General features: G+C 34.9%; 4 protein-coding genes across 8 annotated transcripts in view; 1 reads left to right on the plus strand and 3 right to left on the minus strand.

The window, feature by feature from the left end:
- LOC127845028 (T-box transcription factor TBX20-like) overlaps positions 1-4,994 on the minus strand; it is a 16,817-nt gene extending 11,823 nt beyond the window's left edge. Inside the window, exons 1-2 of the mRNA XM_052375647.1 lie at positions 4,561-4,994; positions 1,671-1,938 (exon numbers count right to left, since the gene is read on the minus strand). Of these exons, the coding sequence (XP_052231607.1) occupies positions 1,671-1,938; positions 4,561-4,861 (569 nt within the window). The 5' untranslated portion in view covers positions 4,862-4,994. The remainder of the gene's footprint in view (positions 1-1,670; positions 1,939-4,560) is intronic.
- A 5,450-nt stretch (positions 4,995-10,444) lies between these two features.
- Positions 10,445-17,795, minus strand: LOC127844855 (uncharacterized). 2 transcript variants are annotated; one of them, XM_052375382.1, is made up of 6 exons: positions 17,671-17,795; positions 15,106-15,403; positions 14,892-14,972; positions 13,456-14,148; positions 12,807-12,918; positions 10,445-12,498 (listed from the first exon to the last, which is right to left on the minus strand). In XM_052375382.1, exons 1-6 carry the CDS (start codon positions 17,743-17,745, stop codon positions 12,441-12,443), a joined length of 1,317 nt encoding a protein of 438 aa, XP_052231342.1. In that variant the 5' UTR covers positions 17,746-17,795; the 3' UTR covers positions 10,445-12,440. The 2 variants fall into 2 exon arrangements, with proteins under 2 accessions (XP_052231342.1, XP_052231341.1); XM_052375381.1 differs by having other exon boundaries at positions 12,787-12,918.
- A 5,760-nt stretch (positions 17,796-23,555) lies between these two features.
- Positions 23,556-52,317, minus strand: LOC127844967 (heat shock 70 kDa protein 12A-like). 4 transcript variants are annotated; one of them, XM_052375563.1, is made up of 13 exons: positions 52,078-52,317; positions 42,738-42,876; positions 39,799-39,949; positions 38,297-38,445; positions 35,188-35,267; positions 34,654-34,801; positions 34,311-34,443; positions 34,031-34,165; positions 31,917-32,125; positions 30,981-31,277; positions 30,096-30,153; positions 26,276-26,504; positions 23,556-26,159 (listed from the first exon to the last, which is right to left on the minus strand). In XM_052375563.1, the coding sequence occupies exons 2-13, from the start codon at positions 42,738-42,740 to the stop codon at positions 25,730-25,732; spliced, it is 2,022 nt and encodes a 673-aa protein (XP_052231523.1). In that variant the 5' UTR covers positions 42,741-42,876; positions 52,078-52,317; the 3' UTR covers positions 23,556-25,729. The 4 variants fall into 4 exon arrangements, with proteins under 4 accessions (XP_052231523.1, XP_052231522.1, XP_052231521.1 ...); XM_052375562.1 differs by lacking the exon at positions 42,738-42,876; XM_052375561.1 differs by lacking the exons at positions 42,738-42,876; positions 52,078-52,317 and adding an exon at positions 42,311-42,684 and having other exon boundaries at positions 30,096-30,150.
- Positions 52,318-57,697: 5,380 nt separating this feature from the next.
- Positions 57,698-64,734, plus strand: LOC127846771 (uncharacterized). Its single transcript, XM_052378279.1, has 2 exons — positions 57,698-57,776; positions 63,791-64,734. The coding sequence occupies exons 1-2, from the start codon at positions 57,762-57,764 to the stop codon at positions 64,364-64,366; spliced, it is 591 nt and encodes a 196-aa protein (XP_052234239.1). The 5' UTR covers positions 57,698-57,761; the 3' UTR covers positions 64,367-64,734.
- The last annotated feature ends 7,355 nt before the right edge of the window (positions 64,735-72,089 follow it).

Genomic DNA, 72,089 nt, shown 5'->3' on the forward strand with positions numbered 1-72,089 from the left:
TGATGCGGCGTCTCATTAGGGTCTGCGCTGTTTGCTTAAAGGAATTTCTGTGAGAAATATTCTAAATTTAGACATAAATATACTTGACATCCCTAATTTTGGAAATAAATTGATCTTATTTAGAAGGATTGGAGAGTCCACTAGTCATAAATGGGTTAAGTTCATTGGGCAGGAAAATGTGGTTGCAATAAGCACGACGCTTTCATTGTTTTCTTTTACTTTGCATAATAAATTAATAATAAATTATTCAAATATAATAAATTACAAAACAAACACGTTAATTTCACTTGTTCTTGAAAACAAATCCACCGTTAAAATAAATAAAGCATACATTACACTTCCAATCCCTGCAATCAGACATCACACCAATAGTTATAAAGGTCTACACTATTTGAGTACCTCTTCGCATACAAAAATGTAATCGTCGCGCGCAAAGAGCATTTAATACAGTCGCGCTATGTTACCTCTCAATTAATTTAAACGAAATTACTCTCAAGCATATTCCATTTACATCTCAAGCGACCGTCGCGCTACAAAAGGTCCCACAATCGCCCAATGGCGAGCGATTTCTGCTCAAAATACCCCAAATCAAAGGTATCGAGTTTTATAGTTTTACGGGCATTTACGAGGAAACAATATGCATGCGCATGAATAAAAGATCGCATGATTTTAAGTAAATATTAGTCCGTTCGCCAAAAAGCCGTTAAAAATTACCGTTTGACGGATGGTCCTTTTCGACCAAGATATATGACCGTAAGTGGACAGTCCGTTCGCACTCTGGCATTTAATCGTGTGTGAAGCTGCAGTAAATATGCCTTGTTTATTTTGGCCTGAAAGTCAAATGGTCGGAAAATAACTTAATTGTGATGCCGTCTAAACGCGAGCCTACGAGAGCAACACTTAGTGCGACTGAAAGGTGACATAGTGACCTCCGAATAACTTTGTTCCAGCTGACAAAAATAAATATTAATGGTAAAATTATAATTATCAGTGGTATGTTTATATCAAGTTGAATTTATATAGTTTAAGATAAACATATTTTATTTTTTGTTGAAGTCTAAAAAGTTCACCTAGACGCATTGTAACGAATAGCGTACAATACTGTATATACCGGTACACTGAAACAGTATGAATTGGTATATACCTTCAAACAATAGTGTTAAGTATTTTTTGCTGGTATTCAAAGTGTCATTTCAAAGTGTAAAAAGTCTGTGTTTCTAGGATCCTTACATTTCAAACACATGAAAAACGCAGAACGCTTTGTACTTTATAAGAATCTCAATTGGAAATTTGACTGCATGTTAATGAAACTATAATGTGATTAACGTTCATATCCAAACTAAGATGCGCTCTAAACAACATAGAACATATGGAAAATAAGCCTTAAGGTGTGGAGAATGAACTCTCAATTTTTACAGATGTGAATGACGAATTTTATTTTTTTACAAATTTGAAGATAGAATTTGTGAAAAATATAGTCGAAATGAAAGGGAAACAGTTAAATATATTGTATTATAACTAAAAGTGTATTTTGGGCCAATAAAAGAGTACAGATGTGTGACTTAGATATTCCTTGAATTAAGCAAATTATTACAAAATGTCACCACAAATGTCTTATTTTCCAGTCTGGTACTTTCCTAAGAGTAACATAGAGTAGTGATGGCCCATACCTTCCGGTTTTTGTGATGATCATTTCCGTCCCCAGCTCGTGGAACTTATCCCAGAGATCCTTGGTCTCCAGTCGGCACTCAACTTCCGCCAGCTCCTTGCAGAACGGCGGCGTCGGTGGTGAACTCACGACGTCTGTATCGTCGGTGACGTCAAGCGCCTCCGACTTGGCAGCGAATGTCGGCGTGTCGCCCTTCCGGGGACTGGAGAGATCGTCACTGGACGGAGAGCGCTGCGTGGAAAGGGAAGTGGCGGACTCCACCAGTCGTTCTGAAATAAAAAATAATTAAAAATGGTTCACATGGTAACATAATCAATGGAAAAAATGTGTTTTTATGGTGAGAGTATTGAAATAAAAAACAATTTCATCGATGAAGACCAACAGCCATCTTGATCGATTACCTATTTTCCATAATCCTAATGCGATACCCTTCCTTGTTTGTAGTTTTAAAATTTGGTTGATCACGAAACGTGCAAATGTAACAGAAATGCAAGCGAGCGGCCCTCCCCAGTGTCGGACAGACAAGGTAGGCATGTGTGCTAAGTTAACAGTAAAGTAAGCATGCAATGCTCGTCGGTTAGGGTCCATTAACCGTGCAACGTACTGGATTACGTCGTCGACACGCATGACTTGTGAAGGACCACCATGCGCGGGAAGGGGCCAGAATCCTTCAACAAAAATGGTCCTTCTTGGTTCTTTTAAGAGCGTTTTTGCATTTAAAATATTAGAGCTATTATTATTATTATTATTATAATTATCATTATTATTATCGTTATTATTATTATTATTATTATTATTATTATTATTATTATTATTATTATTATTATTATTATTATTATTATTATTATTATCATCATCATCATCATTTATATCATTATTCTTCTTCTTATTATTATCGTTTTCGTCATTATTATTATCTTCGTATTTGTATTAGTATTATTGATCTTCGTGTTTCCACAAGATACAAGTCAATTCAGGAGATTTCGATTTTCCAGCCCTGAATATAATATAATGAGGCGAACAGAATTTTTTTCTTTATGATTATTATATCCGTAAACATGTAAGGGATATTAAGCATTGTTTGCCTTTATTCTTTTTTTGTTTGCGCAATTTTTAAATTATATTTATGAACTGTTTTTGTTTTCATATTTTTTCGGTGTTATTTTTCTACCAGGTGTTGAATAACTCGCATCTGTTATTTCAAGCCTATAATTGTTCTCAAGCTTTATAATAAACCTCTGAAAAACTGAATAATAAGATAACCAGTGATTTAAATCAATGTAATCGACATTGTGAAAATGTGGCGATTTTTATACGAATGTAATGGTTTGAAAAGATTTTGAGCTCGATAATTTCATTGTCAAAAACACCGTTTACACGCTTAAGAACCTCGGAGATTCGCGTGATATCATCCGGGATTTCTTCTAGATAGACACAATGGCAAAAAGTTAAAGATTTTTAATCATTAATTGCTGTATTTAATAGTCTGTTTATGAAATATTTATAGAAGAAGCACTGCTTGAAATGTCGCTGAATATCGGACAATGAACAGCGATTAAAAGTAATGATGCGCAGGAATAAATCACGAGGACGTTAGTTCAATGGGTGTAAATCCACGCATCAAAATGACAAGGCGTTGTCTATTTGACGACTAACAACGATATTTATTTCGACTTCAGCTTGATTTGACAAAAATATTTACATCTTAACTGAGAACTATATTTTACTTCCATGAAAACACTATCTTGCCGAATGTTTCCGGTTTGTGTAGTTTATTGGGTTATTTAACAATGATATGTGAACGGTAGAATGGTGTAGAAAGAATATTGAGTATAATATTGATGAAACATATAGTCGGTTCGGGACGTATTTCTTTAGTTTAAGTTATTGTTATTTCGCTGAATTATTGTTTGGGTTTGTAATAATGTATATGACTGGTTTACTACATTTATTTCCCATAAACAGATATTTCCGAATAGTTCACTTATTATAATCGTTAAGACGTGTTCAGAATGTATGAAAAGTATTTCACATAAAATGGCACGATATTATAAGTATGTGAATTGATTAGAAATGATTTTTTTAATAAAAAAGGATAACTTGCGAATGTTAAATTAGTAACACCGTCGTGCTTTAAAACGAGTGAAAAATACATTTTATAAATAATATACGAATTTTTTAATACAAGACTGATTATTCTCAGAACTATAAAAAAAATGTAAATAACAGAACTTTTGAAAATTTCAAAACAGAAGAATGCGTATAAATAATAAAAGGTGTATATAAAAAATATACATGAAAAGGGAAGTTCAGCTATTTTGAATTTTTACATTTATATTCTGAGAATCATGAATATGACACCTTTGAATATGACTAACAAAACGTTAAGGAAAATTGAATACCGCACGTGTTATCTTTATTTTTTAACTTTATTCAATTTTAAGCTTTGGATAACAAAAAAAAACAAAAGACCTAAATATCACACATTCTATATCACATCTTTGAAGTATGAGCGTTTTAAATACTTGGGAAAAAATAAACAGAAGAATTTAAGTATTATTTTAAAACAATATTTTGGCGATATTAAAACTTACTATGTTTATTATATTTGCTGTGTTCTTATTATTATATAAAATATTATAAATATGACAAGCAGTGAATTAAAATCCGTCAGTCATAGATTATTTTTTATTAGATCTACTTTTTTCATTAAATATTGATGTTTTTTTGCGTACAAGAAATACGAATAGTTAAGTATAGTTTAATGACTAATAAACAAAATAAGAAAATATGTTTGTATGACATTAATAGTAAAATGTTTATGATACATGTACACCAAATACGCCCCATTTACGTCCCAGCAATATATAATTTAAATTTTATTTACGTACCTAAAGGAGCTACATGCAGGCCGTCGGTAATTTTTGCGCGTTTACTCGGCGGCGAATCACAGCACGATCTTCTTCTAGAATCACAGTCGTTGTCATTTTCGTCGGCACAGTGTATAGAAATACCCGACGGAAAGTCATTTTTGTGAAATTGCGCTAAAGTCCTCTTCCCGATCAGAGCGTCGATAGAAAATGCCGAAGCTTTAGTGGACATATGGCCCTGATTTTTGGAGAAATTTATGGGACTGTCCCGCTCGGAATAACTCCCGACAGAAGAACTGGAGTCTTCGCTCATATTTTCCATATTTGATTTAAAATTATTTCAAATCGTAAATAGAGATGTCACAGGCAAATCATTGTATTTTTTGTACAAGTTAAATAAGTTTCCGTTCAGCAGATTAATTTTGTTGCAATAAGAACAGAAAGAAGTTTTCAAAGGACATCCGATTTTCATCCGATACGTTTCAACTCCTCTCAGTGTTTACATATTGTGTTTGTTACATTTGGATACATTATTAGCACGATCTCGAGGAATCACATGACATAAATTTGTATATCTTTCGCATTATTCTCCGATTTCATTCTAACTCCACACCTTTTTGTCAGGCGCTCACTGATTGGCTTACTAGCTGTTGATGCGGACCAACCACTGCGCGCGGCACTTCGCTGATTGCCTCTCTCGATTGGCCGGCCAGCAATCAAGACGATAACGAGGCGATTCTCCGGGGAAGACTTTATTGACACAGGCGAACATCACCGCCTTGTTTGTTAGGCACACGAAATGAAATATCTCGCCATTCGAGTCGGAAACGAATCGTAAACGCTTGGTATTACATCTCACAAATCCACGAGCGATGCCCCTATTTAAAACATCAATATTAAATCAGAAGATAAACAAATATAATAATTATATATTTATAAGTCTAATATTAAAATGGTATGTCACGTCTTTTTTTTACTAAAGAAGGTGCAGCCACTGACTCATTTACTGCGCAAATCTCCAAGCTAGAATCCCATGCGAAGTCAAGATCTCCTAAATATATGTTTTAACGGCCATATATATAATTACTAAATTATTTAAGGATATAAAAAATGAAGTCATTTGAAGAATGTATCGAGAAAATGAAAGCAATTGTTTAGTTTTATTGAAGCCAGTTTCAGTATCAAACCGAGGACAAAAATTAAGGAACATACCAGCGATTGTGCTATTTTTTGTAAACCTGTCCTACTTTTCTGCTTTTACTAAAATCATTCAAAAACAATTATTTTACCGAAATCCGCAAAAACGCTTAACATATCAAATGCGTTTTTATATTAACAGTCCATAAAACTACATTTGTGTGCATGTTTAAACTGGAATGGCAGAAACTAACGTTAGTCCTTAATGTTACTTCACAAAATAATTATGGTGCTACAGTATTTATATCACGCAATGGTTAAATCTATCTGTTCAGGCATTTAAAAAAATGCAAAACTTAAAGAACACGATGTTTTACTATCTAAATATTTCATTGCAATAACAGTCTGCTAAAGCTAACATCGGACAAAATAAATCAAACATATTTGACATACGTTTTAAACATTTATTTTGCTGTAATTTTAGCGCGCATTAAGACGTACACTTTTGATATGTTTTGGGAGAAAAAATTCTAATTTAGAGATTTTATTTTCGTCAAAACGTCAAATTTCCCCTGGCAAAAACGCTTCGTACATCTTTTCTAGACTTAATTGACCAAGGAAATTGACATGAAACACCAAGAGTAAACACGGACATGAGAAGAGTTGCCAGTTAGTCTATTAAATCAGTTTAAAATCCGCCATTTTCCTCGCTGACTTATGAATATTCATAGCATTTCACGCAGATTTCCATACCATATATATCATCAGGAGCGTTTAGTCATAATTCTATCAGCTTTAGTTATTCTTCTGAGTTTTGATTAGCTTGCTATACATTTATAACCCTTTTATAAACCTCCTAATTTAGTTGGCTAAGACCCATATTTGTGGTAAATTACCAGCAGGACGAATTTCGGTCTTCGCGAAATGAGGTTTTCTTGGTAATAGATGTGTATAACACAAAATTATTCAAAAGACGCCAGTTTTACTGGAATTAGCTCAACTAAATCGGCGCCGTTTTTAGTGAAAGTGACTTAACCACGAGACCTGCTCGATATAAGTGGCAAAGGGCACATTCGGAGTCTTCCCCCGAATGTCTGTAGAGATTACAGCGCGGAGACGAGTACCTCACGGGGCCAGCGCGTTAAGATTCGCGCGATGACTGTGTGTCCCTGGGGATAAAGAAATTATTCAAATCAATTTCTTGAGAATTATGTTTCCCTGTAACGCTTTCAGTCGAGATCAACAATGTTTTGCTTGGTCTGATAATGATTTTGTTTCTTGCACGATCGATGATAACCAAGCATGAACTGTTGTGAAGAAGCGAAATGTATTGCGATGTAAGGGAGGTAACCGAGATGATATGAGGCCAACAAAATTAATAAACGTCCTGAGTCGTTTTGGTTATTTCCCTTCGACCCTAAGCTAGTAATTTCATTCCAATACAAAAGGATACTTTAATATATATTGGCTCTGTGAAAAGGGTGTTTAATGCATGTGCGTAAAGTGTCGTCCCGTGCAGTCCGCACAGCCTAATCAGGGACGACATTTTCCGCCTAAACTGGATTTTTGCTATGAAGAGACTATCTTTAAGCAGAAAATATCATAAAAGCGGAGAGTGTCGTTCCTGATAAGCCTGTGCGGACTACACAGGCTAAGCTGGGACGACACTTTACACACATGCATTAAACCCAGTTTTCATAGAGCGCGGCTCATATATAAATATCATATTGTTCACTTTGTAAAAAGCGGTCCACCAAAGATTTGCTTTGTCCAGTAAACTATATACCGGTCAGTTTAACGGACTGACGGACAGTCCATTAAACTTTTCACTTTTTTGTAAATTCACAAAATAACATTTATTATTTCAGATTCGCAAATTTTCGTAGTAGTTAAGATATTTGCGAGGAAACATTAACACTGAACATTTAAGATGCTCTAAAATATCCATTATAGGCATCTTTTGACGATTTAAAAACCTGACAATTATAAAGCGTTGCAACGCGAAACGATTGAATAATTTAGAGAGTTCTGTTGTTGTCGTTATATTTTGTGATACTACGAGGATTGCTTATATAAAGTATAAAAATCGTCACTCATTGTATGAGAACGGATGGCCGAGTGGTCAAAGTTATAGACATTTACTCCAGGGCTCCAGGGGGCAGATAAAAATATGCTTGTTTTGCCCGTTTGAACTTGGACGCTGCGACCTGATTCTGAACGCATTGCACGAATATTACAAATATATGACGAGGATTGTTTTGATTTTCGTACTGAAATCGAGTACATCAAACTAGGTAAAAGAAAATTTATTGACAAATTCAGCAATGCAGAGGAATCATGTTGATAACATAATGTATGAAAATCTGAGTTGTTTGTCTCATTAAGCTTCCAAAGTATAAAATATAATATAAAAATGTACAATTTGATGTAAAAACAAGAAATGTGTTTGTCAGAAACACTATGTCTCCTTCTGCGCCGCTTTGATTTAGTCTTTTTGACCTTTGACCTTGAAGGATGACCTTGACCTTTTACCACTCAAAATGTGCAGCTCCATGAGATACACATGCATGCCGAATATGAAGTTGCTATCTTCAATATAGCAAAAGTTATTTCAAAATGTTCAAGTTGGCTCAAACAGACCAACAGACAGGGCAAAAACAACATGTCCCCCACTATAGTGGTGAGGGACATAAAAAAAGTTAACATCACTTCGAGTCTTCTTGCCTCATAGTGACCTCCGAGCCGCATATTAAGAATAATTGTATATGCTGCATGCACTGTTTTCAATTCATGATCAGATACCATGTTTAAGATACCATTGGTAATAAATGTCTGAACATTATGGTGTCACGAAACATTAAAACTTTTACATACAAATATATACCTGAGTAAAAAATGTATTTTTTTTTCAAGGAGTTCATAAAAAACTTAACCAGTAACAGGTATTAGGTATAAGATCCATTTTTCCTATTTTACCATTTAATATCTATTTTTGTATATTTTTCTCATTGTCAACAGTTCAGACGTTTCAATTTAAAAGATATCTTGAATGAAAAGACTACGAAATGCGAAGAATATTCGGGGAAATAAGAATAAAAATCATTTCATGACTAAAATAATGATTCTAAAATAGTGTCCCTTATACACCCCCGATACACCGACTCCGTTCAAAGTACGTCCTGAAAAATGCGACTAAACGGGCTCGAACTGTGTGAGCACGGAGTGATCGTAGTAGCAACGTGTTAAGAACTGTCTTTGAACTTTGTGGACGGCCTGGTACGGGGTGGAGCGGGAGAGGTGTTTCAGAACTTTGAGCCTACTCAAAATTTTCTTCCGATCATCCCGTTCTATAATTGAACGTAGTACCAACGCACTGGAAACGGAATGGACGTACTAAGAACGGATAGGTCGTACTAAGGTCGGGTAAGGAACGTGCCAGAACGTAGTGCGATCGGACCGAAATTACCTGTATGATGCCACAACGATCGAGTCCGTTTCTAGTCCGTCCAATCCGTTCTCAGACAGACCGACCCCGTCCGCACTACGTCTCAAGTACGATCTTTATCGTATAAATAAATAGAAACTAAAAGATAAGTTCGTACAGCGTTTGCAACACGTTCTATAAGTTCTCAGTAAGTTCTTAGTACGTTGTACTCGTTTTAAGGAGTTCGCAGTAGGTTCCAAGTACGTTGTACTCGTTCAATGCAGTTGTTACAACGTTCAAACCGTAAATACAATACGTTCAGACAATGTGAATGTAAATAGAAGTCGTTTTCTCAAAATTCATCATTTGTGATATTAAGTTGAAACATTGACAATCTTGTAGCTGTTAAGTTTTTAATTGTTAAGAGCAGCAATATAATGTTTTGTTGGTCCGAAAAAGAAGTCGGAGACGACACAGAACTTGTTTGGTGAGAAATTGGTTAAAACCAGAGAGAAGAATAACCTAGGTCATTATCATCAGCTGATGGAAGAGCTCAAATGTACAAATTTACGTTTGGTCGGCTCAAAGCGTGAAACATAAATGAGAACTGGCAGGAACGCCGTCGGTTTTATAATCGCAGTGCAGAACGTGGCTGCAACTACGTCCTTAACGTACTTAGAACGTAGTAGGACAGAGTGAGAACTGCATTTGAACGAGTTACCACTGCACCACGAATTAAGAAGAACTGCAAACGAACGTGATCGAACTGGCTGAGGACGTGCTCGGTCTGACTGGAAACGGTATACCAACGGTGACAATTGGAAAATTGACCTGATTTGAACTGGATCAAGACGGACTGGCAACGGGATAGGACGGGATAGGAACGAGCTGCACGTAGCGTGAACTGCGTATGAACGTCATTCAATTATTTTGTAGATTTTTTTCTGACCAAAACTACACGTTCAAGCAAGTTCACATCTCGTTCTGCATTTTCGTCAGAACGTGGTCGAACTGTCTAAGAACGTGCTTGGTATCATGAAAAGTTAACGACGTTTTGGTTCAAAATAGAGCGTGTATCAGGTCGGAAAACAAAAGGACGAAAAGTCACCGAAATGCACTATAGAGCTTTGTAAATTCACATGTGGAATGTGCACTCCGTAACCGAATTAGAATTAAACTCGCAAATAACGATTAAGCTGGGTTGATAAATGTATTTTCTCTAGATATGTTTGCATGTTTGCTTACTTAATTTGTATTACTGATAAACCGAGATTGTCGTTCCTAAACATTCTACACGTCCAATCATATAGCTCTAATGTCAGTATAGAACTATGAAACAAAACAAAATCAAAAACATTTATTTCTTATTTATACACAGATTTTTATTCTAGATAAATACAACCCCAGTCCCATATAAGCACAGATAGCTACGCCAGTCCTGGATCGTCCCTGATCCCTCCGGATCAAGATCCGGGACGATCCGTGGACTTGTTGGATTGTTTAGCTTCGATCGTCTTCCAAAGACCATCGCCCCTTTGATACCACAGAGTCCACACGGATCAACCCGTACCAACACGACAGCAACACACAATGAAAACGGATTCCACACGGACTGTCCCGGCAGAGGTACGTTCTATAAGGAAACAACACGGCAGAGGCACGGATAACCCCGAATAAACACGGACCAACACGGTACCTAAACGGACCATCCCGGACCTTAACGACAAAGGCACGGACATACACGGCAGCGATACGGACCAAATACGATCTGACCGAAGGGAACTATCTTGTATAAAATCAGGTTGATTTTCGGTGATTCCATCATGCTGCAATCCGCTCTTGAAAGTCTAACATTGGATGCTCTTTTCGCACATTGAACAGTGCAATGTTTTCTTTCGATATGACACTCGACATAAAATTGTTCGTAATTATAACCCAACATCATGAAAATGACAAGTCGATAGAGTATTTTGTACAATTACAATGTTCACATCATGTCGTCCTGACATGACACAGATCCGGCTTCTGAGCTGAAGTGGACTCGAAGATTTTCACATTGGTTCTTTGCTTTCACTGTGATTGATTTCATAGAAAGCGTCGACACCCCATCTTTAAGCGGGTTGACGTTTCGCTATTGTCCTGGTATGATGTTGGTATTGTTGTCATCCTGGTCAGCCACACTTACATTCTTATTTCCATCGCACAGTCTCAGAAGATAAGGTACGCAGATGCAAGACAGTACCATAGACGTCACCTCATTTGTAGACTGCAGAAGTGTGTGTAGACATCGAAAGCGACGACCACGAATCCCAAGCACGATTTCCATAATCCGTCGACCCATTGGACAGTCGGTAGTTGAAGATTCTCTCGGAATGTGACATGTATTTCAAAGCTAAATGTTTTACGACCCACTTTTTCCAGGCGAATGCGAACGACGACTCATGAATGCGGTTCTACATGGCTGCGGATGCCGCATTGGTCTGGAAGAAGTGGCTCGTGAAACATTTTCAAACAAAAACATGTCACATTACCAGAAAGTCTTTAACTATCGACTTTCCAAAGGGGCAAGGGATTGTGGAAAACTTGGTTTGGATTCCTTGTCATCGCTTTCGACGTCGACACATAATTTCGCAGTCTCCATATGCGATGACGTAAATTGTGCTGCCTTGCATCTGCGTACCGAATCTTCTGAAACTGCGTTATGGAACTGAGAATGAGTGTGTAGCTGACCAGGGAACAATTATCACAACACCAAACCAAAACAATGGCGAAGCGACAGCCCACTCATGTTTAGGGTGTCGAAGCTCACTTCGAACTCAATCACAATGGAATCACAATCATCAACGTTAATATCGTCCGGCCTACATCAGCTCTGAAGCCGGATCTATGTCCTGGCAGACGACATTATATCAACATTGTCATTGAAAGATATATTCTATGGACATGTCATTTTCATGAAGTTTAGTTATAAGTATTAACAATGTCATGTGGACTTACACTTGATGAAATTTAAGACGCAAATGTCATAGAATATAATATGTTCAAGATTATGTGCTATGTGATAATAATAGACTGAAAATAAAATGCAGTAAAGTGTAATATTGAGGTTAGAATTTTGTGATTTGATTGCAGAAATGGAATCACCGAAAACCAACCTGATTGTTTACAAGTTATACAAAGTTATGTCACCGGTTGATATTCTTTGTTTTACTGTCGTCGCTAAAAAATGCACCACTCCACGGATCGTCCCGGATCTTGATCAGAGGTGATCAGGGATTATACGGGACTGCCGTAGCAATCCGTACTTAAATGAGACTATGGTTTAAGTTTTCTCTAAATGTCAACGTCGGGAAGGTCTAGGTTGGAGTTGTTTCTGCGACCTTGCATCCCAAGCATCTCTGAAATACATTTAAGGACACATTTCACATACCATAATTGCAAATATGCCCACGTCCAGCCGTGAAAATCCTGTTGATGTAACTACAATTTATGTTCGTTCTATTATAACGTTAAGTCATTAGTTTAAAGTCCAATTGACTTACAGTGAGTCTGATGTATATCAAACAATACAAATGAAAAAGCATGACTTTCAACATATGAAAAACATGGTGTAGATTTTTAGTCATTTAAAAACTGATTACACATTGATTGTAAATGACAATTCATTTCTTATATCCTTAACTTACCTAGGAAGTCGTTCACAGACCTTGGTGCTTTGAGAGCCATGCCGGTGGACCGTGCAATAACAGCGGATTGGTTGACGTTGTCAATGACAGCCATCTCGTACAGACTGGACTTCACTGCGCTATCGACGATCGCTGAAAATGGGTGCGAAAAAAAAAAGAGTCAATATTTTAAGTCGCTGCGGTTAAAGGGGTAGAGTGGATATGATGTCCATCTCCTTACTGCGCGGTCGTGGATGCGATCCTTCATCATGTGTCTCTAGATCATTTCGAGTCGTGTTCTGGGAACACGGGGCTTATAACAGTGCTCACAGGCTTATCAAGGACACGACGTACTGGCGACGTACTGGATGTCTCAATTGTTCAAATACTAGGAGTGTGTCTGAACAAGGGTCAGAACTTAGGGGTGATCAAGCAAATATACACAATAACATTCATTAATGCGTACTATTTAGTAAAGTTCCGAAAAAAAATACAAAGAGGTTGAATAAATATTAAAAATGTGTAGAAATGTGCGTAATTTCCACGTCAAGTTTATTTAACGTGGCAGGAAAGATGAGTAGAACGACTAAAATGATGCCCAAGTTTAGGATTTGAAGTAAAATGTCTCCTTCATTAAAGCAAAAATAAAACGCCTGTTTGTCTACCATCAATTATGGCAAATAGTCATACCGCTTAAAACGCTGGATGATACGGAAATGTTGTCGGTATCCTTGACAGCGTGTTCGACGGTGGTGTCGGTATCAATGATCACGTATTCGTTGGTGGTGTCGGTATCCTTGACACCGAGTTCGACGGTGGTGTCGGTATCAATGACAACGTGTTCGTTGGTGGTGTCGGTATCAATCACAATGTGTACGTTGGTCGTGTTGGTATCAATGATGACGTCTTCGTTGGTGGTGTCGGTATCAATGACAACGTGTTCGTTGGTGGTGTTGGTATCAATGACAACGTGTTCAACGGTTCTGTCGGTATCAATGACAACGTGTTGGTTGGTGGTGTCGGTATTACTGACCACGCGTTCGTTGGTGGTGTCGGTATCAATGACCACGCGTTCGTTAGTGGTGTCGGCATCAATGACAACTCGTATAACGGTGGTGTCGTTATCAATGACAACGTGTTCGTTGGTGTTGTCGGTATCAATAACCACGCGTTTGTTGGTGGTGTCGGTATCAATGACCACGCGTTCGTTGGTGATGCCGGTTTCAATGACCACACGTTCAACGGTGGTGTCGGTATCAATGACAACGCGTTCGTTGGTGGTGTCGGTATCAATGACAACATGTTCGTTGGTTATGTCGGTATCCTTGATAACGTGTCCGCCGGTGTTGTCGACATTGCTATCGTATCTCGTCATCAAGTTTTCTGTGGACTCCTTAATAAGGTAGAGGGCGTCGGTTTCTTTGTGCAGAAACGCCACAGAGTTCCGGATGACTTGATTCAACTTGTGATCTATTGACATGTAATTAATGGGTTTTTATATCGTTTAATCACAAAATAAATAATTACACAAAATAAGTAACTAGGATGTGATCATCAACACATCATCAGCATCAAATCATCAGCTCATCAGCAGCAGCAGCAGCAGCAGCAGCATCAGCAGCAGCAGCAGCAGCAGCATCAGCAGCATGCAGCAGGCAGCAGCAGCACCACCACCACCAGCAGCAGCAGCAGCAGCAGCAGCAGTCAGCAGCAGCAGCATCAGCAGCAGCAGCATCACAGCAGCATGCACAGCATCAGCACCACACACCAGCACATCAGCACATCATCATCAGCAGCATCATCATCAGCATCAGCATCATCATCATCATCAGCATCATCAGCATCAGCATCATCATCATCAGCATCATCATCATTCATCATCAGCATCATCATCACATGCATCATCACATCATCATCATCATCATCATCATCATCATCATCATCATCATCATCATCATCATCATCATCATCATCATCATCATCATCATCATCATCATCATCATCATCATCATCACCACCACCACCACCATCATCATCATCATAATCATCACCATCATAAGATTTATTCAACTTTTTGAATGTACTTTTATTTTTATTTTATCAATACTTCTTGGAAATATAAATACCTAGTTCTTCTTGTTCTTCTTCCTTGGAAAGCGTTGTGACGGGGTCGCTGACTATGGCTTTATTGTTTATTTCGCTGGAGTCTGAAGAAAAAAACAGTGTTTTAGGTGCACCCCATAATACCAAACCTTTTGTGAACGCAAAATAATAGCAGAAAGTTACCGTCAATATTATTAATACAAGACCTATTTAGAATTATTAAAAGCGATACCATACCACGGCGGTTTGGAGAAGAGTACCGCTTGTTTTCGAGGCCTGATTTCATTACAACTGGAGTGGGTTGCTTCTCGCAACTGGATTCTTCAGTATATAAGGAGGGTTGATAATCGTAAGTTAATTTCTTAGCGACCTTCTTATGAGGAACAGTACTGTCCGCTGTAGGCTTGGTCGTCTTTTTCGTGATTTCCATATCTCTGTTTCCCGTCTCGTTGAGGAGTTTGTCGGCACCCAGCGTTCCCAGATGCTTGTTGTCGCGAAAAAGCTTCTTCCGGAAGTCATTTTTGAATTTCGCCATCTGTTGAAATTAAGTAAATTACAAGCTGGATATAAATGAGAAAGTCTTAACATCGTGACACCTAACAATGAACGAAAGTCGCGATTGTGCATTGGCAACAACGAGCGCTACTTTCCCCAAACCACATGTGAAACATAGAGCCACGTTACACAAACACTTACACAAACACTTAGAAAAAGATGCAGAAACTGATTCGAATCAACTTCTTGCGCACCAAAATACATATTTATTTTTACAAAAGATAGTTCTAAAATCGGTCGAATAATGCAGCTTTGCGAGTATTCAATGTATCGTTTCGATGCACGCGACAGTTTGTGATGAATTTGAAGTAAAGCGAGTTAGTGCATTAGCATGGTTTTGTTTTTTGCAAAATATACAATAGACATACAGTCCATGAGTAGACATGATCAAAACATAGTAACATATATAAAGGCATGACATGTGATAGTAATTAATTTCATATACATGAACTACATGTAAAGGTCTAGGACAAAAATATTGTTTTTATTACATGTAGCATTCAGAATATAGTTAACAATTAATGTTATAACGATAACATCAAAAATAACAAAGACGAATGTACAAAATAGCGAGAAGTCAAGTTTGAGTAATGAATTATATACAATTAATCATAATAATACATGTTTAATTGACTAAATGCTTTACGTACATACATATCTAAGTTTCTGTTGGTACTTGTATTATCCGATTGCATTAATTCAATACATTTTATCATGTTTGGTCATTTCGAGTAATATTTATTTATACACAAATTCCTTATATCATCACATAAGGAACATTCTAATAAGAAATGATATTCATCCTAAAGTAAATTGCAATGTTGACATTTTCTATCTTGAAAAGGTATAGGTTCAGGTTTATGCCATCTGCTTGATTCGATTTCAAATCTATGGTATGAAACCCTTAATCTGCAGATTAGATATATCGTTACATCTATTGTAAATCAAGTACATGTATTATTAAGAGCACGAGTTTTTTTAACATAAACACATATAAATCAATTTATAAAAAAAACCTCAAAAACCTTCACTGAAAATAAAGTCATGTATACTTCGTAAAAGCTAAGACTTTTCTAGCATACATAGGATTATGTTTGATGGCTAAGGATTTCAGTTTTGACCGTATCGTATTGACCTGGGTCAGTATTGGCATCACAGCGTCCTTTTATAGACAAGAACAAGAATTGAGTGGTTTTAATGATCTTTACTATACCTCCAGATTAGAGAATCAACCGGCATTGAAAAGGACTTTCATGATATAATTCGAACCTTCCTTGCTGCTTACACAATATACAGACAATTGCAATGTCGCTATTAAATACAGTTCTTATCTCGACATAATTAAAGGGGCCGTCCAACAGATTTTGGCATGTATTATAGCATGCCATTAAATGCTTTATATTGATAAATTTAAACATTTGACCTTAAAATCTCTAGTACAAAAACAAGAATACAATTTTAAAAAAGTAAAAAAAAAGTAACCCTCAACAGCCCTCGAACCACTGACCCCTGGAGTCCTGGAGTGAACAGTCTACCGCCTAGACCACTCGACCATCCATGCTCATGCTTAGAGCGGATGTATTTTTTACCTATATAAGCAATCCTCGTAATTTCCCAAAATATAACTTCAACAACAGAACTTTCCAAATTATTCAATCGTTTCGCGTCGCACGACGCTTTATAATTTTCAGGTTTTCAAATCGTCAAAAGATGCGTACATATATATAAAGAGCATGGTAAATGGTCAGTATTACTATTTCCTCCAAAAATATCATGACAAAAACTAAAACTTGCGAATCTGAAACAACTTTTTTTGTCAATTTACCAATCTGTTGTACGGTCCCTTTAATAAATTGTTCACATGTCATCCGTCCCCTCCCAACTTAATTGATTAAGTCACAAAACTAAATCAAATAACCTTTTTCGATCTGTGTATGTAGGAAAACTTACAACAAATCGGTGATAGCATCAATGGTATAAATATTCAGTTATTCAATGTTCAGTCGCGTTGCAAAGTTCCATTGTTATCAATGATTGTTACGCTTTATAACAAATAAAGACATGCACACGTCTTTACAAAACTAAATACAAACTACAAGGTATTAAGTCTATGGCAAAACCTCAAAATTCTCGATATAACCTTGAAATATGAACACATCATGGCATCGTTTCATGAAGCATAAATAGGTAAGGTAAAAAAATGAATCCAGGCGTTTAAAATGTGCGTAAATTTGTTAAAGACGTTACCCTGGCATTCATTGATTTCTTGAACTGTACGATCCACCGACAGCTGCCGGGCGGTAAACATCCTGACTTCCCCATGTTTTTGTAGTTGAAGTCTATGTTGATCAATGCACTAGCAACGACGTGAAATGACGTCACAGTGTTAATGACGTTTCATAGAATTGCGTCACTTGTGCGTGTGTATTCTATTGGATAATATAAGCGACATTCCTTTAGAATAAAGTCATACGAATTACATATTTTGGTTAGTTATTGATCATATGTAGTTAAAAAAATGTTTTAAAATAAAATATATTATGCGTATATCTACGGCATTTTAAAGGACAATTTCATAAACCACACCACATTATTCCATCGTATGATAAGCGATATTACGCATCACGCAGAAAAATAAGTTGTTTATTTCTATAATCATCTACAAAAGTAAAGGATAGCGATGTCGGTCAAATTATTTTATTTTTCGTAAACTTTTTAATATACAAACGGTATTTCCCCCTTGAATCCGATGTCGCACAATCACCGGGCGACAACCGTGCGCTGATTGTCCGGTCTTTTTTTCAATCTTTATTCGATTCCTTCCCTGGTCCGACGTCGGGTAAAACTTAAGTTGAGACTTAAAACTAATCCGGACGCCGCCCGATGCTACAAAATGACCCGGTGTCCGTGCGATCATTGGCCGGGCGCCAGTCCGATTGGCGGAAAAATACGTCGTCCGTTGATCGTTTACATTTAGCTATTAATTTCATACTGTTTTCATTGCATGTACTCGTTGCACTATCTTTATCTAAACAACTCGTATCTACGTTGGTAAAATCGTATCGTATTCAAATTATTCATTTTAATTGCTTATTACTATTTTATCATCAGTACGACATAGACAATCCATATATAATTAAAATGGAAAGCAATTTGACAAAATAAGTATGCTCAATTACCTCATTTACAAACAAAAATAATTATTTATTCCGAAAAATAATGGTGTCTTCTTGTCATTTCAAATGTTCATATTTCTGATACTGTTTTATACTATTATCAATACGATGACCATTCCAAATATACATATTTCTGTATATTGGGTACGAGATTACTTCGGATATGTACGCTGCAGCCAACTGTATAAATATGGATAGCTTTAGCCAATCCAAAAGATAACCTTTGGTCAACTTCATTCGTTTTTGGATATGTTATCCAATGTGGTTATCCTATTGTATAAAATTGCAAGTCGCATTGGATATCTTTATTCGAATTGGTTAAAGTTAGCCAAACAAAAATAACCCACAATGCACATTTTATCTGGTTCCGGTAAAGACGGTTTCGCGGAAAGTGTCATTTCAAACGACACAATGGCTGAAACGCTATCGATACGAAAGAAAAGTCTGTCAACTATTCGCACGAAGAAACTGCTATTAGTCGTGAAGGGGTTTTGAAATACGAGAAAGTGTTATCCAAGAAATTTTCAAGCGGAATAACACCTGTCACAAAGAAAATACAGGATGAGGCGTGGGCCGAAATAACAGAAAAAGTAAATTCCGTCGGTCGTGAATGTCGCACGATTGACGATGTAAAAGGTATGCGAATGCCAACATTGATATTTCTCGGTCATTTGTTAATAATACGTGATATGTAAATATATATATATATATATATATATATATATATATATATATATATATATATATATATATATATATATATATATTCATACTTAGATCTAACTGAAATAGTTAAGTGTTAGTATTATACAAACCGAAGTCGAAGATCAACGTCCATGCGCATACAATCATAGCGCCGTATGAAACACAATCCGTATACAATTTTTTGAGACTATTATATAGAGTGTATGTATAATAACAAAAATATACAGAGTTTATTGTTATTCCTTCATTTTCAGAAATGAACAATTCGCATTTTTTCGTAAATAACTGGCAATTTTCAAATTGCGCGTGTGACTGATTGTAATGTGTTGCAAGGATAAATAAGAAAATGTGTTGCCGAGATAGAATAAGAAAGAATAGAATTATGTTATAAGTTATTTTACTTTGTGTTATTTATTTAGAAAAATATCGGAAAATGGTGTAGAAGGCCAGAGAGTCGCGTACGATGGAGCGAAAAAACGCCCGGCAGACGGGTGGCGGACATCCGATAAAAGCCCCCGACACGGTAACGATGTCGATCATCGAAACAATGAAGGACACGCCGTCCTTCAGTGGGATTCCGGGTGCCTCTACATCCGAAACCACCATCGGTATGTCACCACCCGTGTTCTAAATTATTTATTATTATATATAAAAAAACTATATCGATTATGAAAACTCCACTGCAATTGTAATTTATTTATTAATACAACACAAAATGGGTTATACCTAAATCATAAACCACTGAACACACTTACAATGTCGAGTGCGTAATTTTTCGGTGCCAGCCTATATACATGTATCTAACTATTCTTGCCTTTAATCAATATTATCTTCACATAAATCCATTTAATCCATACATACACAGAGTGGGAATACAAGGCTTCAAAACGCCATTGTCATAAGAGCTTCTGCGTTTCATGTATCGTTGAACTGCGTTAATTATTGCGTTAAAAAATAGGTAATTTGGATTGAAGTTAAGTACTTTGCAAAAATCATAATTTCATTTAAAGGTTAACAGTTCGGCGTTTTGAATCAAGTCACCAACAAATAAACGTGTTTTTCAAACCATGATAAAAAAACGTTCGTTACCAATTTTTATGGCATGGTTATAGAATAATTGATTTGGGATCAACAACTATTATTTAGAACCGGTTATTAACCGGTCATGTATTAATATTTCAGATTCTGTATATCGGATTTTAAAGGCTTTTAGAACAATTTAAGAAGACGTTTACTTTAGCTATGTTCATAAAAAATGAATATTTGCAAAATGTGAGGGGTGGAGTAGAAACGGGGTTCAGAATCTGTCTGATTAATTGGAAGATCGATTAATCCAGAATATTTATGTTTATCTTCTTCACGAAAATCCAGTCTTGGCGGAAAGTGTCTTCCTTTATAAGCCAGTGCGGACTGAACATGTCAATCTGGGACGACACTTTACGCAAACGCATTTAGCCCAGTTTTCACAGAGCCCGGCTTATTTGATAAATTGTCCGATATGTTCAGGTATTGTCATTCTTCCATCCAGCAGTCATGCTGGGTTGATCGGGTGAGAAGGCATCACATCGTCGCAATAGGCTGTCCTTGAACAAAACATTACAGGACGTTGTTATCGCCTCCACAATTATATGTTCGGAAGTTTGTAAGTTATCTTATTCTAAGAGTTAAGTGTATAATAGTCTACGGTATTTTGAAAATCGTATATTTTCTTTTGTGTATGAGCCGCGCATATAAGGTCGCACAGGCTAATTAGGGATGAAACTTTCGGCTTTTATGGAATTTTTCATATAAAGGAAGTCTCTTCTTAACTAAAATCCAGTCGAGGCGAAAATTGTCCTCCAAGATATGCCTTCACATGTTAATATGAGACGGCTCTTCAATAGACCGAATAAAATATATCAACTTCAATTTCAAGCGCATGATAATGAACGAGGAGTCAATTGAATAGCTATCCATATAAGTATACATTTTTAAAGGACTTGTTTATAGACTGCAAATATTTTTTGCAATAATATATATCGGTCAATTTTTTTATATTAATAAGTAAGACGTTTGTTCGGCGTAAGCTGTGATAAGCGCGCTTTTCACCCTGACTTGACCTTTGCAAGTGTCCAATAATATTAAAAAAAAAATTCCCGCGGCTAGGTACGAATGAATACACTTCATTTATTCCATTGGCTGATTTGAGTATAACACCAGAACATTGGAAACATATCCGCGTCTTTGTAACACTGTTTTACTGCATGAAACATTTTTATCTCTAATGAAAAGGCTCAATAGATAGAACAGTTTTACAATCAATTTTCGACATAAATACAGTTTGTGCGTTCACCTTTTATTTTCAGAGAATTACCAGCGCAAAAGCGTTTATACTAAAGGCTATATTCTCATATTTAGTACTTACTTGCATTGCATTTCAACCCGCGAGGTTTCGGGTCAATTCGCGGCCAGTGTGTGAAAGTCAGAGTTTATATATAGTTCATCACCGGAGTTCGCAGAAGGGGTTGCGATCTTTTCATTGAAGGAAAAAATTGGAATCTATGCTATTTTTGTCTGATGGAGTAAATAGTTCGTTTAGTCGCTTTGTCGATATATCAATATTTTAGGCACAGCTGTTGGCTTGGTCATGTACAGTTGGCGTAAACAAGCCGTCGATTCAGCAGCAGAATTGTTACCTAACTTTAATGCATTGCATTCCAATCCGCAAAGTATCAAGGTCAGTTTGCGGTCAGTTGCAGAAATCTTTATATAAACGCCGTCTCGTAAACTTTGTGCACTTGAAGTCTGTTTTGATCAGAAAGATACTAAATAAAGATATTCGGCGATATTATTGTGGTATGTCAATCATCGATTTTTAATGTTTTCAACATTTGCATGATAAGGACCAATTTTGATAAAATTAATTAGAAATATTTATCCATTTAGACCAGTTTATTAAGCATGAGCACAATAATTCACTATACTATAATTATGCAATTAAATAAGATTCGAGTATTGCCGGCTGACCTATATGCACTCGTTTATTTTCATGTTTCTTGTGTTTTTCTATTCTGTATATATAGATATCTGAGTAATAATATCACATAAAGCAAAATAAGCCACGAAATCTGGCGCAACACCCCGTAATTGATTTGCTTGTGATGTAGCTAAGAACTGCGCAGAAAAAAGACATCCGCTACTTTTTATCTCATAGAGATAACTTTTGATCGTTCATAAACATCGACCACAATCAACGCCGTATATCTTTTTTAAAGATATTTCTTGTTTTTATATTATCGAATAGTTCAACATTGATGTAATGTTAAGTAATGTTCACTTAGATACACCAAAACACTATTACATATTGATATGTTACAATACCAGGCGCAACTTATCAGCGCAAATCTTTACGATGGATCAGTAATACTGCGTTATTCAGGACTTCCGTCATCATTTCGAGTAACAAAAACGGTTTAAAAAAACGCCAATAGTCGTTGTACGAATGCCATTGATTGTGTCCTGAAATGAATCCATCATCTATCTCTCGTCTGGTTCTCGCTATATGTTGTCTTCGCGTATACGCGGCGTTCGCACCAGGTCGAAAGTGTTTTTCCTACGTGTTAACATGTCGATCTTCGGCGACCTCACTGCGTCCAGTCTACTGTGGCATTGGTATTAAAACTGCGAGTATACTTCGATTATTAATGCGACAGTAAATTGATAAAATGAGAATGCACTATTTTTTGGCGTCTATGAAACAATTATATTGACAGTCTAACGATGACCCTGGGCATCCTTGGTTATCCGAACAAAGCGTGAATTGCCGTAAGAACGCAATAAGAACACCAGCCCTGTGCGACGGGGGGTATAACGATTATAACAAACATGCTTAAATTCGCCCCAGATCTAACTAGTGTTGCAACTTGTTGAATGTGTGTCTTGTAGACGATCCAAATTGTATAATTTACATAACATATTGACAGGTTGCATAAATATGTTTGCCATTGGTTATATAGAACCAAAGATTTCGATATGATATTAATTATAATTATCATTCAATGCATTACTATAATTAAAAGTTGATTTTGGTTCAGCTTGTACTGTCGGTGAATGTCAAGCTACGACTCCAATTTATATTTCAAATAATTTTGGTTATCATAATAGAAGCTAAATGTTGTTTTTAACAAACACAGAAACACTCTAACACCTGGTTGTGCAGTGATAAAGGCCATAACTGTAGTAAGGCAGGGGTTGATATATTCCAAACACCACTAGAGGAGTAAGTTTTTTTATGACGCCCGAAAGTAAAACGGGTATATTATATGTCCATCAAACAAAATAACATAAAATTAAAACATGTCACAACCTTACAATCACAAAAACAATATTCCAAACTACACAGATACATTCGTTCCAAAAATGATTAAATTCATTTTAAATGCGGAATTAGTTTAAACAGACAAGGTTGGTAGGATACAATGTTAGTAGTCATACATAGATTAGTACAATTTATGCTTGTCTTGCAACAGCCTCAATGCAAAGGAAAGCGTAGTCAGCAATTTTCAATCTCATATACTGGTTTGTATGTGTTGATCAATTCAAATCTTCTTGATTTCATAACTCTAATTCTGCCTGGATAAAACATGTATGACATCATGGTAATTAACAAGACAGGAGACATACACAGTGGTATCTGCGATATAGACATATAAAGTAAAATTAACATATCCTTCATAACAAAAATACTATTTTAAGAAATTTAAATATATTGTCTTCTACATTTGATAGACAGCGACTTATCAAAGTGTTACATATACGCTATTAACGGAATTCACACAACATGTAAATGGCAATGTAATCTATTCAGGATGGAGGAGCAGAGCAGTGCAGAAAAAACAACATAACACTAATTGCTATTTTAGTAGGATGCCGCCAAAATAAATTATGTTACAGTGATAACTATTAAGAAAACAGTGTATGCGTATTGTCCGTATTGTAAAATTTATCATAATTTTCCCATCAAAGAGTATACCTGCCCTGTGATCGATGGAAAGGCTAATGTTTTTTCTTGGAATATGCACAAGTTGTTGTTTTCATTTGGTGTATCACGTCGTTTTACTTTGTATAGGATGACCAGTTTTGGCAATATTTAGACATGGATCATTGATTAGGAAAAATAAGTTCACTCTGATATCCTTTAATGCCAAGTAAGGGTTCCTTACAGGCATAGCAAGCATATTTGTATTGAATGTTAGTGTATATTTACCTCAAAACAGTCTTTTATGAAAATAGATTGTTTGAAATTACGCCTAGAATGTTGACACTTGAACTTCAAGTCACCCGGAGGTTTAATAGATGGGTGTCTCATAATTGCAACTCGACAAAGACTCAAAGAGCAAACATACATTCTCTGAACATTTTAAAGATTTACCAAGGGATACAATACTTAACAGTTTAACAAAACACCTCGATGCATCTTAATTTTAGAAACGACATAAAAAGGTAGCAGATCAAGATTACTTTCAAAATAAAGGTTGCTATCTTAGTGTAAAATTACATCGCGCATCATGTTGTACATCGGGACCAGCCGAACTCGTTATAAAGGTTTTTTAGTAAGACTTATTTTGTGAAAGTAAATACTGTGCGCTGGGCCCCGTTTGACGTTAAATCAAACAATCACGTTCCTTTTTTGTACGAAAATGGAATGTTAAATAAACCTATATGAAAAATTGTCTTATAAGATTTTTTATATATGAATTGTGTTGTATGAAAAGTCCCTTACCGGTCATTCGCATTAAAAGGCAATCAACGTTTAAAACTCTAGGCGATGGGTTTTATTTGTGTAATAATTTTACATTTAAATAAGTCAATAAAACAGAAATAGAATGGCATAGTTTGAGACGCAATGAGAGGGTGAAAAATACAAGATGATATTTATTGTATTAGGTATTGTGAATGCCTATGAGTGACATGGCAAAGACTGGGGCATCGTGTATTGATTGAAGTAAAAACACAACATTTTTTATAGTATAACTAAGTGAGTACAGAAAACAAAAACTAGAACATAACAAAACTAAGTTTGGGATCAAAACTGCTAAACAAGTGTTCAACAAATACAGCTTATACACGATCTTGTATTTCAAATGTTAATAAATACACATGTAATGATTTTGATTAAAGTTAATTCAAATTTGTATTTAATAAAATATAAGGTTTTCAACGTGATCAAATACTTTTCTTCAACATTATCAAATATAATGTTTTGATGGTTTATTTTTTAATACTTTGGAAGATACATCGTTTCTTAACAAATATTTTACTATTCATGCTGTTTACTTCAATGTTATCTACTATTCTTTATAACATATTCTGGGTAGTACTTTACGTGATCAAATATACAGAATATGAGAGGGTTCTGAACATTGTTCATACAACTGTTATTACACCTACTCATACTCAAGAACATACTCTGGGTAGTACTGGACGTGATCAAATATGCAGAATATGCGAGGGTTCTGAACATTGTCCACACAACTGTTATAACGCCTACGATAGCCACCTGACACAGACTCTGTAATTTCTGGTGGACGTCTAAGACCCTTCTCTCCCTTTGTCCACCTTCCTACAAGAACCCGGCATTGTAACATGTACCTGTGACCACTTTTGGTATCGGGCGTTGCATAGCAATCCGACATCTTGGCAGCAGTTGCAAAATATGTGCCATGACCCAATATTGCACCAACATTTGATCCTGCAAGGCGCATATCGAGGTTTTCAGCGCATATACTTTCAATGATATCTGGTTTTGTTCCATGAAAAAGAATTTTCTCTTCTGCACCGTTCATGCCGTTTATTTTTTCCATTTCCTTCTTTTTCCTGCAAGACATATACAATCAAATCGTCAGCAACATGTGTCTTATAGCGGCACAAGCCGGTTATTGCATCATTCTCTCCATAAATTAAAAAAAAATACACATTGATAAAAATCTTACACGCAATAATGCTCCCATAAAAATGTACTCTGGATTCTATATATGAACAATATTTTTCGGTTGTCGAGTGTTTGAATGAAATTACTCAACACTCTTTTGAACTCGTCTCCAGTGTTTGGAAGGCAAACTTGTCTGAAAATTTCATCTGGTTTCATCGGTTCCCAATTTGAAGGCATTGTAGACCAGGAGGGTCGCTGTGGTTCACGTGTCTGTTGGTCGCCACGTTTACCTGTTTTAATATAAAGAAAATCCTAAGCGTTGGGCTTCGAAATAGCATGCTTTCTCATTTATAACACCCATGCATATTTAGTAATGTGCACTTGAAATGTGTATTCATTTTGAATCTTTATCTCAGCAATATTTTGCTCTGGAAGAAAAACTATAATTATCCGAATGTTTATAGAATTTATTGATTGCCCACACCTAACATTTTGGACACATTTCAAATTTAGTAGCACATATCTTTAAATATTGCATAAAATGTGCGAAAAAGAAATGATAATGTAATTAGACTTAAACACATTCAACAGGTCCTGGAGAACGTTGGAATATTACAACGTTCACAATATCAAATATGCATTGATTATCGGAGCAAGCATTAATTGTTGTCGTATATATGTCTGCGTCTGTGTTTGAGTTGCTATTATTATTCAAATATTTCACGTATGATAACATTTTTTTAAACTAGAAAACAACTCCTGGTAGGAGTTTCCAGATCATTAATACGCCCAGCTCAGTTTGGCTGCTTGATTGCTTCAATCACACTGACATTTGACTTAGATAGCATAATCATACTCTGTACATTACAACTTTAAAATAAGATCGGCATTTATCATATATCCAATGTATATAATTTAGGTACACACTAAATAAATGTGCCAACTAATAAGTAGGTTTCTAAATATCACTACGTCTGTCGGCATCTAGTATATCGGATAAATATTGTTTTTTCCGACAATAAGCATTAAAGCCACATATGGAGTGCATATACATCAACATCTCTCTGTCCAAGTATTTCATTGTATTTAGTCTGAACTGTTCTCGACGGTGTTTGTCCGGTATAGTCAACCTTCTTCTCAACAGAATGCCGAAACGTCGTCACTAACGTCGTCGGTGTTATATGTCAGCGAACGCGTTGTTCATCGTTTATTGATGCTGATCTTTTGTTTCTTAAACGCAGGGCGGACTTTAATTTTGGTTATATCTTTCATTCCATTATGGATATTTGTGTGTTGAATATGGATATACTACTGTTAATGTACATAATTGCTGTTAGATTCTTCAAACTACTCCAGGCGCAATAAATGGGCTTTAAAGTAGATAAAGAAATATAGTCGAACTGAGGTACATTAAATGACCTTAAATAGTAAAAGATAATGAAGATTAATACTATGAAACAAATTAATTGATTCAAATAGAAATACGTTTATTTCTGAGTTTATTAGATACGATTTTAAAGCATGTTTGCCCTTGATTTCTACTTGACGTCCAGTGTCAGTATGCAATTATTTAATTAAATATACACGTGTGACGTTGAACTTTAATTTAGTGATCGGCAATTCAATAAGGGTCTCTCTTCCTTCATAACTAAGCAGAATGTCATTGTATATGATCCTAGTTTAAAGCACTCTTTAGAAAATCTGCGGAAATGGTTTCGTTTTTACAAATATTGACCGTTCACGTCTGGATGAAATTCGATCAGCCTCTTTCATTAACGCCAAGAAACCAAACTTCCATTTTGCATGAGAGAAGGTCATTGTTTTTGCAAGATATCGTTTGCAACTTGACTTGAAGATCTCAATGTCGATAAGCATATTAACTTCATACCAATCAACCTTTATATCAAATTGCTTGAACGTAGGTCAAATAGTTCTATAGATATCAAGAGGGAACGAAACGATTTAAATGTAATTGTAACAAGAAATGTGTTTGTCAGAAACACTATGTCCCCTTCTGCGCCGCTTTGATTTAGTTTTTTGACCTTTGACCTTGAAGGATGACCTTGACCTTTTACCACTCAAAATGTGAAGCTCAATGAGATACACATGCATGCCAAATATGAAGTTGCTGTCTTCAATATAGCAAAAGTTATTGCAAAATGTTCAAGTTGGCGCAAATAGACCAACAGACAGGGCAAAAACTATATGTCCCCCACTATAGTGGTGGGGGACATAAAAAACGTTGTGAAATTGACATGTGACCTGTCAAATTAGAATTAAAAGGCCTCCTCCTTTCATTCGTAGTAACCATAAATGTTATTTGCATTATCACATGTCAAAACGCCTTTCTTCTTTAATGACTTTAACTACATTCATCTAAATCGGTTACCTTTAAGGGAAAGGAAGACTTCTTTCGATATAGTTATAAAGGCAGGTTCCAATGTCATTGCGGAACCCCCTATGACCTTGACCTTTGACCTGTTGACTTTATAGCGGGAGGGATTCTCGTTTTATCAGAAGTAACCACCATATCATATCGCATGACCATAGATTGAAGCGTTATATTGTTATTGTGCGGTAACAAATGGACTGCGGACTAAGCATCCTAACGACCGACCGTATGACCGACTGATTATAGCAGACCAATATACGCCCGCTTCTTCTAAGGGAGACTGCGGATAAAATTATAAATAAAAAAAAAATGTTAATATACATAACAATTGCATACATACAATATATTTAAAAATCAATAAAAAATAACATCACCAGGTATGGATAACGAATAATATATAAATATATAAAGACCAAGATGTGTTTGTGAATCACAATGTCCACATATTTTTGATCTTTGACCTTGAAGGATGACCATGACCTTAACCTTTCACCATTCAAAATGTGCAGCTCCATAAGATACACATGCATGTCAAATATTAAGTTGCTATGTTCAATATTGCAAAAGTGTTCATTAAATTAGCGATTTTGACCCATATATTTGATCTTTGACCTTGAAGTATGAGCTCGACCTATCACCACTCAAAATGTGCAGCTTCAAGAGATAAACTTGCATGGCAAATATAAAGTTGCTATCTTCAATATTGCAAAAGTTATGACAAAAGTTAAAGTTTGACGCAAACAAACAAAGCAACAAACCAACAGACAGGGCAAAAACAATATGTTTTTAACTATAGTGGTGGGGGACATAAAAATAAACATTACACCAATATGGGATTTGAACCGGAAACCCTAACTGAGCTATTTTCTATTTTAATAATGTGTTGTAATAATACCATGTTGCTTCTCTACCGTCAATTAAACATTATTATGTTTTAAAAATATATTTAGGCCGGGCACTTTGTATCGGTCGTATTATACTAATCCCTCTGATATATATTGCAGTACATTTGTAGTTCCAGGCCCGATCCCGTAATGTTTAAAAACAAAACATTACATAATTTAATGACGGAGATCAATCCGGTCACTGCGAATTGAACGCGGAAGAAATTGATAATTATAAAATGAATAGTGCATAAATACGCGATTACTAGATCTGCAAGTTGAGCAACAATATTCCGTTCGTACAAAATGTGGACATAAATATAACTGATTGCATTTGTTACGAACTAAATAGGTCACATTAATGTTAACGACATTTACTGTCACAAAGAATGATGCCCCTTTAAAATGCTTCAGGTTTGTGGCGTCCACTCACGATGATTGCCTTACATATCTTTGCGGACTGTATATATTTATTTAATACATTAAAATGGTTATACAATAAGATTTTAATAATACAGTGTAACGATGTATATTCCTACCTAAGCGTTCTTAAATAATAATGTTCTTCTAAACATATTTACAGTTAGAATGTAACAGTACGTTACCTAAATCCTTTGACCACGATGCCTGGAAATCACTAGCAAAGGCCGTCGGCGAATCCTGCTAAGAAATGATGAAATTAAAAACAAACATAGTAAATCGCGATTCTAAGCAATTAACGATAATCTCTGAATAAAAAAACAGAACAACACATTCAGCATTGTAATGGTTACACAGAATTGAAAACAAATTCAGTAAACATAAATGTGATAATTATAAGAGAAAGTTTGTTACCGCCATTATTTTTTATTAATTTAAAAAATAAACATTCAATTGAAGTAAAAATCGGAATAATATAAATTCAAAAAAATATAAAAAGAGACACAGCTTGTTTTTAAATAAGACAATGTTAAATAACACAACGCAATACTAATAATACAGAACGATTACAGAACAGGTCATCTCCCTTGGGCTTTCAATGAAGAGCTTCGGTTGTAAAGAAACTTTAAAGGCATATCGAATCTCATGTACAGCCCATAATTACAAAATACACACGCCACAATAAACATTAACCAATGACATTAACATTCAAATTAAACAGCGGTTAAAACATTTAATTAATAATTAATTTACTTCAATTGAATGTTTATTTTTTAAATTAATAAAAAATAATGGCGGTAACAAACTTTCTCTTACAATTATCACATTTATGTTTACTGAATTTGTTCTAAAAAGGAAAGTACATAAACTAATCATTGACATCACGTTTTTCACTAACAAAATATTTTGACATTGGTCGAAAGTAAAGTTTATGTGAGGTAAATGAAGCAATGCAACATCAGTATTCAATAAATCAGATTTATGTATTAAAGGTCTGATGAGTTAGGAAAATATATAATATGCATTTCACAGACTTTACCTGTTTTATCTATAATAAATAACAAACCTACCTTAAGAGATGAGACCTCAATCGGACGGTGTCCAAATATGACAGCTCCTTTCAGGACAGCACAACCGGCTTCAGATGAAACGATGACTTTCATTCCTGGGAATTTCGTCTTGATTGCTTCCTGGAGAATAGGCGACTCCGCGTAGCCTCCCACCATAATAATCGTGTCAACACCTAAGGTGGCAGACTGTCGCAATGCAGCGGCCAGCAAAATATGTATACTGTCTATTGATTGTTTAAAGAATGAATGAACAATGCTGGCGTCCAAAAGAAGTTTTTGCCCAGCTGCTAGATCAGCCTACAAACATTAGAATATCTCATACATTCTGAATGAAACACACGTGTCAAATGCAAACAAAGTGAATCTTCAGCTGCAACAGAAGGATAGAAAAAATATTACATATTGAGCCCAAATGATATCAAACATGAACACGCATTGTCAACCTATATAAGATTGAACATTTACTATAATCAATATTACTATATTCAATTAGAAACCAAACTAAATACAATGCATTTGTCAATTTTAACATATCATGTGTTCGGGTTGTGAAATCACAAAATATTGACGTTATTGACGTCACAAGCCTCAATTATTGAATAATACTCTCTCCCCGTGAACAATACATTTGCGATGACAATGTTTACACAGTCTTCACATTAAAAATGTGAAAATATATTCGTCTTGCCGTTCTCTGAAAGCCGGTAATATCGACTGTTCAAATTATATTCGATAAGGCTTAAAAAGCTAAATATAGTATAAATCGTGTATCACATTAAAATAACACACCAAATGACTTCAGATAAAAATAACATATAAAATGACCATGCAATCTATTTGAGATGGGTAGTTTATTGTATTTGCACAATATCATAATAAACTATGTGATACAAATGTAGATCTTGACTAATTGGAATAAAACTTAAACAAACATACGTGTCTCGTGTATCTAGAACCCTGGATGAGTTCTCGAAAGGATATCCCGTTGATAGCGTCGACAAGTTCTATTAATGGCTTCGGCATAAATAAAGCTTTCTTTCCACTGAATGATGTATCTACATTTCGTTTAATTAACTCGAAACGACGCATCAAATCCGCGAAATCTTCCATGTTCTCCTTCTTAAAACGCTCAAATGCTTCCCTTCCTAAACAGAAAAAGAGCAAAATACAGGAATACGAAAATCTCTAAAACAGTACCAAGATAACAAAGATTGTTTTTTCTTTGCGAAATTAATGTAAAGCAAAGAAATAATTATCAACATAAACCCGCAAGTTAAGAGGATAGAATTATTAAGGAGTACAATTTTATTTTATTTTCTATTTAATGAGTCGTTTTTGTTAACAACATAACTTTTTAGGAATTGAACAAAACTGAAACAAGTTCCCAGCTAATTTTGATTATTTGACAAAATTGAAGACCTTGCATCGTAATTTATTATAGTAAAAATTACGGATGGAAATCTTGCAGTTCAGAACGATAAATTTAAGTGTGCAAAATGCAGTTACAAAGCTACATAGTAACATAGCGTATGTAAACATATATATGATACATAGATACAGAAGCAGACATATCTATATATATTAAAACTATACCCAGCTTGATATGTATTAAGTTAGCAGATAAACCAAATTTAGCAGAATTAGATGATGTACAGTTCTCGAAATATGTCCCTTGAAATCGAATGAAATGTTAAACCAATTTAAGCGATGTACCGTATTTAGCTCATTACAAAGCAGTTATTGATTCAGGTAAAGCTCTATTTCGTCAATACGTAACTTGCAAAACAATTAATCCAATTAAGCGTTGTAATGGCTTTTTGAATTGTCAATATTTCAGTGGCCTAGAGTCCGAACCAAAAATATCCCCGGACTTTACGCTAATACGGGTTCGTAAATTATAAAAGCAGTGCACACGCGGGTAAGGTCACATATTGGCTTTCGTCACTTTCAACAAGTCATTCGATTAAGTGTAAGGTATGTATTTATTAACGTGCAGTGCACATGTTTAAGTGTGTAAAAGTTCCGTACAAGATGTGTCCCGTATTTTGGACTAACGCAGGTTTGTAGAGTACACAAACAGCTTCATCGCTGATATAGTCAAAGTTCGTCAAAATATCGCGTCACGTCCACGTTACCATTCATACCATTTAGCGTTTGTATTACTTTAATTACGTTGAATGCAGATTTTCAATGGTACAAAACGTGACTTTTTGAGAACTATTACCCAGAATGTGCGTATAGAGTACACAAAAAGCTGTTATATAGAAATACGATGTCTGAATGCATAACATTATTCCGATTTGCAGTTGTGTTAACTTGTTTTATTAACTTATGATGTACAGTGGTCATGTTTTAGTGACAAAACCAATAAAATTATTTCCTTACTTTGAACTACTGCGGGCTTGTATAGAACACACACAGAAACATCGCTGATTTAGTCTAAATCCGTCGTGAACACTGTACTTAAACACACCGCTTTATCCGATCATAGGTAACGAAATTATACCAGCGTTGAAGCAAAAAGTGTTCTCTACATGCACGAGTCTCTAAGTCTTGAAAACTCTAGTTTAGACTTTTGACAAATACCATGTTGACATTCGACGTTAACAATATAATTAACTATTACTTTTAAAGAATGTAAAATATTGGAAGAATGGTAACATGCGTGGTAAAATAACTAAATGTGTTAAACGTATTAACTATCCTATTTACACGGAAACGTTTTCAGAATTGCATATCGTCAGCATAACCAATTTTATATTTCTTATTGATAATAAATGGCAGATGAAGAAAAAACTTAATATTAGCCTTTGATCGATATTTGTATTGTAGTTTATACACAACGTTTTAAGAATCCATCTGGCATATAAGCTTAAGATCATCACTTAATGATAGGTGTGAAAGTCGTTTGATCTTTAAATAATTCAATTATTTAATTTGAAGAAAAAAATCACGATTATAAGTTTATATAAATGTTAGAAAATTTAGCGAAACTAATTTAATGTCTTTAACACAATTGGGGACTTTTCAAACTAATAAATGTAGTTTACCTGTACATTCTTGAAGGAATTCTTCGAAAGCTTTATTCACCATTGCCCCTCCACAGAATCCACCAGTGGCTTTGTAGACTTCTTTAAGTTTTCTACCAAAACAAACCTCGTATACCGCGATATCATCTGTACCACCTGCAAAAATAATGCTCGCATAGTATGACACCAGATATAATAATATGATAAAAATAGTCAAATTTAAAATAACGTCTTTATTATCATGATCATCGAATACCATTGGTTTGAAATACATAACATCACTTTGCCAAATACAATTCACCTGCATCGAGGACCAGGAATTTGTGTCCAGGTAAAAATTCGAATCTCTCTTTTTGTTCACGATCCTCTATACAGAATAAAGACGCTGCCACTGGCTCTAACACAATAGTGATCTGCGTCATTAATAGCCCTGCCTTCAAAACATGTCATAAGTAAGAAATGACGAAATTCGTGAAAATACGCATCACCGCGCTTTCATATGTTTGGCAATTACTAATAAATTATATCAAACGGCCTTTGGCCAACTTTTTTAAACAAATCATTAAATTCCATGTGTTTAAAAAGGAATTTGAACAATTCCAAATTCTGTTTACGACAAGCTTTCAAAATATGTCTATGCATACCTCTTGAGCAGCAAGGCTCATGAAATCTTTCGCTGCATCATTCCATATCGCAGGTACAGTCAGCACCCAATGGATGTCGTCTTTTAGATTGAAACCACTTACTTGTGTATTAACATCCATCCATTGACGTAAGTCGTTTACCATGTATCTAAAATTATGTTTGGTACATCTAAACCGTCACTGAGAAGTTAAATTTATATTATTTTCAAGAACATCAGCACATAAATGTTTTGAATTAAAATACACAGAAAATATTGAAATTTCATATAAAAATACATTATATTCAACAATATAATGCAAACTCTCTGTGATATGTATAAGAAGTGAGTATTTTCTTTTCTGTAAAGATAATATCAATTAACTGTTTTATTAAGATATACTAATATCATCGCCGGATAATTTAAATTTGTAATGTTTATTAAGTTTTATAATATAATGACCGTATATAGAAACATAAAAATGGGAATGGTATAAAATGAAATGCAAACAACTCAGTTTTTGCAATCGGATAAAACGCATACCATGCTAACGTACCTGATCGCCAATGACAACACTCTAAGCGCAGGAAGTGGTTTACCACATTGGTCAACCAACATCGTGTCTTGGTGTATCGGCTGGTATAATGAAAAGAATGTGCGACTTTAAACCAGATGAAGGCATGCCAAACCACTCTCTTGGCACTTAGTTTATGATATATATGCACGCTGTTGAATATTTAGTAAAATATACATGATGGACTGTTTATTACATGTTAAGCCTTACAGGAGCATCCTACTAAATTCGCACTGGAATAAAAGACAAAAGTGAATAACCAATTTATAAGTTTGGCTTAAAAATCACAGGTGTTTGGCATGTGGCTCTGATATTAGTTAGTGAAAATAAAATGTTGAATGACAAATAATCAAATTATAACGAAAAATAAACTTTTTTGAAACAAAACATCACTATCAATTATATATAAAAAAAGGCATTCAACTCAAAATCACCCGAAAACGGGGTGCATCGCTTTCAACAGCCATTACTTCATCAATTGTGCATTTCTGCGTTATATAATACCGGTTTCATAAAAATCGCTGTATAATTGATGAAGTTATGGCTTTTGAAAGCGATGCACCCCGTTTTCGGGATATTTTGAGTTGAATACCTTGTTATATATATATATATATATATATATATATATATATATATATATATATATATATATATATATATATATATATATATATATATTTGATCGTGAATTGTGTTTTTCAGAAATTTTGTATTTTCGTTATAATTTATTTACAAATATTTCGTACAGCCAAGTAACAGGGTATACATATATATATATATATATATATATATATATATATATATATATATATATATATATATATATATATATATATATGTATATATATATATATATATATATATATATATATATATATATATATATATATATCTATATATATATATATATATATATATATATATATACAGTAGACTCTGCCAATTCCGGACGGTCGGGCCAGTCCCGTATTTTCTCCTTCTATTTCTTTGTTAAAAAATGTTGAATAAACCGAACTCTCTGAAAACCGGAAACCGGACGGATATCTCCGTAAATTTGGTCATTTTCAACGTAAAATACATTTAGTAAACCGGACGGTCTAAATTCTCAAGATGCCTGAGGCGTGAAAATAACAATACCTAGTCAACACAGTGAGTGCGGTGTCACACATTTTGCACGCGCAATTATCGACAATCGGATTAAACATACCATAAAGGTGTTAAGTCGTTACCGCGCTATGGGAGTCCGATTAAGTAATGTAAAACAAACTGTGAATGTCTATAATAGACGTGCGGTAACACGAAAAAGTGATTGACTCGATCGTTTTATTAATTATTTATGATCGCCTATGATAAACAATTTAATTGTTTGTTTTTTTTTTTATACCACATTTATAAAGCGCCCTTTTCATACTCGCGGGTGCGTTCAAGGGCGCTTTACATGTTTTTTCCTGATCACTGGGTCACAAGTCGTCCGTTAACATCTTGGCGCAGTATGCAGCCACGGCACATTGGCTTATTTCCCTCACAGGTACCCATTTAAACACCTGGGTGTAGAGGCGCAGATGTGGGATATATTTCTTGCTCAAGGAAATTCCAGTGGTTAGGGCGGGATTCGAACCCGGGACCTCTCGATCCCTAAGCCAGCGTCTTACCATTAGACCACTTACCATTAGACCACTGCTCCCATAAACATAGCATAATTAAAATGCATAATTAAAAAAATAATGCATGCCGTTGCGACGATCACTTTCTTGTGATCTTCTCGGGTATTTTAAAAGATCTTATAGCCATGTTTTAACGGTGAAATGGTTGTTTGTTTGTTTGTCAGATAAACTGTTAGAAATATGACTGTTAAATATCCATCCATCTGTATGCAAATTCATTCATTGCCGTTTACTAATTTCGAACGCATCTAAAATGTCGCAGCCTCCAGCTAAACGCAGACGCGTAGAGCTTACGTTAGAGGATAAGATAAAGCTCATCTGGGAATCAACTGCTCAACCAAAACCATCTCTGAAGGCACTCGGCGAGCGCTTCAATCGATTGAAAAACACATTTTTTAAGACTGCAATTAACATCATCAGTACCTGCGTACAGTTATCACATGGTACATGTAAATGTATATGGTTTGTTTTATTTTTATGTGATTCTGTACACAATGCATACCATGTATATTTCGGCAATATGCATACTCTTGGTAAACCGGAACTCTCTGAAAACTGGACGATCAGGCCGGTCCCGAGACCGTCCGGTTTACAGAGAGTCTACTGTATATATTTAAGATATTCAAACTTATATTAAAAAGTTTAACCTTCAATATGCTTTAACATGTAGAAAGATTGTATATATTTGCTTATTTATTTATTCATTTATTTATTTATTTATTTATTTATTTATTTATTTATTTATTTATTTATTTATTTATTTATTTATGTATTTACTTATGTATTTATATGTATTTATTTTTATTTATTTTTATTTATTTTTATTTTTTATTTTTGTTAGCATCCGGTGTTTTGTGAATACTTTTCGGCTAAACATAAGTGTGAGGTTCGCCGTGCATTTCGAAATGTTTGAACCCACTTCATTTCAGCGTACCTTATAACATCGTTATCATGTGCTCTTGCGCATAGTTAAACATTTACCAATCAAGTTCCAAATAAATTTAATTTAATTTCAATGTATTGCTTCATGGTTTGAATAACCATTTGTTGAGATTATTTTTAATTTATTTAAACGCGTATATTAGTTATTAATCCTTGTTCGACGCGTCATTTAACCCGTTTAAACTTCGACGGCTCTCTTATTGACCTCTCGAAGTCGGTGACCCCTGCTTATCATTAACTATATGTTTGTTGTCGTTTTGTTTTTCTTGTTTCATGTATTATTTAGGCATTGGGTCGCTTAACTTCAATTTATAGACAGACGGTAATTTTAGCTGTAAGCATTTTAACTCTTTCGTTGTGCTACATGAATTGCTCAGTTTACTAGCTGCTCGTAATAATATGTAATATGTAATACAGACAAATATATGTAAATCCATGATATTTTGCTTACTGACTTGTAGAATGAATATTTTTGCAAACAGTACCTTGTTCAATAGCATCAGCTTGAATCTTTGAAAGAAGTACCATTGTTTGTGGCTATCGTTTTCACTCAGTTCGGCGTATCTATACTCTGCATCGAAACCAAAAGCATCGGGGGTTTTACCGTCGGGTTTTATTAATACACACGTAGGAGCTAAAATAAAAAGCAAACACACTTTCAATACAAAAAATGCATGCATATTGTTTCAATTCAAATAGAAGCATCGCAGGGCAGGTGGGTTAATTTAAACATTTTTCTTTTAATACCTATACGTGTACTCATTTTATGATTTGTGCTGTCTTTATTATTCATTTGAAGATAATCAGTTAAGACAAACACTGGGACACAAAACCGTCGCATACACGGATTTTATCAACATGTAACTAAAGTAAGTGTAGTACAGGTTAATTTGTTATCTCCATTTTCATACACATTTTACTTTTTATGTGGAAATTCTGTCCTCTCTCTAGTGTGTGTTCACCCATGCAGGCTGATAGTTGTTATGTCCAATCATAATAATTAATTGATCCGATGCAAGATTGTCATTGGTCTTTCAAATGTACTGTTGATTTCATTATGAAATTGCTGACCACACTTGCATTTGCCAAGACCGTTTAGTGGACGCAAGTCAGTCCGCGTGGTCTTCATTGTATTCCAACCTGATGAGTTGTTCAACTGTTCATGTATTGAACATTGTGTATTATTTTATTATGAAATGTGTGTGAATTAGTTTAATTAATGTGATGTTCATTTCATTCATATTTCGTAGTATCGTTTGTTTTGTTCTGTTTATAAAATATTGTCATTGTTTTGTTTAGGTCTTTTCAGTCATTGACTATATTGGTCTACGTCTGCAATAAAATGGATGTAAAACTCCATTGAGTTGAGTTACCATGTGTTCCCCAACCCCACACCCACTACATAAGAATGCATTCAAATGATTCGACTACTGTGGAGTTGGCAAACATAAAAAAGAATATATACATACGATATAATGTGAATTCTCTCTCTCTCTCTCTCTTATATATATATAGATATATATTAGAGCGAGAGAGAGAGAGAGAGAGAAGAGGAGAGAGAGAGAGGAGAGAGGAGAGAGAGAGAGAGAGAGGAGAAAGAAGAAGAGAAGAGAGAAAGAGAAGAGAGAGAGAGAGAGAGAGATAGAGAGAGAGAGCTAAGAGAGAGGAGATATCGCTCATCCGATAGAGAGCGAAGCAGAGCCCTAAACGCCTCTCTGCCCCTCGATCGTCTGCTCTCTCCTCTCGCCTCTTCTCTCTCTTTCGAATTTCTACAACTACATGCACAGAGCTGATTTAACGAAACATAAGACGAAAAGCACTTAGAAGTTTTTATATGCACGCAAAGAAACAACTCAGCTGTGAGACATTTTCGTTAGCGATTAACTTCCAATTTGGTATTAATATAATTGTATAACATATCCTATATAAAAATAATCTCTTATGGTCGTACTTGCAAGCCTTCGTATTAATTTGCCTACTAACTTACCTTTCGAAGATATGAATAGAAATCCATTCCATGGTCTAACAAAAACATTGCTAGGATCACTCTCGAATTGGGATCTGAATGAACAAGCCCATCCGGAAAACGTCGTTCCAAAGTCAATAGCTGCTACAATCAGGGGAGCCCCACTCCTTGCCTACAATTACGGATTCGAAATTTAGAACATATACAATGGTGACTCAATAGCTATTCTTGATGAGCGTGATGAAAGTAACACTGGCAGCACCTATTTCAGAGCTCAAGATAACCTCTTAGTACTCATCACAGAATAAGATCCCGGAAAGAACAACCGACAACACTAACTGGACCTCAGCGCGGTTGGTTGATACAGTAAGGAAAGTCGGGGCATTAAAGAGGCATTTAAGAGGCATATAGACATAGCAGCGCAGAGGACAGGGATCAATAAAACATACCTAATACTAGGCTGGGAAAGTACATATATTTACATTGAGTAATTAGTAGTACAACCAGGCCATATGATGAAGAGGGATCGAAATGGCTTCCAACAAAGAGCACATATCAACAGAAGCAGACATAACTATAATACCAAACAGGTTAAGTTGGGATTTGGGAATGTAAATTTATGGTAATAATTCGGATAATCATATTTTAAGAAATAAATGTGTTAGAAAAGTTGACATCCTTCGCGAACAAATATCAGAAGAGATGCACGACTATATTTGCATAAATTTGTATTTGTTTGTGCTTGTTTTGGAACTGTTCAAAGAATATACACTTGGAGACACTTTTCAAACAATAATATATCAGGTATGAGTTAAGATTTTGATTTAAAATTTTACATGTGATCACTTGACCATATTCTTAGCAAGCTCACGATCAAATAATTCATCCGTTACGATCGGACGCACACGTGCAATATGTATAGATTCCAGTTTAGGATGAAACCATACATAACACACGCTTAAGCGTCCAATCGTCACGGATGAATGATTGTAGGCTTCCTCAAACTGAAGTCAAATGATCACATGTAAAAATCTTAATACAAATCTTATCTCATAACTAAGATATTCAAGTTTAAAAAGGGTTGTGTTAGAAAAGTATATAAGTGTGCATATAGGTGCCAAAACATGTTCGTGGGTGTTTGTCGTTGTTTAAAAACAGAACATGTAAAATAGCAGACCGATGCAGTATTGAATAGACAGTTTCAGTTTATGTTTCATTTTATCGGCCGAATCAGCAAATACGTGCATTTGGACACATACTAAACAAATATACATACAGATGACCACACAAAAGAAATAAAGTAGCTAACAAGCAGAGGTAATCATTTCTCTTTAACATAGCATTGTTAATAAATCTTGAAATATTTCTTAAATATATATTGTTAGTACTGGACATCATAGATGTGTACTTGTTGACAGTGTTAAACGATTGGTGAACATTATTCTTAATTCTTTACTCTTGATAAATCGTACATATACATAAGATGTGATATTCTGATTCAACCATGTAAGTGTTACACAGTTTGCATGTCCTGTTTTCTCTAGAAATGTTATTGTATCTACCAGTTTCAATTTCTAATAAATAAGCGATCAGTCTCAAATTTGTTAGAGTTTTTCTATCGCCATCATTATCAACACATTTCATATATTTTTCAAATGTATAATCCTTTTTAAATTAAACATAATAATATAAAATACTTTAAGAAATTGTCATATCATACCATTACTGGAAGAAATGATCTCGAAGTCATTGTTTGAATTTTTGGATTATGGTCTGTTATGTTAACATGTTCATGCAATAAATAACTAAAGCCTAAATTGTCAAGGAGAAATTCATATCATATTCTTATCGTACATAGACCGTATAAGTGAGTTTGGTGAATTAATAATTTTGATTCGACTACTGTGGAGTTGGCAAACATAAAAAAGAATATATACATACGATATAATGTGAATTCTCTCTCTCTCTATCTATATATATAATAGATAATATATATATCTATATAATATATATTATATATATCCGTTCTCTCGCTCGAGCTCCTCTCTCTGAGCGGAGCGAGAGCGGGGGAGGGGCTCGCTCGCTGCGCTCTCTTCGAGAGCGGATAGACCTCGCTCTCTCCTCCCTCTCTCTCGCTCTCTCCTCGCTCTCCCTCTTCCTCCGCGCTCTCTGCTCCTCCGCCTCGCTCCTCTCTCGCTCTCTCTCTTCTCTCCTCTCTTTCGCTCGCTCGCGCCGCTCTCTCTCGCCTCTTCTGCTCGCTCTCTCTCTCTCTTCTCGCCTCCTCAGCTCGCTCTCCTCTGCTCCTCCCTCCCTTTATAAAGATACATGCACAGAGCTGATTTAACTAAACATAAGACGAAAAGCACTTAGAAGTTTTTATATGCACGCAAAGAAACAACTCAGCTGTGAGACATTTTCGTTAGCGATTAACTTCCAATTTGGTATTAATGTAATTGTATAACATATCATTTGTAAAAATAATCTCTTATGGTCGTACTTGCAAGCCTTCGTATTAATTTGCCTACTAACTTACCTTTCGAAGATATGAATAGACATCCAACCAATGGTCTAACAGAAACATTGCTAGGATCACTCTCGAATTGGGATCTGAATGAACAAGCCCATCCGGATAAGAAAATAAGACGTGACGGCGGCGTGAGTCTACCGAATTTATCGATGTTGTTTTTGTATGAACATTATTTTAGGTAATTATCCGATCCCTGTGACAATAATAATGCGAAATCCTGAAAGCATGTCGTCGGACGTGGTGGATCTAAGCCATGCATTGATTATTCTTAACTTGCTCTATTATCGTCCCACAATACAATGTGGGCAGGCAGGGTTAGTAATCTGATCATCGCCTCACGCACGGCTGGAATCAAAACCGTGTTTTGTTTTACCAAATCAACAAAATCTGACTTGAAATATGTTACATTGATTCCTTTTTGCTCATATCGTACCATGGAATTGCTTCTTGTCTTCTTGCTTTTCGATAAAATTGGTTGAAGGTTCGTAGCCTTGGCCGCGTACCTTATTCAATTTCAGAACGTTCTTCTTGCACCGTTTTACGTACGTTTTCTGCGTCCATTTGATCACTTGCTGTAAGTTCAAAGATTTCTTCAATTGTAACGAGTTTCTCTTCATTCATTTCAATTGTTTACTAACTTATAGTCAATCATATCAATATATTCGTATAATTGCTGTTAAAAAGTGTGATAATATAATAGTTAATGTTGGTAAATATGAACATAAAGTAGCCTATTATGGGGAAGTTGGTCAGAAACCTATTATTTCCATATTGTAAAATTCATGGGAGAATATACTTGTTCATAATTATGACTATTTACTTCTAAAGGACCATGAGATCCTGAAGGTAATAAGAAAAGTTATTAAATGACCAAACCATTTGATTTTCCAGTCGTCAAACCCGCTTTAATCACAAGTTTAGCGTCTTTCATTTTTACACTAACTTTTTCAAACATAGTATTGCGAAACGTCCGTTACCATTGAATATTACCAACAAATTGGAAACTGTTGTGATTGATGTCTTGTATATTTTATACCAGAAATTTGTGAAGGGCCACGTGAACATACATTTATCACAAAGAATTGACAAGAAATGACAAGGATATATGAATATTGATAATAATATACAAGGTATTGAAGTCAGTTGTCTCTGCACACATAAACACACGTGCTCGCATGTACGCATACATACAGACATTTTGAAACAACCAATAACACGTTATGTTGAAAATGAAGAATTGATGAATATGATTTACTGTGTAACAAAATATCACCAACAGGACTTCGATAAATAACGAATCAATATTTGAAAATTCCGATTTAAGTTAACCGATGTGCTTTCCAACATTACACAAATATAGGTTGTTGTATTTAGCGTTGAGGTCGAACAATATGATTAGCGATAATAAATAAGGTAAATAGTTTTAAAAAGTAAATCGTTATTTTCATTTTGGCCTTTTTATGACATACTCATCAGCAATCAATTATATAGCGTTTCGAAGCCAAAGCTCCAGTTTGATAAGTATGATCATCACTACGAAGTCCTTTATTTAAAGGGGCCTTTTCACAGATTTTGGCATATTTTGAAGTTTGTCATTAAATGCTTTATATTGATAAATGTAAACATTGCATCTTAAAAGCTCCAGTAAAAAATCAAGAATAAAATGAAAAAAAGGAAAAAAGTAGCCGGTACCAGGGCTCGAACCAGTGACCCCAGGAGACCTGTAATAAGTCTGAAGTTAAAACGCATTAGCCCTCTCGGCTATTCCGCCGGGTTTATATAGTTTAAGTATTTTATACCTTATATAAGCAATCTTCGTAGTTTCGTAAATTTGAACGCCAACAACAGAACTCTCAACATTATGTAATCGTTTCGCGTTGCAACGCTTTATAATGTTTAGGTTTTCAAATCGTCAAAAGATACATATAATGGCTATATTGGACTATGGTAAATGTTCAGTAATAGTGTTTCCTCACAAATATCATAACTAAAACGAAAATTTTTGAATCTGAAACAACTTTTTTCAATTTTGTCAATTTACCAAACCGTGAAAAGATCCCTTTAAGGCAACTTAATAGCCACAAATTAAGACACATGTGTAATGAACTTGGCAACATCAATGAATCTTTATGGAAAAATTGTCAAACGAATTATCAATGAAAGCATGACATGGGGGGGGGGGTAATATTTTACATATTCGATCCACTTGACGCGCAATGAACACGATTACAATATAGTTTCAAAACGCAATGAATAAACTGTACTTTTTCAACGAGTTAAAATGACAAACTTTGTAAATATGAGTACTATACGAAAAACACGATCGCATATATATTATAAAGTATTATAAAATCATGTATAACCAAATTGTCATGTAACAGCTTATAACATATCGTTTATTCTTATGAGTTTATTCTTATGATGAAAATTAATAAAAGGTTATTTCAATAATATGTATATGCAATGTTAAGATGATGTTTGAGAATTAAATAATACATTTTTGGGAGATATTTGCATAAACTAAGACCTGATTTAAGATTTATTTCAAGTAAGAACACAAATACGTTTACACCCAGGGTGGGATATAATTGGGATCAATAAAATGAAAAGTCATTTAGATAAAAGAATCGAAGGACCATATACTTAACAATGAGTTCAGGGTCAGCATATAGAAACGAGATTAATAGTACCCACACATGGTCATCGAAACAGCACAGATGAAAGGGTCACCGAAAAGCCTTATTTGCAAAGGATACACAAGTTATGGCACTGACAAATATAACGGGATTACTCTTTACCAATATAAATTGATTAGATTTTAGTGCATTTGGCAAGCAAGTAAATACATGAATAGATTGCTCCTTCTAGAACATTCTAATAAGTCAATCAATCCGTAATAAGCCCGGACCATGGTGACCAATGGAAATTACAAGTAGATTTTATGTAAATTAACCTGGGGATAAAATGCAGTGTTTTAGTTAGTAGTGAAAAAAAGAATCTGCGGTTAGATTTGAAAAGAACTTGGAGAGTTGTCACGTCTTCTTGACGTGGCAGCCATGTTGGCTGCCGCGATGTAAAATTGTATTTCGTGTACATTAGCAAGCGTTGTGTTAAAAGAAATATTCGACATAAATAAATCGCGATGAAATCAGAAATTAACTTTGGTTGTTACTGTGTGTTATCAACGAACAATGTGTAATTACGTGACACAGTACATTTTATGGTGCGCAGTGCCAGGATCAACCTGAAGTGGCACTTCTTTCACGGGCCAACGGAGAAAAAAACGCAGATGGAAAAAACGGTCAGTGTTTTCATAAATTATGGCAAACAGGGGTTTATTTCAAATTTTATCAAGTAAGAAATAAAAAGTAAAAGTCGTCAGGACAACGAAATTTTTAAGAATTGTTTTAAAGAATTTTACGTAGTTAGGTGTTTAAGAAATAATTAATCATGTATGGAGAAATTATGCAAGTATCAAAATCGATACAGTTTTTCATTGATCAGCATTTTTTCTAAAATATAGGTAAATTGTGAATAAAATAAATGAATAAGAAAGTATTTGAAATTTACATAATTTTATGAGTTATAGAAATACTGAAATTAGATGCGCACAAATAATTGAGGGTATTTAAAGAATTTTCTATATTTTTTGTATTATTAGAATATATAATTATGTACGGACACATTTTTGCATAATATAAATACATTTGTAATTGACGGTATTTTTTTTAATTGTTGATATTTTTGCAAGTTTTCATGAAATTAGAATGTATGAGGAAATGAGAATATTTGAAGAATGTTTCATTAATTTGACATTATAGGAATACGGATATTTGAGGCGTATACATTTTTATAATTACGGAATTTTGAAGGCAGTTTAATATTTTGATATTATATTAAAGGAACTTATAAGGTAGGAATAAACATAGGAGAGTATCCGATTTTGACGTCATTTTATATAAGATATAAAAGAAGCCTGCACATAAAAGGAAATTTAGAGACGTACACAAAAAATCAGTATACTTGACTAATTGTATATGGTTTTATGCATTAATAGAATAAAGAAATAAGGAGGGTAAGCACAGTAATACGAAAAATAATGTTAATTGCGAATATGAATAGGGCAGACACACACAAAAATAGTATGTATAGTATATAAAAGAAGCCTGCACATAAAAGGAAATTTAGAGACGTACACAAAAAATCAGTATACTTGACTAATTGTATATGGTTTTATGCATTAATAGAATAAAGAAATAAGGAGGGTAAGCACAGTAATACGAAAAATAATGTTAATTGCGAATATGAATAGGGCAGACACACACAAAAAATAGTATGTAAATATGTATATACGTAATTGTGTTTATTGCAAATGTATGTAGAGTATCGGTAATATTGAAGGTATTGAGTAATTTTGAGGAAAAATTTAATGTGTTCTGTCACGAATACTGTGCAGTTAAAATATACTGATATATGCGCATTAAATTTCTGTTATTGAATAAACTCTATAAGGTACATAGAGGTTTATGAGAGCCTATCATTTGCGAAATGATGGAAGCCTAGGCAGAGGCGTATTTAGGTGGGGGCTAGGGGGCTAAAGCCCCCCCCCCCCAGCTGGCTGGCTAGACACGATTTTTAATACAAATGAGCCCCTTACAGTTTCAATCCACTTGTGTATTCATGTCATATGTCTATAATTAAGCCATAAACAGCTGTCGAATTTGTGTGATTAGCCCCCAGGCATGTGTACAGACGATCTAACCTTCGTCAGCTAAAGTGCACGCTTCATTGACTGTGAGTAATAAACTGCGTTATTTGATTGGCTGAAGAAGATACATTCAACTAATGAAATTCATCCATACATTTAGCTATAGATAAAAGTTTACAAATGGCTGCCGCATGAGACTTGTGATTACAATATTTCAATTTGTAGCAATTAAAGAGTTTAGACGAACGCAATGGTCAATCATAATTATTTTTTCGGTAATTTCTTTGATGAATTTAATTGGTATTAGCTCTTAAGAGTGATAATCCTTTTGAGTAACAAGTTATTGCCAGTGAAATTCAACTGCACACTTAATGAATGGCAATTATTTTATTTTTTTTTGTTTTGTTTTTTTACAAATCGGGCTAACTGCTTTGATGTTCATGCATAGTTTTTAAAATTAAAAAAGACTCAAAAATGAAGAATTACTTTGCTATATTAAACTAAATCATTTTCTTAAAGCTTGACGACATCGAGGCAGCAACACCCGAATTAAACCACACAAGAAACCTAACGACTCCTTTTGTTGACACTTTTGTGAACGAAATGGACACCCAATTCAGTGATTTGCAGACTAAGGCAGCCATGGGATTGAAGTTTATACCTGAACAAATGTGCTCCTCTCCTGTCAGTGCTAGTGACCTTGAATGGTTCAATGATGATCTCCCTTCCCCTCAGTCCCTCCCTGCCGAGTTGCACTTTATATGGCATGCTGGTGGAAAGGTGAACCCAACCCACCTACTACCCTTCAGGGCTCTGTTGCACATTGTGATTCCCAGCTGTACCCTATCATTTACACTGTTTTGTCCATATCATGTGTGTTCCCTGTCACATCATGCGAGTGTGAAAGGAGTATCAGTGCCCAAGGACTTGTTAAGACAAAACTAAGATCACCAATGGGTCAGGACAGGTTGTCCGCTGTGTGCATGCTTTCCATTCATAGGTCCAACAAGGTAAAATAGGTGGTCCACCCATCTAACTCTGTTAAAAAAGTTATGGATAAAGATAATGTCTCCTACCACTTAAGTGGTTTGAGAGACATTTGATTTACCCATGTGTGTCTGTCTGTCCGTGTGTCTGTCACGCTTGATGTGTGAACTCAAGTTCTTATTTGTTTTTCATGCATTTTTATCATGCAAAATGCTGATTAGATAGCAGGAAATCGCATCATTTCAAGGTGCCATTTCAAAAACATTTCGACGACGGAAGGAGACACCCCTCCCACACCCTCCCCTGTTGAGCCCCCCCCCCCCCTCTGAAAATTTTCTGGATACGCCTCTGCTACCATTTACTCATGGTGGAAGAATATTTATTGTATTAGATTTATGGGATTAGTTCATTAGGAGAACAAGACTTGAAATTTGAAGTATACCGATAAATGTTCTGGTATTATAAATGCATATATAAAAAAGTCTGCCCTTTTTCATCAAAATTTTCATAATTGTTTAGAGCGACGCGCGTATTTAAGAGGGCCAAGGTACATATGTCGATAGAAAAGGTCATTAAGTACTTAATGATACACAGGAGATTCGTGACTTTTAAGATACGAACGCGATACATCTGTTTACAGTGTAATACCCTAAGTAAATAATGTAGCGCATACCTGTCACTAATTTACTGATAGCACGTAAAATATCGAGCTGTTATGTTAGGTTTAAGAGAATGTTTCGATAGTTATTGGTGTAATAAAGGTTGTATTTACTAAGGCGTTCTATTAAGTTGTCATGACGGTATTTAAAAGGAACGTAAGGGGATATTTATAAATGTTTGCCATGATTTTGAACAACTGATACTTGTATCACCACAACGCAGATGAAAGATCGAGATTTGAAGACCACGCCGAAGAAGAGCGACTTCGCAAGACAACGCCTTCCACAACGAATAGAAGAAACAAACAACATGATAAGGATGGAACATCACTTTGTTTACTCTCAAAGTGAATACCTGGTTCTATTGCTAAAAGAAGACCCAACGCAGAAGTTTTCGAAGGACAACAAGTGACGCAACACTGGACACAATACTTGTGACGTTAGTTTAAACATATTTATTTTAGCTCGATTGCATCGACAGCCTAAGGCTTATATAAACGCTCTCGAGTCCGTTTCCTGGGCCAGTACTTGGTGTCTATGGGGGAGATCTAAAGAACGCTCCCACGGTGGGGATCGAACCTGTGACCTCCCGGTCGTTAGGCGGACACCATATCCATTACACCACGGCGACCTTTTGACGTTAAACACTATAGAGTGGATGCAGCCGTTCAACTGTTTGACGTGCGTAGATAACGCATTTGGAATGATACTTCCGAGGCCTAAGACATCAAGGAGAACACTGCTATAGTTAATACCTCGTGAGCATTATGGCCAATAGAAGATCTTAATGTCCCGAGAGAAATGCAGACGCTGGGACCATCAACAAACGTACAAACGACAACGAAAACAACAACAACGATGAATACAACGGAAAAGACAATCGACTACGAAAGTTAAACATCGGAAAGCAGAGCTGAATCAACAAACGCATTCCAATCGCCACGGACGAACCTACAATCGGCTTATCTTCAGGACGGCGGCAATGACATTAAATAAACATCGTATTCGCCACGCGACGACTTCAATATTACATGGACGACAACAGACGTATTGAAGGCCAACGACCAAGAGATGATGTGCTCCGCTACATACCGATTGACATTTATATTTTATAACAATAACTAATGTTATCTATTTCAGCAGAGACGCTTGTAAAATAATAATAATAATTATAATGTTTAATATCATAAACTATTAAAAAAATAAAATAAGGGGAAAGTTGTGTCATGTAACAGCTTATAACATATCGTTCATTCTTATGAGTTTATTCTTATGATGGAAATTAATAGGGGATATTTCAATAATATGTATATGCATTGTTAAGATGAAGTTTGAGAATTTAATAATACATTTTTGGGAGATATTTGCATAAACTAAAACCTGATTTAAGATTTATTTCAAGTAAGAACACAAATACGTTTACACCCAGGGTGGGGTATAATTGGGGTCAATAAAATGAAAAGTCATTTAGATAAAAGAATCGAAGGACCATATACTTAACAATGAGTTCAGGGTCAGCATATAGACACGAGGTTAATAGTACCCACACATGGTCATCGAAACAGCACAGATGAAAGGGTCGCCGAAAAGCCTTATTTGCAAAGGATACACAAGTTATGGCACTGACAAATATAACGGGATTACTCTATACCAATATAAATTGATTTGATTTTAGTGCATTTGGCAAGCAAGTAAATACATGAATAGATTGTTCCTTCTAGAACATTCTAATAAGTCAACCAATCCGTAATAAGCCCGGACCTTGGTGACCAATGGAAATTACAAGTAGATTTTATGTCAATTAACCTGGGGATAAAATGCGTTTTAGTTAGTAGTGAAAAAGAGAATCTGCGGTTAGATTTGAAAAGAACTTGGAGAGTTGTCGCGTCTTCTTGACGTGGCAGCCATGTTGGCTGCCGCGCTGTAAAATTGTATTTCGTGTACATTAGCAATCGTTGTGTTAAAAGAAATATTCGACATAAATAAATCGCGATGAAATCAGAAATGAACTTTGGTTGTTACTGTGTGTTATCAACGAACAATGTGTAATTACGTGACAAAATTGTATTCAATTATGTAAACAAAGATGAACCAAATTAATAAATTAAGGAATAGTATATTCATACGTATAGTTTATTGTACACTCCAAGCACATGATTTCAGCGACTGCGTCTATCAGACTTGTTACTTCCTCCATCGAAAGTATTGAATGTTTGTATCAACAAATCATTATGGTCATAGTTATGCACATGTCTGTAGTTGAATATCACTTAACATACCTTTCTTGGTTTTTAATTCATAACAAGGAGGAGATTTATCAATGGAAAAATCTGTTCATGTAAACATCAGTATATGTAAAAAAATAATATTCGGGGGTTCAGAGAAAAATCTTGAATAGAAATGAAACTTCGTCATGTCAATTGCTCATCAACTTAAAACGAATGCAGGGCCCTCACACTACTTTGGGGGAAGGGGTCCGCAGCCCTTAGGAGGGGGAATTTTCGCGGCGTTTCCGTTTTGGGGGGATTGTTTTACTTACTCTCTCATTATTTCATTTGTACATGTTTGCACTATATTCATTGCATTTTTCGTGATTTAGTATGTTTGAAACGATTAAATTGAAATAGAATTGAGATATGATAATCATGAGACACATCTTTTTATTAAAAAAAAAAAAAAAATTTTTTTTTTTTTTTTAAGGGGAATTTTTCCCCCCAAAAGGGGAAAAAAGTATACTTTTCAGGTGGGGGACTGCCACCGAAATTCGGCGGCAGATTTGATAGATTGAGGGCCCTGGAATGCTTTTGAAATGCAAAGCACAATACCACAGTCGGATGAAGAGTGAAGGCAAAAGCGGCCTGCTCCAAAAATTAAACTGCTTATGAGGCGTGGCCAATTTGACGAACATGACGATTAGTAGTGAACCAGTTTATGATAATAAATGAACTAAATATGCAACCGACTACCGCGATTTCAAAGAAGATTTGCAATGCAATTTCTAATATTAGTCGATATAAATCATGCGACAACTGGGGCGGGCCAGTTTTGCCCTAAGGGGATTGATTTGGAAAAAATAGGAGTGGGCGACTGTAAGATGTAACACACAATACATCAAAACCCTAACACTTGTTGTTTTAGAGAAGAAGCTTTTTGAAGTTGTACTTGTATTTATCTATTTTAGCTCTCTTGACTTACAAATGCAGCGGACCAGAACTGAACGATTTAAACGACTTTGGACTTGGGTCATGTTTTTTATGTCATTATCAAATTTAAATTCGAAATGTATTAAATGTTCGCAGTACTTTCGCTTCCCGTTAACGTTACACGGAACACATTTTAAGTTATGGTACCCTGCCGGTTAGATAATTATAAAATCCTTCCAATATCGTACATTTTACAAAACATAAAGATAGTCTTACCATGTTATCAATAAGCCCTCACAAATCGAAACTTGACAGTATTAGACCTTATGGTCGGAAGTTTATCCGAAGCAACGACAATCCTGTTTCCTTGATCTTAACTAGTTTGTTTCAACAACAATAAAAACTACGAAATCTACGACGAATTCTTTGACTTTATATTAACAATTCAGTACATAATTACACTTATGTTTCGTCTGTACAGAGGCCTGTTGGTCCACGGTCGCCCAAATCATTTTGGCCAATCAGAACACTGATCTTGAATCAGGGGAGAGGAAAGGCTAAAGTAAGTGGTGGTGATCTCCCTTTCTGATTTGAACTTGTTTAAGGTTACAATATACCAAAAGATTTCCTTCACAAATTCAATGTAAAAGCAATAACTTCAACAAAAAATAAAGTCAAACTTTTGCGCATAGAGACCCCCATAACCATACCTTTTCTTAAAGAGCATTCCAAGCCGCAATGATTTAGACAATAAAAAAGGGGGGCCATGCGTTTTGCAAGAAAGAACTCGATGCGAATCAGCGGTCATTGTTTTACAGCCATCAATTTACCGGGTTCGTACCAGTGGATGAGGGTTTCCTGCCATCTGTCAAAGTCTCATGTAGTCTTTAACCTTCAAGCAAATGAGTGAATTTCTGTTAAACATCAATGTTTTCCCTACCACATGCACAAAGAAACATTCTAAAATAAAGTCATGGCAAGTGCCCACACAGAAAATTGTGTCTTCTTATAAATGATGTTCAGGTTTTTAAAGAGTATAGCATTGCACTCCCAAAAGATTTTGTATATTGTAACCTAAACAAGTCCAGAGAATATATTCTCGACAGTATTTTATACTAACCAAAGCTTACATACTATAAAACAGCTGTTGTTGACCAGAGATTACGTTGCAGTTTAAGAGAATCGCGTTGCGTGACATTAAATCGTTTGAAAGTGCTCGTTTAGAATTTGTAATTTGATTTCGCGACGTTACCTATTTAAAAGGTTTAGGTCTAGAAAGGCCGAAAACCAAAAAGGCCGCAAACCAAAAGGGCCGAATACCAAAAAGGCTTACCAAAAAGGCCCCAAAGCGTACCAAAAAGGCCAAAAAAAATGAACCAAAAAGGCCTTAAAGCAATTATTGTTATTATAGGTTTCAAATATTGTTTACAAACAAATACACATACATCAAAATGGAATAAGTCATAAAACAGGTATGAAGTTAATTATTTTCTGTATCCGTTGTTTATGTTTAAATATACTTTTACGATATGTACAGTCAATGTACAAACACAATCACACAATTTATATAACAAAATATACAGTTACAAGCAAACATTTACAGATGTAATACAGTCACACTGACAAAATACAACATAATTACATGCTAATATTGTTAAACATGTGATTTCAATTTTTTATTAAATCAAATGGCGTACGACATAAAACTTTTTAAATTATTATCGTTATTACAAAATATACATAATTTCAATTAATTGAAACTGGAGTACGACATAAAACATGTATGAAGTTTTTTATTTTCTTTATTACAAAATATACATAATTTCAATTAATTTCAATAACATAATAATATTGTTTAACATGTGAATTCTATTTTCTATTAAATCAAAATGGAGTACGACATAAAACATGTATGAACTTTTTTTATTTTCTTTATTTCAAAAAATACATTTACAAAAAATACATAGAATATACAGTGAACGTGACAAAATACAACATAATTTAAGCAATATACATGTGCATTACTCCAGTACAACACCGTACACTTGACCGACCTTTGCCGGGAACTCGGAGGTGGTGCATTGTTTCGCCTCATACTTGTCACATAAATTAGAGATCGAACGCGGTCGTCCGGTCGTTATAATAAGATACTACCTTAAAAAAGAAAATGTAAGTTTTGCAACGAAAACGCTATAGAAAACGAGTGTCACTTTGTACTTGTTTGTCCTCTATATAGAGAAATTAGAACGGAATATTTAAAACTATATTTTCAATGGTGGCCAACGTTAAATAAATTTGACATTATATTGCAGTCAGCTAATAAAAAAGACATTATAAACTTTGCTTAATATATTTTTAATGCTTATGATATGCGTATTAATATAGACAATCTGTTATAATTTTTTATAATATCACATAGAATAAAGCATTTTTATTTCTTTCGATCTTCCGAATTTAATGAAGCTATTTTTATATCGATAAACGTTAAGAAACTATTTTAAAATGCTCAAGTCATTATCAATAGGTGTCAATAAGTGTCACTTTACACCATATGTGGGCGTTCTACTAATCCGTTATCAAATCAGATGCCGCAAACTGTGAATAAACATTGACACTTAGATACCCGGTCTGATTAGCGAGTTTTTTTTGTACATGCAAATTCTTTCAACTTCTTATATTTTAAAAATTGCCAAACAAATAGTTTAAGAGGAAATTAATAATAAATAATGATATATTATGTACTTAATTATATATGTTAAATATATTTAATATTTGTCTTTTAGCAGTCACTAATCCATATGCATATATTTATTTTATTTATTGTATTGTTTAACATAGTAATAAAAAATAACGTTGCACACTATATACTGTGTATGCTACTTTTTGACGACATCGACTATGTTATACGATTATAACAATGCTCATACCACAACACTCACACAATATAAAATACACAACAAATTAACACTCGTGAAGAAATTAGTATAATTTACACAATATAAAAACACTATATTTCAAACGCCAAATAAAGTCCGGTATACTTACCAATATAATGAATAAAACAAAGCAACTACTATAGACAACTTTTACACATGAACGAGTTATATATTTCTCAATAATTCTGGATTTTATTTTGGCCGCCACGTTATTTTTACTACACCTTCATTCCTCATTGGTTACATTTTTAGATGCAAACAGAGAGTTCAGAGAAAAATTAAATTTTCTTAAGCGGATTTTTTCTACGTGCTTATTGGCGATAAGTATGCCGACTTTAATTACAAAATTAACGGCTTTTAATTAAAAAACTGAAACATCTATTACTCAACGAAAAATATTAATTGTGACTAACGAACACTTCTCGGACGAGAATACAGTCGAGTGGTGTATAGCGGATTTTAGTGAGTAACGGATAGGTTAAACTTTTTTTGCAAAATACATTTATTTATGTTTAAATTTGTAGTTTTTTTACGAATTGAATTTAAAAAGGCTATCGTTTTTTCAGTCGATTCATGTTTTTGTTGACGTTTGTCAATTGTTACAAATATTTTTTTTCGACAACAAAACAAGGTCACGTTATGTACGCACCGTTTTTGCGACGAAAATAAAAGTGCAGACGCATGGTACCGTGTAATTTGCAGATTTTGTGAGGTAAATACAATGTCCATTGCTGTAATATTTTAGTATAATGTGTCCTTTACTTAAGTTAGAATGCTCAGAAAACAAATCAAATGTATGCGTACCATATAAAATAAGTATGAAAGCTGCAACACTCGATTTAGTGAATAGCGGACATGTGGGGTTAGTGTTATATGCAGACGCGCATAACAGTTTGAATTCAGAAAACAGATTTTTTTGTGCAGATTGTGTATCACGTGTTAAACAGTGGGAGGTGTATATTTTGCGGCACTATTAGAATTTGTAATGCAGATTTTTATTGCAGATTATGATGAAACCCTATTCGTCTGCGTCAATAATTTGTCGTAGAATTGTGGTTTATAATAGCGTTAGAAAAAAAGATTGGGTTCTGAATACAGATTTATAGTGCAGATTGTGTAACTTCTATTTGCATGTAAGCGTTAGATGTTGACGTGCACAACAGATTGAGTTCTGAATACAGATTTATGGTGCATTATGTAACTTCTATTTACATGCTTCTATGCGATCTTCGCAAGTTTTATACGCGTGGTATAGCGTTGGGGAACAAATGAGCACCTATAAATCTGTATCCAGATAACTTTCACATCGTGCTTATACGATTTAATTCTGGATTATACGATATTGTTGCCTATTTATCTGTGTACATTGAAATGCGCGTATATACGGTCTTAAGGCCCACTCTCACTATGATGCCGGTGGAGCCCCGGTGCGTGATCCGGGATCTACCGGGATGAACCGGGGCTCTACCGGGATGAACCGGGGACGACAGGAATGACAACCGGGGACAACTGGGGCTCCACGCTCCACCGGGTAAGTATTAAAATGTTTGAATACCTGCGGGATGAACCGGTAGTTACCGTGAAGGACCGGCATCGACCGGCGCGGCACCGGGAACAACCGGGACGGCACCGGGAACAACCCGGACGGCACCGTTGCTCCACCGAGGCCCATACAGACCCCGGCAGAGCTACAGCAAGGCCCCGGTTGTCGCCGGTGGTGCCCAGGTGGAGCCCTGGTGAATGCCGGCAGAGTCCCGGTATAGCCAGGTTCATTGGTAAACCGGCGCTCTGCCGGGACGCCACCGGCATTCACCAGGGCTCCGCCTGGTCATAACTGGTCACAACTGAATACATTTCACACTTGCTCTTGCATGTTTAATTTCCATTAAATGGATCGCGATTTTAATTAAAATAAAAATACTTTAGTCGCAATTAAAGCAGTATAAGAACGCACATGGATAAGGATTGCATTACTTATTTAATGCCATAAATTAAGATGTTCGTGTCGACTGAGCGCAAATGTATATGGAAAAATCCCGTACAATCCCCGATTGTAACCGTATACGCGCCCTGTGAGTGCTGTCGTAACGCATGCAGATTAATAGGACTTATTAGTTTTCCGTCGAATTTAAAATCCATATAAAAACCTGTGAAATACACTGTGAAGGTTGTTGGCATGCATAAGGATTAATAGGTTATCACAAATTCCCCGTTGAAATTAGATCCATATAAGAATCTGATAGGATGCGTTGAAACGAATGCAGATTTATAGGGTTTCATTGGTTGTCCGTCGCAAGTAAACTTTATAAGAATCTTAGAAATGCCATGTGAATGTTGTCGAAACGCCAGTAGATTTATAGGGCTTTATTATTTTTCTTTCGCAAATTAATCACATATAAAAACCTGAGATATGCCTTGTAAAGTTTATCGGACGCATGCAGATTGTTCGGGCTTCAGTAGTTATCCGTCGCATGAAACCAAAATCGGAACCTGCTCAGACTTTGGACCTGGACGCAGATGATTAGGGACTCACTACATTTTAAATGCAATATGGAATGAGTGATGTATTGGACGTCATCATTGATGACGTTCAATTGAACGAATGATAAAGGGGGCTAAGTTTCGTTAAGCTGGGGCAAATCACTGCGATTTGGGAGTCTTGAAAACTGGCCGAACACGTTTGCTGAAATTTGACATGTATATGTACCAGAATGCGATCTACCTGTTGGCGTAGGCGTTATACCTGGGAAAAATCAAGTTTTCGAGTATTTTGCGTTTAAATATTTTTTATGGGAAACCACACGCGCTAAGATAAACATAGTGACGTCACGTCATAAAAGCGCTTAGGCTAGCTTCCATCTTGTTAAGAAACAAAGTAACTGGCTTGTTCTCATTGAGTCGTGGGTTCCCTTTGTGTCGTGGTTATAGAGATCGCGTGAAATCACTTGAAAGAAAGTTCGCAGGCGCTGCAGTTCGTTCCGGTAAAAAGTTTGACAGAATCGGCGTTCATTTTACAGATCGAAAATGCGTCAAAAACAGGTAAATAATTCAATTAACCATAACCCGATTCATTTTTATACACAAATAAACACTATTTCTACCCTTATATTGTTTCTAAGTAACACACAATCCCATATTTATGAGTATTTCCCATGTTACATCGTCTGTTGACATTTTTACACAAATGACGGTCTGCGCATGCGCGAAGCACTTGCTGTAAACACACTCTGGATCAGCAGACGATTTATTTCATAAATCAATCTCTGGGTTAATGGTCGCCATCTTTCGAACTACTTTCAAAAGAACAACAACAACAATAACAGTAGAAGACAAGTTTAATTGCGAAAAGTTGAAAAATTTAGTACATGTGTCACGGTTGTTGAGTGAAATAGTGTTATTTTCAACTGTGTATGAAGCATGTGAACTGGTAGTGGAATAACCGAATTGTTGGTGGAAATGGAATTTAGAAATATATATCTAATAATTCATCATCGTGTAGAATTATCATCAGCATCATTTCTGTGGAACATTGCACTATTCAAAATACAAGTGTTTCATAGATATGGTGCTTTTGACATAGTTCACTAACCATCAAGACTGAAATGATTCATGCATACAGGTAAAGTACATAATTGAATTTGTGCAGAATGTTTATTTTTTACAAATTATTATTTAATTTGACCAATTTATTTAAGATTGATGGCACTGAAACTCAAAGTCTAAAGCTTAGTAAGACACTTAAGCCAGTTTTCTGAGAAGAAACAATACTTGTTCAGAGTATAGCAGGCTCATGCGGCCTCTGGTTTATTTATTTTGCCTCGGCCTTTAACCTGGGTCGCTTTGATTTCAGGTGTTTAGCCCCCATATCAACAAGGCTCTTGACCCTATATGTAGTTATTCATATTGTTTAAAGATTTTGAGAACCCTCACTCGGTGCCAGTGGGGATAAAACAGGGACCTTCTTATAGCTAGATGAATGCATCAAATATGCCAGCAACACTTTATAATCAATAACTTTATAATTGATGATTCTGCTCATTTAATTACATTACTAATGTACCAAAACAATGTGAAACACATGTTTATGCCCCCAAAGGAGGGCATATAGTGATCGCACTGTCCGTATGCATGTGTATATGGACAAGGCCTTCCCATACACACACAAATTTTGACCCCTTTGACCTTGAACTTAGGGTCGGCGTTTAGGTTTTAAAAAATGCTCATAACTTCTATTAAAGCGTTTATCGGGGGCGTATGTCATCCTACGGAGACAGCTCTTGTTTTTGCTAGTGTCCTCTGCACAAACCATGATATATCTGCATATATGCATCCAACCAAATCAGTAAAACTATTTGTCACTTAATTACAGTAAACTTATTGCATGTTAACTTTTCAACAATATATATATACATGTATATATTATTATATATAACAGATCTTGAAAAAAACACACATCAAACTTCAAATTGATTTAGTAAATTATAGGCTTTACTTGGTATTGTGACATTGACACCACTCATGCATGCGACTATACAATTATACAACTATGGAACACATTATTTATGAGAAATTCCAATACATCAACATATCGTCTCAGATTTAAGGCAGATAATCTAGTGCTTTTTTTGCTGCCATTTTTACTATTACACATATTTTCATTTTATGTTATGATGCATTGATCTTGTTTCTTAATTGACCAAGCAATCATGTTAAACTTTTGAAGAAAGATGTTGTCTGATAAATATAGAAAATATAATCACTACAAAGTGAACAAAATTCAGTTGACTACTGTGACCAACAAAGATTTGCCAAAGAGCAATTCAGATCATGATTTAAATTAAATACAAGTAATATGAAAGTCTGCCTATTGGATCCCAGTTAAGACTTATTTGTCAAATCTGAACATTAATTTTCCCTTAGCCATGTAGAATTGGGGACTAAATACCATTAAGTCATGTAAAAAGGAGCAGGGTATAGCACGCTGCTATTAATCTCTTGAGCTTTCACATGAATTTTACGGGCAATTTTCATACAACAAATGATATTATATAGTGTAATGATAAAGCATTATGAGCACAAATTATATCTCTTACTAGTGGTGCAAAAATCTATTAAGTGTCATATTTTAAAAGAAAATTTATATAAAAAGGTATTATTAATTGTTAAAACGTTATAAAAGGTTATTTCAATTCACTAAAGCATTTAATTACAAGAACAAGTGCATTTTATGTCCATTACAATACATGTAACAGTATTGGCATTGTATTTATCTGCATTTGATGTATTTAATACACTTAAAAATGCAGACAAGACACACTTCTAACAGAAACAAATGTATTTTTTTCTGCATTTTTCCAGCATTAATACTCTTCAAGTGTATTTTTATCATCCCAAATACACTTTACCAGGAAAAAGGTATGTTAAAATGCATTTTTAGTTTGTTTTAAGTATATTTTCAAATGCATTAAGACACTCTTTTCTTTTGCAAAAAATGTTGAACAAAAACTTGAAAATATTTAATATACTAAAGTGTTGTAATAATTAAAGTTTTGTATGAGCATCAAAAACAGTGTCAAATTCATACCAGTGCCTATTTAGTAGCAGTAGGCCTTATATGGTCTACTTGTGGTAGAAATAATGCATTTTGTATAATACAACATACATAAATTAAAAAATATAGCTGCCCATACAGTTCAATACAATGTTCAATTAACTACACTATGCAAAGTTGAAATATGACATCAAGCTTGGAATAATCTTTTCAATAATGAATAATATGCTGTTTTAATTTATAAGTGAAATAGACACTTGCATATAAAAACTGATTTTACATCAAAACTAAATGTTTAATTTGATTTTTAGCTCCACTGGCCAAAGGTCATGTGTCCATCGTGCATCCATGCATAAACTTTTCCTTTAAACATCTTCTCCTAAACTACTGGTCCAATTCTGATGAAATTTCTTAGGAATGTTCCTGGGGTGAACCTCTTTCAAATTTGTTCAAATTATGCCCCTGGGGTCAAATTTGACTCTGCCCTGGGGGTCACAAAATTGAAAATTTGCTTAAATAAGGCCTATTTTGTGAAAACTTTCAAAATCTCCCGTCCATAAGCATTGGGCCTAGGGCTATCAAATTTGGTATGTAGAGACATCTAATAGTCCTCTACCAAATTTGTTCAAATTATACCTCTGGGGTCAAATTTGACCCTGCCCCGGGGGTCTCAAAATTGAACATATGCTTATATAGGGTATATTTTGTGAAAACTTTACAAATCTTCTCGTCCATAACCATTGGGCCTAGGGCTACCAAATTTGGTATGTAGTGGCATCTTATAATCCTCTACCAAGTTTGTTCAAATTATGCCCCTGGGGTCAAGTTTGACCCTGCCCCGAGGGTCACAAAATTGAACATATGCTTATATAAGGCCAATTTTGTGAAAACTTCAAAAAAATTCTTGTCCATAACAATCCGGCCTAGGGCTATCAAATTTGGTATATAGTGACATCTAATAGTCCTGTACCAAATTTGTTCAAAATTAATCCCTAGGGTCAAATTTTACCCTGCCCCGGGGGTCACAAAATTGAACATATGCTTATATAATACCTATTTTGTGATAACTTAAAAAAAATCTTGTCCATAACCATTAGGCCTAGGGCTACACAATTTGGTATGTAGAGACATTGTATAGTCCTCTACTTAGTTTGTTCAAATTATGCCCCAGGGGTCAAATTTGACCCTGCCCCGGGGGCCACAAAATCAATTATATGCTTATATAGTGCCTATTTTGTGAACATTTTAAAACTCTTCTTGTCCTTAACCATAAGGCATAGGGCTACCAAATTTGGTATGTAGTGACATGTTATAGTTCTCTACCAAGTTTGTTCAAATTATGCCCCTTGGGTCAAATTTGACCCTGCCCGGGGTCACAAAACTGAACATACACTTATATGGGGCCTATTTTGTGAAAACTTTTTAAATCTTGTTGTCCATAACCATTGGGCCTAGGGCTACCAAATTTTGTATGTAGTTACATCTAATAAACCTCTACCAAATTTGTTCAAATAATGCCTCTGGGGTCAACTTTGACCCTGCCCCGGGGGGGGGGGGGGTCACAAAATTGAATAAACGCTTTTAAAGTGCCTATTTTGTGAAATCTTTAAAATCTTCTTGTCGAAAACCATTTGGACTATGGCTACCAAATTTGGTATGCAGTAACATCTTATAGTCCTCTACCAAGTTTGTTCAAATTATGCCTTTTGGGTCAAATTTGATCCTGAACCGCATGTCACAAAATTGAACATTATATACGCTTATATCTTGCTTATTTTGTGAAAACTTAAAAAATATTCTTGTCCTTAACTCTAGGACCTAGGGCTACCACATTTTGTATGTAGTGAGATATAGTAGGCCTCTACAAAGTTTTCTCAAATTATGCCCCTGGGGTTAAATTTGACCCAGCCCAGAAGGTCACAAAAGTGTACATGTGCTTAAATAGGGCCTATATTTAAGTATTTGCACATGCAGAGAAATTTGTTTCAACCTTTTTTCAGCAGTGGAGCAATACAGGGCCATCATGGCCCTCTTGTTTAAATACTCAAAAAATGAAACCAGTTTCATGCTTGCATGAACACAGTTTATAAATGCTGTGAGAATTATAAAATATGTAAGTACTATAAATACAAATGCCAGGGAAAAGTGCTTTTTGTACTAAAAAATTTGAATGAATATTACAATAATACATTCTGAATACTTAGTATGTAATAAACAGTTTTGTCTGAGAAAATCACTAAATTTTATATATTTATTCAAATTCACATAAATCATATTTCAAAAAACATAATTACATTGTACTTCAAATCCTTTCACACAATACTGAAAAAAATGCACAGTTTCTGATTGTTATTGATTCTTTATTAATTTATACATGTACCATTTTTTAATCTTGATGCATCCTCAATTGTATAATGCTCTGGGTCACTGGTGTGATCCCCAGTGTGGGAGCATTCTTAAGAAATCTCCAAGAGACACCTAAGTACTGGTTCTAGGCCCAGGAAACGAACTCAAGAGCATTTTACATACATGTACGTAGTTAGTACTTTAAATTTAATCGAACTAAAAATGGGTTAAAACTAACAACTGAAACCCTTATTAATACATTTTATTTTGAATCAAGCAAATGTGCAAATTCATTAAAAATAATGAGTAAAATTTAAAAATTCTACTTTAAAGTAATCATGATAATTTAGATCTTAAGAATATTTAATGATGATAATGATACAATTATATATTCCCTAAATGATAAAAATAAAACATGTAATGTTAATTTATGAAAAAAACGTTTTAATTTTATCATGGTAATTACAACTAGATACAGGCAATTAGATCAGAAACGTGCATTAATTATATTAATGAACAACCCAGACATTTGTAGTGATTTATGGTCACTATTTGATTAACGTTCTATACATGACCTGTCATAAAAGGTATTTTTTAGCCAGTATTACAATCGGCAATGATAGTCTGTATTGCATACATATTCCAACGTCTATTATCGATTCGCTTCCTCAAACTGAACAAATATTTAATGTTTACATCGCGAAACGTAATGCATCTAGTTTCACTTTCGGTTTGGTTGGTTTTGTAAACACCGTAATTTCATCTTAAAAATTGGATGATAGGGTGATTAAATAATAATGGAAAAGTAAATCGCTTGGATAATAGGTCAAAATGCAACACAAATGAACGTTAATAGTGCTATTAATATCAAAGTTTCGGTAAAAAGTTTGGCGCTAGTTCAACGCGCATCGTATATAGCCTCATAACAATAGACTGACAACCTTTTGGGTAGTAAAGTAGTAATACAAGGCAATATGGCGACCGTTAGCCACGAGGCCTATCTTACGGAGGAATCCGAGATAGCCGATGTATCACGATTGTAAAGTTTAGGTCACACTCAACAAATTGTTCCTTAATTGAATTGTTAAAATCAATTAAGAAACAATGGGTTCACTTTGAGAATTCCAATGAAACACATTTTGTTTTTATTTTTCAGAAACAACCTATCAGACTGATGAAATGCAAGGCATATTCTAGGGAAATGATGATGAGTGCATACAAGGCAGTGAAAGATGACCATTTGCCAGTTGATAGAGCAGCAATCATGTATGGTGTGCCAAAACAAACACTGAGGGACAGAGTGTTGAACAAAGTCAAGATCAGCTCAAGGTGGGGAAAAGATTCATTATTCACCTATGAAGAAGAAGAACTGCTTGTTAGCCACCTGGAAGGGTTGGCCCAGGTTGGGTATGGCATTAATCGCTCTCAGTTGAACATTCTTGCAGGTGATTTGGCTGTGAAACTGGGTAGACGTTTAACTGAATCCAAACTAAGCAACAACTGGTATTATGCCTTCTTGAGACGATGGACACACAGGCTGAAAGTCATTAAACCAAGGGGTCTTTCATCAACAAGAGCAGCCGCTGTCACACAGGAGAATATTGACAGCTACTTCAGGGATTTGGATGCTATTCTTACCAAGTACTCCCTGAAGTGTAAGCCACATCTAATTCATAATCTGGATGAGACTGGCATTCAGCCAGAGCATCGACCATTAAAGGTAATCACATGAGTTTCGTCAAGCAAAACTCAAGCTGTCACCTCTCCGAATACAGGCACCACAACCATTATAGCGTGCGTTAATGCGGCCGGAACAGCACTACCCCCTTACTATGTGTTCAAGGGAAAACGGACAAACGATGACCTATTGAAAAATGCAGCAGTTGGTGCCAACTACGCCATGTCGGATTCTGGATGGGTAAACGGGGAGGTATTGATAAAGTACCTTGAAGAACACTTTCTGAAATTTGTTCAACGAGGATCAGGTGACATTTCCCAACCTATACTGCTCATATATGATGGCCATGCTTCACATGTCTCCATTGACATAGTCAACTGAGCAAGAGAGCACAATGTCATACTGTTTGTGCTACCCCCACACAGTTCTCATGCCCTCCAACCATTGGACATTACATGTTTTGGGCCGTTCAAGTCTATTTTCCACAATGAATGCCATCTATACATGGCTAAGCAGAGGGGAAGAGTCATTACAAAATATGACATAGCTGACTTGTCCGGGAAGGCATACTTAAAATCCATGACACCAGCAACAATCCAGTCTGGATTCCGGAAAGCTGGCATATTGCGATTTGATCCGACAAAAGTACCAACAGAAATGATAGTGCCGTCTAAATCATTCCCCAAAATCATTCCAGAATTGCCAATTAGTACCATGAAAGAGCTCCTAGATGAAAAGTTAATGGAAACAGCTCCAAAAGCCAAACTTGAAAAACCAAAAGCTAATAAAAATAAGACACAGGACAAAAAGAAGAAACCAAAAATGGGTGGAAAGGCCATTACAGAAGACTCTACATACTTTCTGCTGCTAGAATACCAACAACAGAGAGAAGAAAATAGCACAAAAGAAAAAAACAATTAGATCAAAACAAAATTTACACAAATCCCCCCAACCAAGCACCAGCAAAGGAAATATCGTGGACTCTGACATTGAAAGCGAAATTGAAGACGAAGATCCAGCTAACAACTGTTGTATATGCAAGAAGTTTTCACCGCCAGGATTGGATCAGTGTGATGAACTTGTGATCGTCAAATGGGCCCAGTGCACAGCGTGTGGTCATTGGTGCCATCTGCGATATTGTTTACAGATCAGAGTAGTGCGCCGGCTATCTGATTTCTTCTGTCCGCATTGTGCTGAAAGAGAGTGTTAAATCTATTGACAGTTACTTCATCTGTTAGGTTGTTTAAATAGTATTTTTATTAAATTGTTATGGATCAGTTAATTTCATTCCATCAGTATGTAATGTTTATAATTGTTCTTGTTGTTGTGTAAATAGTAAGTGACTAACAAGTAATTATTGAGTTTATGCAAAACAATGACTTTTGCATATTTGTCAATAAAATCAATTGTGAAGATATTTTGCAATTACTGTTTATTGACTTTTCTTGCATTAGTTTTATTAACAGAATTTTGCTGTTTTAATTCTTAATTATTGATCAAATAATTTTTTGTCATTTAAATTATTTATTGTTATAGAAAATAAAATTGCATATGTATTTCAATAAAATTTTATGATTATTGTTTGAAATAAATTAGTTATAAAACACACACACACACACAATAAAACACTAACTTGGTTTGCATATTACATTCAATAAAGAATGTAACCTGCAGTTTATATTGCATTAGTGTGTTTACAGCATGACATATTTGCTTACATACAACAGCCAATCAGAATCCACGACTCAATGAGAACGTATTTCCAAGATGGCCGCTTGACATGATGTAAACAAAACAAATAGTTAGACGTTTTTGTATTCGTTTTAAATCAGCGAAAGTATCCAAATTGATTAACAAAGGGTTATACTTGTGAAATTGAATCTTAATTGATTTGAACTCTTTAGTTAATAAAATATTTTACCGATTTATATACAATTACCCACGACTTAACAAGGCAATAGCATACAGTTAGGCGTTAAATCGATAAACAACGATAATAGTGTTTGAATATCAATACGAAGTACACATGCATGTCTTTTGTGGAGATCGAGTGTGGTTGTTTAGATATATATATATAAATGGCATTATGTCATAAATCTATGTGTTATTGTGTGCGACGAGTTGAAGAAAGGTTTACACGGCGAGGCTTTTCCGAGACGTGTCGGATAAATGTAAGTACACACTGGTATTTACATGGTATTCTATTTATCCGATAATATCTTAATATACATGATAATCATGAGACAAATACATTATTAATTTAGGGTTTAATTATTGAATCAATAAATAAACGTGAGCAGCAAATCAATTTAGTATAAACAAGAAATATCTTTAAAAAAGATATACGGCGTAACTAGTTTAATGAATGAGATCAAGGATAGCGAATGTCCTTTTTCTGTGCAGTTCTTAGCTGCATCACACGCAGTACGGGATGTTACGGGGAGTTTTCGCGGCTTATTTTACATTATAACATATTGCTTGTCATAAACCTATAGATACAAAACAGAAAACCAAAAGAAGAATGGAAGTGAAATTTAAACATATGAGTCAACCGGCCACACGAGAACAACCTGTTTTAGTGGTCTGTCGGGCATTGCTATTTGATTCGATTATTAACAGTATCGAGAATCATCGTGCTCATGCTTAAAGTGATATCATGGGCATTTTGCACTGTTGAATTGAGCTGAAAAGAATTAACAGGTCAAAATAGTTAGTTAAAATGTGGTTACTGATCAATTATCTGCAACTCACCTTGCTACCAGTTGTTTATAAAAATATATTTTATATTCGATATTCTTACGTGACCCACCCAGTCCTGTAAGCCGAAATGATCCGTAAAACAATATTGTGTCTTTGTGTCGTATGAACAAATCTGCACTAAAACTAAATTTAGGTTCAACTCGTAAACGCATGATCAGTTGTCAAACGAAAGTACGGTTAATATTCAAATGCATTATTTTTCTCTTTCTGGTATATTGTTTAATTATGTTGATGCTGCATTAATTACTATAAGTGTATATGAAGTAGAAACATCAAAAATAATCAACGGTTGCGATAGACACCTATAAACTGTTACATGCTCATAATATCACTTTAGTACATTAGGCAATATGGTGGAATAATATTGTTAAATTTATTAAAATAATATTTATCATTGTATTGTTGAAAACACATTAAGAATCTATTATTGACATACCATAATTATATTGCTGAATATCTTCTTTTAACATATTCTGGTCTAAAGAAAATTCCAGGTAACCTAGTTCACGGATAGCGTCTTTATTATATAACGATTATTTTACTGACCGCGAACTCCGGTGATGACCTGTATATAAACTCTGAATGTTCGCGACTTGACCCGAAACCTCGCGGGTTGAAATGCAATTCTTTAAAGTGAGGCCTCGCTTCCACTGCTCTTTATACTTTTACATGTTAACATGTTGACAGGAATATGGAAGTAAGTACTAAATATGAGAACATAGCCTTTTAAGTATAAACGCTTTTGCGCTGGTAATACTCTGAAAATAAAAGGTGTACGCACAAACTGTATTGATGTCGAGAATTGAGTGTAAAACTGTTCTATCTATTAAGCCTTTTCATTAGAGATAAAATTGTTTCATACAGTTAAAACAGTGGTACAAAGACGCGGATATGTTTCCAATGTTCTGGTGGTATACTCAAATCAGCCAATGGAATAAATGAAGTGTATTCATTCGTACCTAGCCGCGGGAATTTTATTTGAATTTTATTGGACACTTACAAAGGTCAAGTCAGGGTGAAAAGCTGGCTTATGCAGCTTACGCCGAAAAACACGCTTACCTTAATGACGATGATAATTCAATATTTATAACAATTACAATTATGTATGATAAACACACAATCCGAAATACGTTTTGCATTCGTTAGATGCTTTAAAACAAATAAATAACTGTACAAAACATCCAGATAATTTAACTTAAATTGTTTGTTTGACAAATAAATTACGTCACACAACATACGTCATAAATTGCGCAATCAGTTGCATGCAAAATAAAAGTACGGAAAGCCGGTTTTGAGAAATGTTTATATAGAGGAGCAAAAATAGTATGATATAAACAATAACAACAACGGGGACGGACTTCTCAAAAGAGCATTAATTGAAATAGTTTCATGTATATTAAAACCTCTGCGATATCTTTGGTGACCATCATCAAATTCACAGAAAAAATAAAATACAATGTAAGTATCACGTGTACTTGAATTGTCCGACGAGTTGAAGAAAGGTTTACACGGCGAGGCTTGCCGTGAGCAACACATCATTAGCAGCATAAAGTGCGTAACAAATAAACAAAATAATCAAACATAATAATAATTTAACGTAGCACATTTAAATATCTATTGCAACTGACACCGTTTTGTAGCGAAATTTTGATGACTCAATTTCAGCTTTAACAAGAGTTATAAAAATACTTAATTAAGTATAAACGTCACGCTTATCTAAATGACATCGTTAATCCAATGTTTGTAACAATAAGTTGACTACTTTAATCCAAAGTTTATAACAACACCTTGAAACGATATGCACTTCCACCTTTATTAATCCATGTCTTTATCGAAACTTAGTTCAAACCACACAATTGTATTGTATTTCTATTTATGTTTACATTTATGCATGATGAACACACAATCCGAAATACGCTTTGCATTCGTTCGATGCTTTAAACAAATAGTTTACAGATAAAAAACACAACGTCCGCGACATGTCCTTAAATTCCAGAGAGTGTAAATAAAACTATTGTGTTTCGTCACCGAAATGACGTCACACAATGTACTGCGTAGTACATTTCGTAATATAAAATCAAAGCGCTGATTGCATTGCAAAATGAATTCAACACTATCTTGAACGCAAAGCTATAATGATGTTTCAATAAAATACACAGAATTTTGTAGACACAGAAAAAGGCTTAATGCTAGTCGATAGTGTTTAGATGGGGGTGTCCGACACACTGCAGTGGTTTGCTCTTTTCACGTTTTTAATATATAGTCATGGGAATTGAAGTTCTACTTTTTTTAGGTAGCTAATCGAACGGCTTCGAAAAAAATAAACATGTCTGCGAGTATTATGGTTACTATCATGTGATATGTATATTAAATTTTTGCGAGAACTTTGGTTACCATCATTAAATGCACAAAAAGAAATAGGTTTTCAATTTTATTTCATCTCCCCATCATTCCATCCCGCGAAACCCTAAAGGTGTCGCAACTCTAGTATGTATGGAATGGAGTGATGGATTGGACGTCATCATTGATGACGTTCATTCGAACGAATGATAAAGGGGGCTAAAGTTTGTCATTAAGTTGGTGCATATAGGCGCGATTTGAAGCGCCTTGAAAACTTGGCCGAACACGTTGCTGAAGGTTGACATGTAATAGGACCAGAATTGCGATCTACCCCTGTTGGCGTAAGGCGTTATACCCTGGGCAAAAGTCTAGCTTTTTGATGAAGTAATCACGATAAAATTTCGCAAGTTGTACATAGACCGGACTTACAGAATGCGTTATGTGGATAATACCGATACCCTAAACCGAATATTATCCGAAATCAAACCTTTCATAAAAACAATGTTTCATTAGTTATTCAGTGGTAATTTCGCAACAATCTATATTAAATACGCATTTTTTCGATAAATAATCAAGAGTAATGTGGATTTCGTGGGATCTCGGGGATTCCTGGGGAATTTGGTAGAATTAGGGAAGGTTCGGTAATTTCTTCTCACCCGTCACAAATGGCCGACTTCGACAGAAAGAACGCTTAAAAAGTATTTACAAAATAACATCATCAAAACGATGTAAAAGTGAACGCTACTTATCCGTTTTGTACGATAAGTATACGATCAATTGGAAAACACTAACATTTGACATAAAAAACGCCAGTGGATATGGAAATCTCATCGTTGGAAATAGCAGGACGGCGTCGACCAATGGCTGTCAATAGACGAGTTAACGCGTGACGTCCACACGCACCTGCAAAGTTTAGACTCCGCCCACTGGTTGGCAAAAGAGGTGCAATTTATATAAGCGCATATAGAGAAGGTTGACGAAATCTTCGTTTTAATGATAATCATGCACAATATCGAATATATTTTACTAATTATGTCTGAATAAACATTAGCATGCAAGGAAATGCATCTTTGGAACGATTTTATTGTTTTTATTATTATTTGTTTTTACTGACAACGAACTCGGGAGTGGAACACAATCTAAGAGCTCGGTATGTGGTTAAACAAAAATCCCTCTACTTGGCACTTCATCGCGACCATTTTTAGTTAAAAACTTCTCAGAAATTAAAATTCTTTTAGAATGAATAAATTTAATGAACGAAAACAAATAAGGATAAAACAAACAACGAATAGGTCAATTGTATGTACGCGACATAGGGTAACTGATTTGAACCTTTATGTGTCTGGAAAAACTTACCTTCTTACACATTCAATAAATTCTTTTATTTAATGTAATTGTTTTATTTTATTGTTCACACTAATTTTGGCACTCTTTGTTGCAGCATTTATATCCCGGTGTATAATTGCACCTTTGTTATCACAAACCGATTATCTCGTTATGATCGGATACTGTCCAGACAATTACAAAGAAAACATGGTGTCATAAACCCAAGGACCTACACTTGGACCCCTGCATAAACCACATGTTGCAGACGAGTGTCTGGTCAGTAAACATAAGTCACGATACCTCTATGTCATCTCTTGGCATATTGAGCAATCATTTAAGCCACATTTTAAAGCTAAAATACTGATAAGTTAATTTTTTGAAATATTTTAACAAAAATGAAGACATTTGTCGGAAATGTATTAACGGGAACGAGTGTATATATATTAGCCAGTTAAACTTAATAATACATTGTTTAATAACTATACATTAAATATTGTGCAATTTTACTGCTATGCAATTAAGGTATTTAACGGGTACCGGCAAAAGTTAACTCCGCTATTATGTGTAAAGATTGTACATTACTGCAGGGTCCGAAACACGATCATGAACATAAGCAGTCACAAAGGGGCCGTTAGATAAATTAAATATATGCATCTATCATAAAATGCTATATTTTTATCACTCCTTATTACTAATAGAGATTTCAATATACATGCAAAGACAGTTACATTTGGGTAATTAATATGCAGGGTTTTTCCGTTTGTATGGTAAATTGAATTTATATTCATTCAATGTAAACGAAACGTAAATTCATTCAATGTAAAAGAAAATTACCACAATATTTAAAAATAGTACTGTATTCCGCTTTTTTGGGCTTTTTTTATAATTGATTAAATGCACCTCTGACTTTATTGATCGCTGATGAAATAAAACACTATCCACACCACTTAAAATTATAATACAATTAAAATATGTTTTTATTAGTGTTTAAATATAATTTATTCAAGTCTTATTATCAGAAAGAATACGGCTAATTTATTGTTTTTATTTGTGGAATTGTCAGTATTAAGTCTTCCGCTCACGTTTACTCTATGCTAATAACTACTTCGTATTTTTATGAAGAGGAAATTTTATTTTGTGATTATACATTTATTTGGTACTAAATATGCTATATTTGCACTTTTTTTTAAGAGTTTTAATGTTTATTTCGTATTTATTATCAATTTATTGACTAAACAAAAGCCCTTTATACATGTTTTACGTTACTGTAACCAGTGTTTTTTGCCAACCAGTCAGTGCGCATGCGCGGAAAATCCCGAATGTAACATAACAATTAACTCGTCTATACAAG

The sequence above is a fragment of the Dreissena polymorpha genome, chromosome 9 (assembly GCF_020536995.1).
Source record: "Dreissena polymorpha isolate Duluth1 chromosome 9, UMN_Dpol_1.0, whole genome shotgun sequence".
In the NCBI taxonomy this organism is placed as follows: Eukaryota; Metazoa; Mollusca; class Bivalvia; order Myida; family Dreissenidae; genus Dreissena; species Dreissena polymorpha.

Coding starts and splice junctions, on each gene's coding strand:
- LOC127844855 (XM_052375381.1), bottom strand. CDS start 17,745: ATGGGGAAGTCAGGATGTTTACCGCCCGGCAGCTGTCGGTGGATCGTA. Junction 15,404..17,670: donor AGAAATCAATGAATGCCAGG/GTAACGTCTTTA, acceptor TAATTTCAACAG/ATGGCGAAATTCAAAAATGA. Junction 14,973..15,105: donor CTCTTCTCCAAACCGCCGTG/GTATGGTATCGC, acceptor TTTTTTCTTCAG/ACTCCAGCGAAATAAACAAT.
- LOC127844967 (XM_052375560.1), bottom strand. CDS start 42,358: ATGTTTCTGTTAGACCATTGGTTGGATGTCTATTCATATCTTCGAAAG. Junction 32,126..34,030: donor ATTCCTTCAAGAATGTACAG/GTAAACTACATT, acceptor TTTTCTGTTTAG/GAAGGGAAGCATTTGAGCGT. Junction 26,160..26,275: donor TTATGGGAGCATTATTGCGT/GTAAGATTTTTA, acceptor TATGTCTTGCAG/GAAAAAGAAGGAAATGGAAA.